Source organism: Elephas maximus, chromosome 3 (assembly GCF_024166365.1).
Source record: "Elephas maximus indicus isolate mEleMax1 chromosome 3, mEleMax1 primary haplotype, whole genome shotgun sequence".
In the NCBI taxonomy this organism is placed as follows: Eukaryota; Metazoa; Chordata; class Mammalia; order Proboscidea; family Elephantidae; genus Elephas; species Elephas maximus.
Genome location: NC_064821.1, coordinates 139531423 through 139600163, shown reverse-complemented (window position 1 = coordinate 139600163; position 68741 = coordinate 139531423). Strand labels below are relative to the sequence as shown.

Sequence of the window (68741 nt, the reverse complement as noted above, 5' to 3'; positions counted from 1 at the left end):
TTGGTTAGCAGCCGTAGCTCTTAATCACTGTGCCAACAGGGTTTCCATAGGTAGGGTGAATGGATACAACCCTGATGCACACCTTTCCTAACTTTAAACCATGCAGTATGCCCTTGTTCTCTTCGAATGACTGCCTCTCGATCTATGTTCAGATTACTCATGAGCACAATTGAGTGTTTCAGAATTCCCATTCTCTGCAATGTTATCCATAATTTGTTCTGATCCACACAGTGGAATGCCTTAGCATAGTCAATAAAACACAGGTAAACATCTTTCTATTATTCTTTGCTTTCAGTCAGGATCCATCTGACGTCAGCAAAGATATCCCTGGTCCCATGTCCTCTTCTAAATCCAGCTTGAATTTCTGGCAGTTCCCTGTCCATATACTGCTGCAGCCTCTTTTGAATGACCTTCAGCAAAATTTTGCTTGTGTGTGATATTAATGATATTGTTCTATAATTTCCGCATTTGGTTGTATCACCTTTCTTGGGAATATATATAAATATGGATCTCTTCATGTTGGTTGGCCAGGTAGCTGTCTTCCAAATTTCTTGGCATAGATGAATGAGCACTTCCAGTGCTGCATCTGTTTGTGGAAACATTTCAATTGATATTCTGTCAGTTCCCGGAGCCTTTTTTTTTTTTTTGCCAATGCCTTCAGTGCTGCTTCAACTTCTTCCTTCAGTACTGCTTCAACTTCTTCCTTCAGTACCATCAGTTCCTGGTCATATGTTATCTCCTGAAATAGTTGAGCATTGACCAATTCTTTTTGGTATAGTGACTGAGTGTATTCCTTCCATCGTCTTCAGATGGTTCCTGTGCCTTTTAATAATTTCCCCAGAGAATCCTTCAGTATTGCAACTCAAGATTTGAATTTTTTCTTCAGTTCTTCCAGCTTCAGAAATGCTGAGCATGTTCTTCCGTTTTGGCTTTCTATCTCCATGTCTTTGCACATGTCATCATAATACTTTTTCTTTTCCAGTTGCCCACTGAAATCTTCTGTTTAACTCTTTTACTTCATCATTTTTCCTTTTGTTTCAGCTACTTGATGTTCAATGACAAGTTTCAGGGTCTATTCTGATATCCATTTAGGTCTTTTCTTTCTCTCCTGTTTTTTTAATGACCTCTTGCATTCTTCATGTGTGATGTCCTTGATATCATTCCACAACTCACCTGGTCTTTGGTCACTAGTGTTCAGTGTATCAAATCTATTCATGAGACAGTCTCTAAATTCAGGTGGGATGTACTCAAGGTCATACCTTGGCTCTCGTGGACTTGCTCTGATTTTCTTCAGTTTCAACATGAACTTGCATATGAGCAATTGATGGTCTGTTCCACAGGCGGCCTCTGGCCTTGTTCTTACTGACGGTATTGAGCTTTTCCATTGTCTTTTGCCACAGCCCATTTGATTCCTGTGTAGACCATCTGGTGAGGTCCATGTGTATAGTTGCTGTTTATATTGGTGGGGAAAGGTATTTACAATGAAGAAGCCGTTGGTGTTGCAAAATTCTATCATATGATCTCTGGCATTATTTCTGTCACCAAGGCCATATTTTCCAACTGCCAACCCTTTTTCTTTGTTTCCAACTTTTGAGTTCCAATCACCAGTAATTATCAGTGCATCCTGATTGCATGTTCAGTCAATCTCAAACTGCAGAAGTTGGTAAAAATCTTCAATTTTTTCTCATCTTTGCACTTAGGTTGGTGTGTAAATTTGAATAATAGTCACATTAACTGGTCTTCCTTGTAGATGTGTGGATATTATCCTATCACTGACAGCATTGTACTTCAGGATAGATCCTGAAATGTTCTTTTTGATGATGAATGCAACCACATTCCTCTTCAAGTTGTCATGCTCCACATAGTAGACCATACAATTGTCTGATTCAAAATGACCCATACCAGTTCATTTCAGCTCACTAATGCCTTGGATATCGGTGTTTATGTGTTCCATTTCATTTTTGATGATTCCAATTTTCCTAGATGCATATTTTGTAATGCCAGGTTCTGATTATTAATGGATGTTTGCAGCTGTTCCTTCTCACTTTTAGTCATGGCATATCAGCAAATGAAGGTCCTGAAAGCTTGACTACATCCACATAATTATGATGGACTCTACTTCAAGTAGGCAGCTCTTCCTCAGTTGTATTTTGAGTGCTTTCCAACTGGGAGTCTTCTCTTCTGGCACTATATCAGACAATGTTCCACCACTGTTCATAAGGTTTTCACTGGTTAATTCTTTTCAGAAGTAGACCGCCAGGTCATTCTTCCTAGTCAGTCAGTCTGGAAGCTCACCTGAAACCTGTCCGCCATGGGTGACCCTGCTGGTATTTGAATAATGGTGGCATACATTCTAGCATCACAGCAACACATAAGCCCCCACAGTGCAACAAACTGAAAGATGCTTTGGGGAAAAAAAGAGACCTACATAAATGGAAAAACATACCATGCTCATGGATAGGAAGACTCAACATTGTGAAAATATCAATTCTACCCAAAGTGTTCTACAGATATAATGCAATCCTGATCCAAATTCCAATGGCACTTTTTAATGAGATGAAGAAACAAATCGCCAAATTTATATGGAAAGGGAAGACGCCCTGGATAAGTAAAGCATTACTGAAGAAGAAGAACAAAGTGGAAAGCCTCACACTATCTGATTTTACAATCTATTATACACCACATTAGTCAAAATAGCCTGGTGGTGATACAACAACAGACACATAGACCAATGGAACAGAACTGAGAACCTAGATGTAAATCCAGCCACCTATGAGCAGCTGATATTTGACAAAGGTCCAAAGTTCATTAAATGGGTAAAAATCAGTCTGTTTAAAAATTGGTGCTGGAGTAACTGAATATCCATCTGTAAAAAAATGAAACAGGGCCCATACCTCACACCATACACAGAAACTAACTCAAAATGTATCAAAGATGCAAACACAAAATCTAAAACAATGAAGACCATGGGAAAAAAAAAAAATGGGACAAGGCTAGGGGCCCTAATACATGGCATAAATAGCATACAACCCATAACAAACAATGCCCAAACACCAGAGAGAAACTAGATAATTGGGAGCTCTTAAAAATCAAACACATACACTCATCAAAAGACTTCATCAAAAGAATAAAAGGAGAGGGAGGCAGGGCCAAGATGGCAGAATAGGTAGATGCTACCTCGGATCCCTCTTGCAACAAAGACTCGGAAAAACAAGTGAATCGGTCACGTACATAACAATCTACGAACCCTGAACAACAAACACAGATTTAGAAACTGAGAACGAACAAATACGGGGAGGCAGCGACTATTTTTGGAGCCTGGAGCCAGCATCCCAGTCAGGTAACCTTGGCGCCCAGCTTAGGTCTGGGCCCAGGGGAGCTGACAGAGCAAGAAAGGGGTGCAGCCCTACCCCCCTGAACTCACCCCGGGAGGGGGCCCAGCTGGTCCACACGGGCAGTGGGAGAAGTCCCCGGGAGACAGCGACTGATTTTGGAGCCCAGAGTGCAGCGTCCCAGCCGGGGAACCTTGGCGCTGGGCATTTGACTGGGTGCTGTCACGGCGCAAGCCCGGGGCACAGCCTTACTCCCCTGAACTAACCCCGGGGGGAGGCCCAGCCAGTCTGCGCAAGTGGCGCGGCGACGCGGCTGGCGGGACGAGAAGTCCCTGGGAGGCAGCGACTGATTTTGGAGGCGGGAGTGCAGTGTCCCAGCAGGGGAACCTTGACGCTGGGCGTTGGACTGGCAGCGGAGGATCTGACCGCGGCTTCAGTGGGCCAGACCCTCTGGGGCAATCTCCACACAGCCAGCACACATAGGCGACACGCCCTCGGGAATCTCAGATAAAATAGTCATTCCAAGCAAGAAAAGCAACTTTGGCTATATTCTGAGGTGCTACTCTCCTATTTCTCTGAACCCACCCCCACCCTTCCCAGGCAGCTTCATTAACATTGGAATTTCCTGAGCCAGAGGGAGAACAGCTCCGGCTCTGTGGCGGCTTTGCTTCCCCCCCCCCCTTTTTTTTTTGGTCTTTTCCTAACCCATTCTTCCGGCCTAAGAGAAGGAACCACAAAAAAACCCACGGACCAAAAATCCATCCCTAATTGGACTAAAAACACAGAACCAGCTCCAGCCAAGCATATCTGATCCAAATCTCGGACTTTCATCCTTACAGGGAACAAGGGGGTGGTTATAATCCAAAGGCAGTTCTGATAGGGATCTGACTGCATTTTTTTTTAGTGGATTTTCTGGAAAAACAAGTTTCCCAGGTCTGATATCTCAGCTTATTCAACAGAGCCCTAACTGACCCACAACAGGGAACTGAGGGCTGAAGCTCCCCCCAGACCACCTAGCCTCTTGCCTTAGGGGTCTAAGGAGGGTGACATCTACCAATCAGTAGAGGTACTTGCATTGGGGGCCTAAGGTACAGCTGCAGTGCCCTCTCACCAAGGTGCTATAGGAATAGAGACACACCTACGTCACTGACACTTGGGGGGAGCCTGTCAGCATCCTGCCCCCCCAGAGTGTGAACCCCAGCTGCTAATAGAATCTGATGCACACAACTATCACCACTACTTCTCCAGATGGATAGGTGTTAGGGTGCAGGACACACTTGATGACCCAAAATCAGATTCTACTCAAGAATAGTGAATAGACTCAGGCATATATATCTGACAACAGCCCAAACCAGCTGGTAATAGGTCATAAGTAAGTCAAGGGCTACAACAATCAAGACAGCACAATCTAGTAGCCCATCCACATATACTGAAAGAAAACAAAACAAGATAAGACTCAGTGAGCAATTACAGAATAAACCACTTTTATATCTTAGTGATGGCTCAGAGACAGCAGTCGATATCAAACCACATAAAGAAGCAGACCATGACAGCTTCTACAACCCCCCAAACAAAAGAATCAAAATCTTTCCCAAATGAAGATACAATCCTGGAATTATCAGATACAGAATATAAAAAACTAATTTACAGAATGCTTCAAGACATCAGAAACGAAATAAGGCAAACTGCAGAAAAAGCCAAGGAACACACTGATAAGGCAGTTGAAGAACTCAAAAAGATTATTCAAGAACATAGTGGAGCAGACTCGAGCAATTAGAATGCAGACTGGGAAATCTGGAGGACCAAGGAATTAACACCAACATAGCTGGAAAAAATCACATAAAAGAATTAAAAAAAATGAAGAAACCCTAAGAATCATGTGGGACTCTATCAAGAAGGATAACTTGCGTGTGATTGGAGTCCCAGAACAGGGAGGGAGGACAGAAAACACAGAGAGAATAGTTGAAGATCTGCTGACAGAAAACTTCCCTGACATCATGAAAGACGAAAGGATATCTATCCAAGATGCTCATCGAACCCCATTTAAGATTGATCCAAAAAGAAAAACACCAAGACATATTATCATCAAACTTGCCAAAACCAAAGATAAACAGAAAATTTTAAAAGCAGCCAGGAATAAAAGAAAGGTCTCCTTCAAGGGAGAATCAATAAGAATAAGTTCAGACTACTCAACAGAAACCATGCGGGCAAGAAGGCAGTGGGATGACATATACAGAGCACTGAAGGAGAAAAACTGCCCGCCAAAAAAAAAAATATAGCAAAACTCTCTCTGAAATATGAAGGTGAAATTAAGATATTTACAGATAAACACAAGCTTCGAGAATTTGCAAAAACCAAACCAAAGCTACAAGAAATACTAAAGGAAAATGTTTGGTCAGAAAACCAATAATATCAGATACCAGCACAACACAAGGTCACAAAACAGAACACCCTGATATCAACTTAAATAGGGAAATCACAAAAACAAATTAAGATTAATTAAAAAAAAATGCTCATAACAGGGAATCATTGAAGTCAATATGTAAAAGATCACAATAATCAAAAAGAGGGACTAAATACAGGTGGCATAGAACTGCCATATGGAGAGTGATACAAGGCGATATAGAACATTACAAGTTAGGTTTTTACTTAGAAAAATAGGGGTAAATATTAAGGTAACCACAAAGAGGTATAACAACTCCATAACTCAAGATAAAAGCCAAGAAAAACGTAACGACTCAACTAACATAAAGTCAAACACTACGAAAATGAGGATCTCACAATTTACTAAGAAAAATGCCTCAGCACAAAAAAGTAAGTGGAAAAATGAAATGGTCAACAACACACATAAAAAGGCATCAAAATGACAACACTAAACACTTATTTATCTATAATTACGCTGGATGTAAATGGACTAAATGCACCAATAAAGAGACAGTCTCGGACTGGATAAAGAAACACAATCTGTCTATATGCTGCCTACAAGAGACACACCTTAGACTTAGAGACACAAACAAACTAAAACTCATAGGATGGAAAAAAATATATCAAGCAAACAATAAGCAAAAAAGAAGAGGAGTAGCAATATTAATTTCTGACAGAATAGACTTTAGACTGAAATCCACCACAAAGGATAAAGAAGGACACTATGTAATGATAAAAGGGACAATTGATCAGGAAGACATAACCATATTAAATATTTATGCAACCAATGACAGGGCTGCAAGATTCATAAATCAAATTTTAACAGAACTGAAAAGTGAGATAGACACCTCCACAATTATAGTAGGAGACTTCAACACACCACTTTCGGAGAAGGACAGGACATCCAGTAAGAAGCTCAATAGAGACACGGAAGATCTAATTACAACAATCAGCCAACTTGACCTCATTGACTTATACAGAACTCTCCACCCACCTGCTGCAAAATATACTTTTTTTTCTAGCGCACATGGAACATTCTCTAGAATAGACCACATATTAGGTCAGAAAACAAATCTTTGCAGGATCCAAAACATCAAAATATTACAAAGCATGTTCTCAGAACACAAGGCAATAAAACTAGAAATCAATAACAGAAAAACTAGGGAAAAGAAATCAAATACTTGGAAAATGAACAATACCCTCCTGGGAAAAGACTGGGTTATAGACGACATCAAGGAGGGAATAAGGAAATTCCTAGAACGCAACGAGAATGAAAATACTTCCTATCAAAACCTCTGGGACATAGCAAAAGCAGTGCTCAGAGGCCAATTTATATCGATAAATGCACACATACAAAAAGAAGAAAGAGCCCAAATCAGAGAACTGTCCCGACAACTTGAACAAATAGAAAGTGAGCAACAAAAGAATCCATCAGGCACCAGAAGAAAACAAATAATAAAAATTAGAGCTGAACTAAATGAGTAAGAGAACAGAAAAACAATTGAAAGAATTAACAAAGCCAAAAGCTGGTTCTTTGAAAAAATTAACAAAATTGATAAACCATTGGCTAGACTGACTAAAGAAATACAGGAAGGGAAACAAATAACCCAAATAAGAAATGAGAAGGACCACATCACAACAGAACCAAATGAAATTAAAAGAATCATTTCAGATTATTACGAAAAATTGTATTCTAACAAATTTGCAAACCTAGAAGAAATGGATGAATTCCTGGGAAAACACTACCTACCTAAACTAACACATTCAGAAGTAGAACAACTAAATAGACCCATAACAAAAAAAGAGATTGAAACGGTAATCAAAAAACTCCCAACAAAAAAAAGCCCTGGCCCGGACGGCTTCACGGCAGAGTTCTACCAAACTTTCAGAGAAGAGTTAACACCACTACTACTAAAGGTATTTCAAAGCATAGAAGATGACGGAATACTACCCAACTCATTCTATGAAGCCACCATCTCCCTGATACCAAAACCAGGTAAAGACATTACAAAAAAAGAAAATTATAGACCTATATCCCTCATGAACATAGATGCAAAAATCCTCAACAAATTTCTAGCCAATAGAACTCAACAAAGTATCAAAAAAATAATTCACCACGACCAAGTGGCATTTATACCAGGTATGCAAGGCTCGTTTAATATTAGAAAAACCATTAATGTATTCCACCACATAAATAAAACAAAAGACAAAAACCACATGATCTTATCAATTGATGCAGAAAAGGCACTTGATAAAGTCCAACACCCATTCATGATAAAAACTCTTACCAAAGTAGGAATTGAAGGAAAATTCCTCAACATAATAAAGGGCATACATCTATGCAAAGCCAACAGCCAATATCACTCTAAATGGAGAGAACCTGAAAGCATTTCCCTTGAGAACGGGAACCAGACAAGGATGCCCTTTATCACCGCTCTTAATCAACATTGTGCTAGAAGTCCTAGCCAGAGCAATTAGGCTAGACAAAGAAATAAAGGGCATCTGGATTGGCAAGGAGGAAGTAAAATTATCTCTATTTGCAGATGACATGATCTTATACACAGAAAACCCTAAGGAATCCTCCAGAAAACTACTGAAACTAATAGAAGAGTTTGGAAGAGTCTCAGGTTATAAGATAAACATACAAAAATCACTTGGATTCCTCTACATCAACAAAAAGAACACCGAAGAGGAAATAACCAAATCAATACCATTCACAGTAGCCCCCAAGAAGATAAAATACTTAGGAATAAATCTTACCAAGGATGTAAAAGACCTATACAAAGAAAACTACAAAGCTCTACTACAAGAAATTCAAAAGGACATACTTAAGTGGAAATACATACCTTGCTCATGGATAGGAAGACTTAACATAGCAAAAACGTCTATTCTACCAAAAGCCATCTATACATACCATGCACTTCCTATCCAAATTCCAATGTCATTTTTTAAGGTGATGGAGAAACAAATCACCAACTTCATATGGAAGGGAAAGAAGCCACGGATAAGCAAAGCATTACCGAAAAAGAAGAAGAAAGTGGGAGGCCTCACTCTACCTGATTTCAGAACCTATTATACAGCCACAGTAGTCAAAACAGCCTGGTATTGGTACAACAACAGGCACATAGACCAGTGGACCAGAATTAAGAACCCAGATATAAATGCATCCACATATGAGCAGCTGATATTTGACAAAGGACCAGTGTCAGTTAATCGGGGAAAAGATAGCCTTTTTAACAAATGGTTCTGGCATAACTGGATATCCATTTCCAAAAAAATGAAACAGGACCCATACCTCACACCAAGCATAAAAACTAACTCCAAGTGGATCAAAGACCTAAACATAAAGACTAAAACGATAAAGATCATGGAAGAAAAAATAGGGACAACCTTAGGAGCCCTAATACAAGGCATAAACAGAATACAAAACATTACCAAAAATGACGAAGAGAAACCAGATGACTGGGAGCTCCTAAAAATCAAACACCTATACTCATCTAAAGACTTCACCAAAAGAGTAAAAAGACCACCTACAGACTGGGAAAGAATATTCAGCTATGACATCTCAGACCAGCGCCTGATCTCTAAAATCTATATGATTCTGTCAAAACTCAACCACAAAAAGACAAACAACCCAATCAAGAAGTGGGCAAAGGATATGAACACGCTCTTCACTAAAAAAGATATTCAGGCAGCTAACAGATACATGAGAAAATGCTCTTGATCATTAGCCATTAGAGAAATGCAAATTAAAACTACAATGAGATTCCATCTCACTCCAACAAGGCTGGCATTAATCCAAAAAACACAAAATAATAAATGTTGGAGAGGCTGCGGAGAGATTGGAACGCTGAAGGACTAAAGAAGAAATATTTTCCTTCTTGTTCATCTTTACCCAAAACATAAGTTAAATAGTACATTTTAGAATTTGAAACAGTCGACACTGGATTATATAATTGTGTGTTGCATGTTTATGGTCTTTGTAGCTTATAAATACATGGTGTAAGTGATGTCAGATACAATGCCAAAAATCTGATGAGGCTAATATGATTTTATGCTCACTAATAGTTCTAAAGTTAAATGATCTCAGTTCTTCACAGTCATGATTGAAACCTTGCTGGCATTTCCTAAAAACAATGTGGATTGAATGAAAGTATCTGTATGTATTTCAACTCTAAATTTCCATTAAAATTTTTTGAAAACCCAAACTCTCCTTTTTACTTAGTTTTTCCTCAATTTTTAAAAATCAATAAGGAGGCCATTTGAGTTTCCTTAAAGAGGTTAAGAATTACGCTAAGGCAGGAAATAAAAAAACAAAAACATTTTATTAGACCTTTTGTTTATTGTTTTTTTGTTTGTTTACTCCAGTAGAGTAAGGTTTTAAAATTATAGAAGCATTACCAAATCTCTTTTAAAACCTTACTCTACTGGAGTAAACAAATGAACAAAAAAAATAAACATAGGGTCTAATAAAAATTTATTTTTATTTTTATTTCCTGCATTAAATATCTGGGAACCCTGGTGGTCTAGTGGTTAAGTGCTACGGCTGCTAACCAAAAGGTCGGCAGTTCGAATCTTCCAGGCTCTCCTTGGAAACTCTGTGGGGCAGTTCTACTCTGTCCTAGAGGGTCACTATGAGTTGGAATTGACTCGACGGCACTGGGTTTCTGGGTTACCAAATCTCTATTTTGCCTCCCTTATAATTGCTTATCTGTGTAAGGAATCCCCAGATTGGGTATATATTGAGGATCTTGAAATTTCTTAGCGACTCAAAATATGATTTATCTATTTGCAGAAGAAAAGCAGACCTATTTTAGTGTCCTTAATTGAAACAGTTGTCACTGAATTATGCCCCAGAAAATTCCCAAGTTTAGAATATTTATGAGTTCTTGCAAAGTCTAGAAATTCAACTACTACCTACCTAGTCATTTCTGAAAGTCAATTCCAACTTTAAAATAGATCTAAGATATTTGAGAAAATAGAAAGACAAATAACGCCTCTCAATTCTGTGAGGCTAATATTACCATGATTTTAAAACTGATTAGAGCAAGTAAAAGCAAAGAAAATCACAGATCATCTCATTCATGAACATATTTCTTTACTTATTAATTCAATAAATGTGTATTAAAACTGTTGCCGTCGAGTTGAGTCTGACTCATAGCTACCTTATAGGACAGAGTAGAACTGCTCCATAAGGTTTCCAAGGAGCAGCTGGTGGATCTGAACTGCCAAAATTTTGTTAGCATCTGTGCTCTTAACCACTGCACCACCAAAGTTCCAAATGTGTATCAGGTACCTATTATGTTCTAAGCATGTATTTAATTACTAGAGAAACTGGTGAAAAGGCATACAAAGTCTCTATCCCCTTGAACTTACATTCTAGTGGAGGGAAAGACAATATACACATTTTAAAATAGTTATAAAAATGACATAGGTGCAAAATCCTAAATAAAATATAAATAACCAAATCTAACTGTGTATTAAAAATAATATATCACAAACAAGTAGATTTCAAAAATGGAAGGAAGGCATGATTCATCAACAGAAAATCTAAAAATAACCTTTAATCATGTTTATTGTCAACTTTTATATTCTATGTAAATATTTTTATAATAGCCAGAAAACCTGGCCAATGCTATAAGATAAAGAAATAAGATATAAAATAAATATAACAGAAGAAGGGAAAAACCAAATTCTATAAAGATATGCTCATCTACATAGAAAAGTCAACATAATTTATAGACAAACTGTTAGAATTGCCCAGTCATTGTATAAAACATAAAAATCAATAACATTTTGCTTCTTTACAGGTAAGCAACCCAAAAATATAATAGAAAAAAATTCAACCATTTACAATAACAACACAATTTCTCCATGAGTAACTTTAATGAAGAAAGTGCAAGACCATTACAGATAAACATATTAAACTCCATGAGAAGATGTTAAAATCCTATATAACAACAGATGAATATTTCGCCAATGAGAATAAAATTTTATTCTCAGCAAAACCATTATTAAAGTGTGAGAATAAAATAAAGTATCTCATATAAGGAACTAAGTAATGTATTTCAGCAAGAAAAGAAATATTTCTTAAACAATATTGCCAGAAAGTAACGTTGAGCAAAGAAGTGGTAAAAGATGTTGGTAAATCTAGACAAGCACAGAATGAGACGTAGTGACAGTAGAAGGAGCGGTAGAAGTGGCTGTACTATTGGTAATTAAAATACTTTTTGACTGTTTTTAAACAAGTAGGAACAAAAATTTCCAACTATACTGTAGTGGCTGTAAATAGGAGAGTCTGAAGGGAACTTAAAGCCTTTCTGAGGTAGGCAGAATAATAGACCCTCCCAAATATGCCCACATTTTGATCCCTGAAACGTGAATGTGTCCCATCATTCATCTGTCAGTTTGTCACACTGTGGGAGCTTGCATGTTGCTGTGATGCTGGAAGCTACGCCACCAGCATTTCAAACACCATCAGGGTCACCCATGGTGGACAGGTTTCAGTGGAGCTTCCAGACCAAGACAGATTGGGAAGAAGGACCTGGTGACACAGTTCTGAAAAAATTGGCCAGTGAAAATCTTTTGGGTGGCAGCAGAACATTGATACAGTGACAGAAGATGAGCCCCTCAGGTTGGAAGGCACTCAAAATATGACAAGGGAAGAGCTGCCTCCTCAAAGTAGAGTTGACCTTAATGATGTGGGTGGAGTCAAGCTTTTAAGACCTTCATTTGCTGATGCAGCATGACTAAAAATGAGAAGAAACAGTTGCAAACACCCATTAATAATCGGAAAGTGCAATGTACAAAGTATGAATCAAGATAAATTGGAAATTGTCAAAAATGAAATGGAATGCTTGAAGATCGATGTTCTAGGCATTAGTGCGCTGAAACAAACTGGTATCAGCCATTTTGAATTGGACAATCCTGTGGTCTACTTTGCCACAAATGACAAATTGAAAACAAATGGCATCACATTCACTGGCAAAAGGAACATTTCAAGATGTATCCTGAAGTACAATGCTGTCAGTAGTAGGATAAGATCCAGATGCCTACAAGGAAGACTAGTTAATGCCTCTATTAATCAACTTTACACACCAATCTCTAATGCCAAAGATGAAGAAATTGCAGATTTTTACCAATTTCTGCAGTCTGAAAATGATCAAACATGCAATCGAGATGCATTGATAATTACCAATGATCGGACTATTGGAAAATTGGAAACAAAGAAGAAGGATAAGTAGTTGGTAAATATGGCCTTGGTGATAGAACTGATTCAGGAGATCGCATGATAGAGTTTTGCAAGACCAATGACTTCTTCATTGGAAATACCTTTTTTTCAACAACATAAACAGCAACTATACACGTGGACTTCACTTGATGGAATGCGGAGGATCAAACCACTACATTTGCGGAAAGAGATGATACAGAAGCTCAATATCATCAGTCAGAACAAGGCCAGGGGCTGACTGGGGAACAGACCATCATCAATTGCTCACACATGCAAGTTCAAGTTGAAGGTGAAGAAAATTAAAACAAGTCCACGAGAGCCAAAGTACAACCTTGAGTATATCCCGCCTGAATTTAGAGATCATCTCAAGAATATATTTGAAGCACTGAACACTTAGGACCAAACACCAGAAGAGTTTTGTGATGACATCAGGAATATCACACAGAAAGAGAACACAACGTCATTAAAAAGAAAGAAAAGATCAAAATAAATGTCGGAAGAGACTATGAAACTTATTCTTGAAAGTAGACTAGCTAAAGCAAATGGAAGAAACGATGAAGCAAAAGAGCTGAACAGAAGATTTCAAAGGGCAGCTTGTGAAGACAAAGTATTATAGTGAAGTGTGCAAAGACCTAGAGTTAAAAAACCAAAACAGAACACGTTTGGCACTTCTCAATAAAAGAACTGAAGAAAAAAATTCAAGCCTCAAGTTGCAATACTGAAGGATTCTATGGGCAGAAGGAGCCCTGGAGGCACAGTGGTTATGAGTACGGTTGCTAATCAAAAGGTCAGCAGTTTGAATCCACCAGCCGCTCCTTGGAAGTCCTGTGGGGCAGTTCTACTCTGTACTGTACGGTTGCTATGAGTCAGAATCGACTCGACGGCAACGGGTTTTTTGTAAAAACAGCTGCACTGTTGAGAGTTTTTTTTATAAATCAGACTCAGAAAATGAACACTGGTTCCAAGTACCAAGGAACCAGAGGTTACTACTTAGCTCCTACCAATCAAATACAAATTGACGTAATGTCTGTTCTGCCTGTTGTTCTGATAGCTGTGAGTTTGGTAAATTTATATTGGTCTATCTCACATTTTCTCATTTTTTCCTCTATTATGTACACATTAAGTCTTCTGTTAAGCCCATTAAAGAAATTCATCACTGATATTGTGCTTTTCATTTACAGCATTTCCATTCGACTCTACTAACAGATTTCATTTTTCTGCTGAAATCCCACCTGTTCAAGTGTGTTGGTCACCCTTCTATTAGATCCTTTGACATCAAAATTACAGTTATTTTAAAGGCTCTCTCTGAGTATGCCAACATTTGACCTCTCTGTTTTTATTGTTTGCTTTATTATTTTTTTTATTATTATTTCTCTATGTGTCATAATTCTTTATTGATTGCTAGGCATTGTTTAAAACAAAATAGATATTGATATAATAATATTTATGGTTTAAAATTGGAACACCTCATTTATGTTAAGATGTTTTTGGTAAGCATCAGTTCAATGTAGTTGTAGTTCAGCTGGATTTGAATATTGTTGTTACTATAGCTACATTCACTGTACCCTAAGCTTCAAATTGCTCCCGTGGAGTTCTGTCACTGCACTGTTCTTTATGTGATAGGCCTGGAGTTCCAGACAATTTGTCTCAGTATTCCTGTTCCTCTCTCAGCTTTTAGCAGACCTTGCATAGCTGTCACATGGGTGCTTTCTTTCTCTGTGCTCTTCTTCCTGTTCCAAAGATAGGCTGCTCTTACTTGTTACTTAAACCAAGGCTCCTGGTGAAGGCATGGGTATTTCTCCAAAAGCCGGATACTTCTGCTGCACTCTCAAACCTTGGAATTCCCAGTCTGCCTGCCCCAGCAAAGGGGCTCTCTCATCTGTCTTGCCCTGTAACTAAGAGGAAAGTTTCTTGTGAAAACATATGTATTTGCTTTGTATCTGGGGCTCCTGGAGAGTCTACATGGTCAGGCTAGTACCTTCATAGTCTTAAAGAAATTCATTAGTATTTAGCTGGTTTCTTACCTCCATCTTTTCTCAAATATTTAAGGATTTTTGTGGCCCACCATCTCAAAGGGGCTTGCTCTCTTTTGCAATTTAGTATACCTGCTTGCCTTGTGAACTCAGCTTTCTGATGGATTAAAATTTAGAGTTATAGCAGACTTTTAGCTCTAAATATTGTATGCATTTTACAAAATGAGCTCATGGCAAACCAGCTAGAGTTCATACCTTTTATAGCTGCTCTTATAGCTAGCTGTGGCCATGTATTTATATTTGTCAATGGAATATGAGCAGGAATATGTTTATGTCACTGTAGGTTTGTTCTAGAACTTTGAACCTGCATTCTACTAGTCACTCTTTCCCATTCCTACTATCACAGATGTGGTGCAGTCAAGCATTGACTTTGTAGATGGGTACAGTGCCTTAGTGGGTACAGATCAAGATGGAAGGAAACTGCATCCATGACTGACCACGGAACAATGGTCCAGACAAGCCTAGAGTGGTTGGACTCTCACATGTTTTCTGAAATATACAACAACCTCTTAAATGATGTTTATCTCCATTCTCTCCTCCTGCCATCAGAGAGATGGAACTCAAGTACAGCCCTGATCGTGCCTAACAACCTTCAAAGACTCTACTTGCTGCAGAATAAATTCCATGACCCAGGTTCCAATTGATCTTTCAACCTCATCCTCAATGAGTAAGCCCTGGCTAATCCATAGCATTTACCTCCTTCCATTGTATATTTGCTCATTCTCTTCCTTTGCTCTAAAATACATTTCCTCCAATCTATTTTTGCTGAAATCTTAGTCATCCTTTAAGATCCAACAGAAATGGGTTTCCTCTGTAAAGACATCTATAATCTTTTGAATTATTTGTTGCTTCTGTACAGACCCACCCACTTTACTTGTAACATTATTTTAACACTCATTTCTTATTTTATTTTGTAATATTTCCCCACTCAAGATATAGATTAGCCAAGAGTGAGAATTTTGCTTGGTTCATCTTTAAATACCCAGCAAAAATGGTTCCCACATTGGATTGTATGTTCCAATAAAATATGCCTCAGTGTTTCAGGAAAAAAAAAAAAAAAAAACAAGCAAAACATTGCCCAATTTTAATACCATCAAGTAAAGACAAATTTAAAAACTGATCATCTAATTTCACCACAACATACAAGAGTACATTTTATAAAACCAACAAACAAACCCATTGCTGTCGAGTTGATTCTGACCCATAGCAGCCCTATAGGACACAGTAGAACTGCCCCATAGAGTTTCCAAGGACTGCCTGATGGATTCAAACTGCTGACCTTTGGTTAGCAGCCATAGTTCTTAACCACTGCGCCACCAGGGTTTCCACATTTTATAAAGAAGGCCTAAATAAATGGAAGGACATTTCATATTCATGGATTGGAAGGTTTAATACAGTCAAAATGTCAATATTATACGAAGCAATCTATAAATTCAATGCAATCACCATTAAAATTCCAACTGCCTTCTTTGCAGAAATGCAAGAGCCAATCCTCAAATTTATTTTGAAGGTCAATGGACCCTCAATAGCTAAAGCAATCATGAAGAAGAATCAAGTAGGAGGACTCAGACTTCCTGATTTCAAAATATACTATAAAAAAAAAAAGCTACGACAATTAAAACAGCCTGGTACTGGTATAATACTAGACATATCGTAGCATAGTGGTTAAGTGCTACAGCTGCTAACCAAAAGGTCGGCAGTTCACTTCCGCCAGGTGCTCCTTGGAAACTCTATGGGGAAGTTCTACTCTGTCCTATAGGATCTCTATGAGTCGGAATCGACTAGACGGCACTGGGTTTGATAGACCAATAGAATGGAAAGTCCACAAATAAATCCATACATCTATGGTCAACTGACTTTCAACAAGGGTGCTAAGTCCATTCAATGAGGAAGAGTCTCTTCAATAAATGGTGGTGGGAAAAGTGGATTTCCACATGCAGAGGAATGAATCAGGACCTATGCTCACACTGTACACAAAAATCAATTCAAAATGGATGGAGGATCTAAACGTGAAACCTAAAACCTAAAATTCTTAGAAGGAAATATAGGTGTGAGGTTGTGGGATCTAATGTTTAATGGTAGATTATTAGATATGACAACAAAAGCTTGAGCAGCAAAAGACAAAATAGATATATGGGACCTCATAAAAATGAAATACTTTTGGTCATCAAAGGACTTTATCAACAAAGTGAAAAGATAACCTACTGATTGGGAGAAAATTTGGGGGAACAGATAGTTCACCAGGGAGAATATTCAAATGGCTAAGAAGCACAGGAAAAGACCTTCAACATCATTATCCATTAACAAGAAACCAAAAAACTAACCTGTTGCTGTTAAGAAGCAAATCAAAACCGCAACGGATACCACTTCATCCCCATTAGAATGCCAATGATTAAAAAAAAAAGAAAATGGCAGGTGTTGGTGAGGTTGTGAAGAAACTCCTCATCCACTGGTGGTAGGAATGTGAAACAGTGAAGCCACTGGGGATAACAGTTTGACAGTTCCTCAGAAAACTGAACATAGTTGTTGTTGGGTGCCGTCAAGTTGGTTCCGAATCACAGAGACTGTACAGGGCCCAGCAATCCCAATCCTGGGTGTATATCCAGGGAAAGTGAAGGCAGGGATATAAACAGAAACTTGTACACCAATGTTCATTGCACCAATTTTTACAGTAGCCAAAGGTGGAAACAGCCAAATGTCCATAAAGAGATGGATAAACAAAATGAGAAATATACATACAGTGGAATATTGCTCAGCCATAAAGAGGAATGGAGCCTTGGTGTATGCCACAGCATGGATGAACTTGGAAAACATTAGGCTGAATGAAATAAGTCAGTCCCAAAAGGACACTTTATGATCTCAGTTATATCAAATAACCAACTATACAGAAACCAAAAATTATGAATGGTTACCAGGAATGGGAAGCAGGGAGAAAGGGGAGATTTTTGTTTGGAGGTCATTGAGTTTATTTTAAAGGGGGTGGAATATTTTGGAAAAGGATAGTGATAATGATGGTGGTGGCACAACTAGAAGAATGGAATTAATGTCATTGAATTGTAAATGTGGAAGTGGTCGTTATTGTGAATGTTTTGGTGTATATATTTTCACCATAATTAAAAAGAAAGAAAGAAAAAGAGTACATTTTAACATTTAATATTAGGAAGGACAATATACATACAAGCTCACGCTGAAAGATAAACTTTCCCACAGAAAGGCATTTGGTAGCATTACATCACATATCAAAGGGAAATAGGGGATTTAGAAACTTCAGTATGAAATTCTACTTTTTTCTATTTATTTGGGTGCAAGTTTCTTATGTTAGGAATCTAAAAAAATCTATAAAAAGTGAATGTATAACGTCTGGTTTTGGTGTTTAGTTTTTAACCTCCATTTTTGTCAAAGAGCCAATTTCATGCAAACGTATTGGTGAAAATGAAATTAACATTTAATGTCTTTTCAAGCTACTCAGAACAGTCTGGGCAGAGAAAAATAGTCATTGAACCCAAGCTCACATTGTTCCAGTAAAATAGCTTCAGAGGGCAACACTGATTTGATTATACAACCTAGTTTTGTAACTCAACACAACAGAATTCAGTATTAAAATCCCTTAAAATTGTTCCTGATAAGCCTCAAATTCATATTCTGGAATTATTGCTCATATTGACATTCAAATGTGATAGGAGGAAATACCCCAAAAGAAGTACAAAGAAAAACTGAGAGAAAATGTTTTTAGCATTTATCAGCTTTTAAAAATTTGTTGTTCATTATGATTTCTTTGCTCATTTTAAATAAATATTCACTTTTAAATTTGTAAGGAGCCCTGGTGGTGCAGAATTGACTCAGTGGCAATGGATTTGATTTTCTTTGGGTTTAAAATCTGTACTTATTATGTATTATGTATTATTTTATTTAAAGCAGACCTCTAAATTATATAAGCTTCATGATCATCAAAATCTGGATATACCCTAAAATAAACAGAGAACAAAACCCGGAAATATATAACAAAAAACAGTGATTATCTCTGAACTACATTAGGGGTTTTATATATATTCAGGCACATATTAATTTTACTGAAATGAGTAGTTATGTTAATACAAGATCTTTTTTTTTTTTAAGAGGATAAAGAGAAAAGAAATGAGCAGGTAAAAAAAGTTACAAAAATAAAATAAAACAAACAAACAAAAACCCAATCCTCTTCTCTGAGAAAGCACCCTTAAGAGACAGGTTTTGAAATATTCTCAACCTATTGTTACTTTGTTTATATTCATGCCTGGTGCTCTATATCTACTTTGGGAGCCAAGGACACCCAACGTAACTGTGAATAAGGGACAAGGCTGGGTTTCAAAAGCCGAGTAGGAGAAGCAATGTATCTTCCACCCGCCTCACCCCACACACGCTGTTCTCCCATAAGAACAGTGAAAACCCTCAACTCAGCTCCACAAGAGGCACGTTTACTTTTGGTTTTCGTTCTCTTCCGCCCCTTAACTGTATGGCTGAACGGTTGCCAGGTGGAAACTTCAGGTTTTTCTCTGTGTGACTGATCATAGTCAAAAAACAGGAGGTGGAGGTTGGAGATCAGAAAGGTACCTTTATTTCATTGTGCAAGGAAAGGAACAGTTGGGGGCTGCTGGCTCTAAGACTGCTCAAAGGCAGCTTGAGGAAGCAGGCTTTTACAGAGAGCAGACAACAAAATATAAGTTTATCATGAATATTCAGGATCAGCTTTCACACAGGCACCCAGAGTTTGGGGATGACTACGCATTTTCTTTAGACAAGGTTCAATTCCCCAGGATGGAGGAACAGATCAATTTTCCTTCATTAGCATGTTAAGTCTCTACCCAGAGGTGGGGTGCTTATATGTATTTCACACTTAATGAGCTAATAGGTCACTTAATGTGCCAAGATGGCATTGAAAACCTGCTAAATCCAGTTCAGGCCAGCTATGGCCATTCTGTGATTATTTTGTCAAGGACAACTCTGCAGAAATGTGTGGCTTGTTCTACTCTGTGCAGGAGGATAAGCCAGAGTAGGTTATTCAAAGAAATGTTGGGCTCTGAGGCTGCCTGCCTCAGTATTATACAGCTTTTCAGCTTCCACAAAGAATAGTTGGTTTCCCTGAGAAGCCACACGAAATAGGAATGTGCAAGGGGTGAGTGAGGACAGCTGAGAATTATTGTCTCCTGGTCTGCAGCACCCATGCCAGGCAAGTGAGCTCCAAAACTTTGTCTTCCATGCACATCTCCATTAGATAACTAACTAACTAACAATAACAACAATAACAACAACACATTCTCAAGCGCAGATTCTACACTGATCAGTGGCCGAGGGCAGTGGGAGGAAGCACGAATGGTCCATGGTATCTCACCCATGGGCAGTTTGCTCTGGGCAGCTCAGCATCTCTTTTTGGACCAGAAGCTGCTGCCACAGCACCCATACCATGTCCTCAGGGAGCGCTGCTCCTCCTCCAACATCTGCCCAGGGGTGCAACTGGTTTTCCTACGAGGAATTCTGAATGGGGAGATGGAGAAATAGATATGTTTAGACTTTATCCTTGTTTTTAATGGTTGACTCTGCAACATGAGATTGATATAATACAGCATTGTAATATCTAGGAATATAGTTTAGTAAGAGTAGTTTAGGAAGAATGTGATTCTACCCTCATCTATCCTACCTACCCTCATCGTCAGAAAGGGGGCTGAACTCCTTTCTCAGATGAAGGACAAAACCTCAGTCCTTTCACAGATGTGTTGCTATGGGATCACTTCCTTTGCCTCTCTCCTCCCTTCCCAAAATGTTTCCAGGTTGTCCCAGGCCTGGCATTAAAGAAGAAAAAGAGAGAAAAGGTGGTCCTTATTTGAAAGGGGTCCCTGGGTAGTGCAAAAAGTTGATGTTCTCAGCTGCTAACTGAAAGGTTGGAGGTTTGAGTCCGTCATGGAGGCCTAGGAAGAAAAGTCTAGCCATCTGCTTCTGCAAAATCTGCCATTGAAAGCCATATAGAGACAGTTTTACTCTGACACGTCTGGGGTTGCCGTGAAATGGAATGTACTCAACAGCACCTGGCTTGGCTCTTTTACCTTAGAGAAACTGAAATGCTAAAAGACTGAAAATTGATTATATTAATCATATTTTATACTCCTCAGATTCTAAAAACAAAAACAAAAAACTATGATATGAAATCACATTCTTCCTAATCTACTCTTACTAAACTATATTCCTAGATATTACAATGCTGTATTTTTTTTATTATTATATCAATCTTATGTTGTGGAGTCAACCATTAAAAACAAGGATAAAGTCTAAACATATCTATTTATCATGCACTGTCTATAAATGTGTGGTCCATGCACAAGCTGAATCGGAATAACCTATGGTACCTGTTGAACATACCTGTTTGGGGGCATTTTTAACTATCACTTCAGATGACTTTTATGGATAGCAGCTTTGGAAATTGTTGATTGTTTACCAATCTATTAGAACTATCTCATTCTACTTGTTTTATTTGGAGCTAAATGTTCCTTTGCTTGGAAACCTCTGTCTTGTTTACAGTAATAATAAAACAAAACAAAACAAAGAAACTTTGTAAGGTCATCTACTCCTCCTCCGAAGCTATTTAAATATTAGGTCTAAGAAAAGAACTCTACAGTTCCTCCTGCTTATAACACAGCATTGAAAGGCTCACGTTTTTCTCCATAATTTCTCCCCCCAACACATACTGAAAAAAGAGGACTAGAAATTGTACAGTGGAAGTCTGTTTAGAAACCAATTGATGTTTTCTCTGACAAAAATATTTTTAGTTAATCTAGTACATTTTGGTAATTTGAATTTTGTAGAATGTATGCCAATGCATTGCCGCATTTGCTCATTGTAGAAACGGGACATCAGTCCTGAAAAAAAAAATTATTGGCAGCTTGTTTGTTATAAGCCTAGACAATAATGAATCAAACAAGGTTGTACCCATAATAACATACAGGTCCCCAGGCTGCCAAAAATTCCACTGCCTCAAGAAGCTTGCTTGGCACGTCCCATAGTTCTACAGTAAAATCTTGCTTTCTTTGCTTGGCATGTTCTGTAGTTTTACATTAGAATACTACTTTTTTTTTTTTTTTTGCTTGGCACATCCTGCAATGTTACCTTAAAGTCCTGGTTCCCCTCTCCTTAACTGCTGCCCCAAAACTAGAGGAAATTGGTGTAAACTGGTTTAGGTGCCATGTTGACATTCAGGATACCCTTTTAGCTCATTAAATACCACATGCATAGTAATTTCCCTGCCTCTGGGTGGAGTTTAACCACCATTGTCTGAATATGTGAGGCATAAAGTTATATGTAAACCCTACCGTGCCTGCATCGTATGATGAAGAATGTTGCTGATATAATTTGTATGAACTTCCTACTTGTAAACCCCTTAAAAGTAACTTTCCCCCTTGCCCTCACTGATCGGTCTTGGAAGTGGCAGCCCAAATGCTCCTTTCCTTGTGGAATGAAATAAAAGTGCATTTCTACTCTCACACCTCTGTGCCTCATTTATCCGCTGAGCAGAACCAGGGATTCCCACTCGACAACATTTCTGGTGAACCAGCTAGGAGTCATCCACTCAGTTTCGGAGGTGGATCAAACAACAGACCAGCCCCCATGTCTGACACCACCAGGAGATTTCTTCTGGAGACTTTGGAGCAGCCCTGGAAGCCGAATCACCTCAGACCCAGTGGTGACTTCGTAGGAGACATGAAACATGCCTGGGTTATGTGGCAAGTACTTAGGTAAGGCCTTAGAAGAGCCCCAAGAAACAGGAGGTATTTGGGGTTATTTGGTAAGTAATAGTGTAATTTCTGTGAAAGGCCTTAGAGGAGTCCCAAGAACCAGGCAGAATTGATTGTTGAGGGTGTCAAAGGCTCTACGTATCTGTTATTAGGTTGGTTCTCTAAATTAGGTTGTGGGATTGTGTAAGTGTGTGTGTGTCCAGAGAATGGGGAAAGTTCAAGGGATCCCAGAATGCAGCCTGCTAGGATGCATCCTTAAGAACTGGGAATATTTCAGGTCAGACCCTATGAAAAAGAAAAAGGTGATTTTCTTTTGTAACGTTGAATGGCCTCAATATGAATTGGCAGATGGGGAAAGGTTGCGAGAGAAAGGATCTATAAATTATAATACTATCCTCCAACCAGAGCCCTGGTGGTACAGTGGTTAAAAGCTTGGCTGTTAACCAAAATGTTGGCAGTTTGAATTTTGACCCCTGTCAGGGTCCCCCAGCCACTACTTGGAAATCCTATGGGGCAGTTCTACTCTGTCCTATAGGATTGATAGGAGTTGGAATTTACTTGACGGCAACAGGTTTGTTTTTTTGGGTTTTTATTCTCCAACTTGATCTTTTCTGTACTTGTGAAGGTAAATGTGATGAAAAGTATTGTGTGGAAGCTTTCCTGACTCTGTATTGGGACAAGGGATTGCAGAAGAAAAGTAAAATTCCAGTCCAGAAACTGGCCAGCAGATCAAGACTGCCAGTCCTCCTCTCTGACCCTGGAAAAAATCCTTTTTGGCCTTGCCTTCTACTTTGACACTGGTATCGCTGCCCACTTATGCTTCTATTCTGGGTGAAGTGGCTGTGCATCAATTCCCACCACTAAGCCCCCTCAACCTTTGTATCCACCCACTCCGTGCTCTTCCACCCCAGCAATGGGCTCGCTGCCCCATTCGTGAAGCAGATTGGTATGTGGGTGCAGAACGAAAGTAACACAAGAGTGACCGACTCTTGGGAAACCCATAGCACAGAGGAGCTCAGGGTTATGATCCCCCTCTGATAAGTCCTGGTAGGTCTGTGTCCACTGGTCTTTCTTAACAAGTGATCTTTAACTGGAAAGGCCATTGCCCTGGGTATCGGGAAGGCCCTAAGAGAATGCAGAATCCTTTTTGCCTCTATCTTCCACACTCATAACCCTAATTGGCTAGATTGTCAGGTGCTGCTAGATGTGCACAATTAATAAATAGGCAAAATTAATAAATAAAAAACAAAACCCTAGAACAGAAGTTTTCAAAGAGCTGCTTGAGCAGACAAAGTAAAATATTATAATGACGCATGCAAAGACCTGGAATTAGAAGACCAAAAGTGAAGAACACTCTCGGCATTTCTGAAGCTCAAAGAACTGAAGAAAAAAAATTCCAACCTCGAGTTGCAATATCGAAGGATTCTGTGGGGAAAATATTAGATGATAGAGGAAGCATTAAAAAAAGATGCAAGGAATACAGACAGTCACTGTACCTGAAGAAAAAAAAATGGTCGATGCTCAGTCATTTCAGGAGGTAGCATATGATCAGGAACTGATGGTACTGAAGGAAGAGGTCCAAGCTGCACTGAAGTCAGTGGCCAAAAAAAAAAAAAAAGGCTCCAGGAATTGATGGAATACCAATTTACATGTTTGAACAGACAGATGCAGTGCCAGGAGAGCTCACTTATCTATGAGAAGAAATTTATAAGACAGCTACCTGGCCAACTGAGCAGAAGATGTCCATATTTATGCCTATTCCAAAGAAAGGTGATCTGACCAAATGAAGAAATTATTGAACAATATCATTAATATCACTCAGAACTAAAATTTTGCTGAAGATCATTCAAAAGTGGCTGCAGCAATACATCAACAGAGAACTGCCAGAAATTCAAGCTGGATTCAGAAGAGGACATGGAACTAGAGATATCATTGTTGATGTCAGATGGATCCTGGCTAGATGTGGAGAATACCAGAAAGATGTTTACTTGTGCTTTATTGACAATGCAAAGGCATTTGACTGGGTGGATCATAACAAATTATGGGCAATATTGCAAAGAACGGGAATTCCTGAATACTTAATTGTGCACATGAGGAAACTGAAAATAGATCAAGTCAGTCGTTCAGACAGAACAAGGGGATACTGCTTGGCTTAAAGTCAGGAAAGGTGTACTTCAGAGTTTTACTCTTTCACCATACTTATTCAGTCTGTATGCTGACCAAATAATCTGAGAAGCTGGACTATATGAAGAAGAATGGGGCATCAGGATTGAAGGATGACTCATTAACAACTTGCATTATGCGGATCATACAACCTTGCTTGCGGAAGCACTTACTGATGACAATCAAAGACTACAGCCTTCAGTATGGATTACACCTCAACATAAAGAAAACAAAAATCCTCCTAAGCAAAATAGGAATACAAGGGAAATTCCTCAACATAATAAAGGGCGTTTATACAAAGCTAATAGCCAACATCATCCTAAGTGGAGAGAGTCTGAAAGCATTCCCTTTGAGAATCAGAACCAGACAAGGATGCCCTTTATCAGCATTCTTATTCAACATTGTGCTGGAGGCCCTAGCCACTGCAAGTAGGCTAGAAAAAGAAATAAAGGGCATCCAAATCAGTAAGGAAGAAGAAGTATCTCTATTTGCAGATGATACGATCTTATACATGGAAAACCCTGAAGAATCCTAAAGAAAACTACTGAAACTAATAGAAGAGTTCAGCAGAGTATCAGGATACAAGAAATCATACAAAAATTAGTTGGATTCCTCTACATCAACAAAGAGAATGTTGAAGAGGAAATCACCAAATCAATACCATTTAAAATAGCCCCCACGAAGATAAAATACTTAGGAATAAATCTAATCAGAGATGTAAAAGACCTATATGAAGAAAACTACAAGACACTACTGCAAGAAATGAAAAGAGGCCTGCGTAAGTGGAAAAACATACCTTGCTCATGGATAGGAAGACTCAACACTGTGAAAACGTCTATTCTACCCAAAGCGAGCTACAGATATAGTGCAATCCCAATCCAAATTCCAATGGAATTTTTTAATGAGATGGAGAAACAAATCACCAATTTCATATGGAAAGGGAAGAGGCCCCAGATAAGTAAAGCATTACTGAAAAAGACCAAACTGAAAGGCCTCACACTAGTTGATTTTGGAGCTATTACCTCCATCCCTTGCACCCAGGGAGGATCCATCAAGGCCACTTGTGGCTGGGGATCGAGAGCACTTGAGACATGCCCCACCTGGCCCTTCGCAGGAGCACGGGGCTCCTGCTGTTCGTGCGGGGTCCTGGGGTGGCGCGGCTCTCACGGAGGCCTCAGGCAGTCAGAGTACACCCTGGGGGAGACGGCGCTCTGAGAGCACAGAGGGCCAGGGGAGCCCAGCAAGCTCCTTAGGGGGTCTTGTCGAGCACCTGGACACCCCTTTGGCCAAGGCTTCTGCTGTGGGCGGACATCCCAGAGAAATGCTGGGTGGGAGTAGAGGGGCTTTTTTTTTATACCACTACAGTAGTCAAAACAGCCTGGTACTGGTACAACAACAGATTCTTAGACCAATGGAACAGAATTGAGAATCCAGACATAAATCCATCCACATATGAGCAGTTGATATTTGACAAAGGTCCAAAGTCTGTTAATTGAAGAAAAGACTGTCTGTTTAACAAATAGTGCTGGCATAACCAGATATCCATCTGCAAAAAAATCAAACAAGGGAGGCAGGGCCAAGACGATGGAGTCGTCAGATGCTTCCAGTGATCCCTTTTACAATAAAACCCAAAAGAACAAGTGAATCAATTATATATATGACAAGCTAGGAGCCCTGGACATCAAAGGCAAAGTTAGGAAATCAGACTGAGTGACAGGGGAGGGAGAGACTGTTCAGAAGTGGTGAATAGTTGCCAGACCTGACTCAGCAGGAACAAGTGCCCCTCAGGCACGATCCCCTGGCATGACCGTGACAGGGCTGGTGGTAGCATTTGGGAAGTAGTTTCCTCAGGGAGAGAGAGCAAGCCTCAGAGTCTATTCACACCTCCAGATTCAGTGAAGAACAGCACCCTCAGCAAAATATAAGTGCTTGCTGATGTGGATCAAATAGAACCCCTTGTGAAAGAACTCTCTCCCATTTATCTGATCCCTCCTCCCTCTGCCCCAGTCCCCCAAGTTAGCTTCAGTGGATGTCCATTTCCCTGGGCCTAACGTAGCATCCACTGTGTCCTGGGCCATTCTCTCCGCCTTGGAGAAGGAACAAATTAGCGAATGGAGGAAAAAATAATCTGCAGGCTCCCCTAAGCTGGAAACTCAGGGCAGAAGTGGCTCCTGTCCAGGCACAAAAGGTCCACCAACTTTGAATGCCTTTCACCCCTTCATGGACCTGGGTGGGCCATTTCAGCACCTTAGCCCCTTGTTGGCAGACTGCAATGGTGTGTGTGCCTGAGATCTGACTCTAACTGTTTCCGCTGTGTGCTGGAGAGGTGGTTTTTTTGATGTGTGACACTGCTCTGCCTATTAAGCAGGGTCCTTCCCTACCCACATCAGGGGCCTGAGGATGGGTGGGTCCACCCACACCACCAAGTCACCAGTGGCAGGGTTCCAAGGATAAGTGGTGTCTCCCAGTCCTTACACCCAAAAGCATTCAGTGCACATGGTCTGGCTGCAGAACCCACCAACTTGTGTGCTGTAGGGAACAGGGATATGCTTTCCTCACAGACACTCAGGGGATGATGTTCAGCCCCTGCCTTGCTCAGAGCATGACACCCTGCTGCAACCAGATGCCTGTGCCTACACCAATTGCCCCTGCTCCTCTAAGATTGTAGGAGAGAGCCTGTACCATACACTTAGTGGCTGAAAACCTGGACATATGACCTGAATCCATACAAGAAAAGTGAATGGACTCCTAGGCTCATATACCTGGTAACAGCTCTAGCCACCTGTGACAGGACGTTAGAGCTTCAAAGGCAGAAATAATCAAGCTAGCTTACTCAAGCAGCCTATTTAGGCATACATATCAAAACAAAACAAAGCAAGAAGCTAGGACACAGTAAGCAAACATAAAATAAATTAATAAATAACTTATAGATGGCTCAGAGACAACAGTCAATACAAAATCACATGAAGAAGCAGACCATGATGGCTTCTTCGAACTCCCAAAATAAAGAATCAAGGAACCTTCTAGACGAGGATATTTTCCTGGAATTACCAGAGGTAGAATACAAAAGATTACTATACAGAACTCTTCAAGAGATCGGGAAGGAGATCAGACAGAACACAGAACAAGCCAATGAAAACACAGATAAAGCAGTTGAGGAAATTAAGAAGGTTATTCAAGACCATAGTGACAAATTAATAGGCTGGAAGAATCCATAGAGAGACAGCAATCAGAAATTCAGAAGATTAAAAATAAAATTTCACAATTAGACAATAAAAAGTCAGAGGAGCAGAATTGAGGAAATAAAAGTCAGAATTGGTGAGACAGAAGATAATATAATTGGTACCAAAATATTTGAAGAAAAATCAGACAAAAGAATTAAAAAAAAAAAAAATGAAGAAACCCTAAGAATCATGTGGGACTCTATCAAGAGAAATAACCTGTGAGTAATTGGAATACCATAACAGGGAGAGAGAACAGAAAATACAGAGGGAATTGTTGAAGATTTGTTGGCAGAAAACTTCCCTGATATCCTGAAAGATGAGAAGATATCTATCCAAGATGCTCATTGAACTCCACATAAGGCAGATCTTAAACTCACCAAGACATATTATAATCAAACTTGCCAAAACCAAAGATAAAGAGATAACTTTAAGGGAGGCTAAACGAAAGTCACCTACAAAGGAAAGTCAATAAGAATAAGCTCGGACTACCCAACAGAAACCATGCAGGCAAGAAGGCAATGGGATGACATATATAAAGCCTTGAAGGAAAAAAAAATTGCCAACCAAGAATCATATATCCAGCAAAACTGTCTCTCAAAGATAAAGGTGAAATTAGGACATTTCCAGGCAAACAGAAGTTTAGGGAATTTGCAAAATCCAAACCAAAACTATGAGAGATACTAAAGAGAGTTCTCTGGTTAGAAAATCAGTAACATCAGATAACAGCTCAAGACTAGAACACAAGACAGAGCAATCAGATATCAACCCAGACAGGAAAATCACAAAAATAAATCAAGATAAAAAAACACTCAAAACAGGGAAACAGTGATGTTAGTATGTAAAAGGTGACAACATTAAATCAATAAAGAGGGAATACAAAATGGAGTCATAGATCTTTCATATGGAGAGGAAGTCAAGGCAATATAAAGAAATAAAAATTTGGCTTAAACTTAGAAAAATGTGGGTAAATATTAAGGTAGCCACATAGGAGACTAACAATTTTACACATCAAAATAAAACAAGAAAAACAGGAAGATTCAGCAAAAACAAAATAAAAACAATGAAAAAGAGGAAAAGACAATATGTAAAGAAAAGCTACTCAGCACAAAAAATTAAGTGAAAAAAGAAACTGTCAACAACTAAAAAAAAAAAGACATCGAAATGATAGCACTAAACTTGTACCTATCCATAATTATGTTGAATGTAAATGGACTAAATGCACTAATAAACAGAGAGTGGCAGAATGGGTAAAAAAAAACAACAACAACAACCCACTATCTGTCTATATTCTCCCTATGAGAGACACACGTTAGACTTAAAGACACAAACTAAAAGAAAAAAAAAAGCAGGAGTGGCAATATTAATTTCTGACAAAAAAGTCTTTAAAGTTAAATCTACCACAAAGTATAAGGAAGGATACCATATAGTGATTAAAAGGACAATATACCAGGAGAATATTACCATTTTAAATATTTATGTACCCAATGACAGGGTTTCAAGATAAGTAAAATAAACTCTAACAGCACTGAAAAGTGAGATAAACAGCTCCACAATAATAGTAGGAGACTTAAACATACAATTTTCAGTGAAGGACAGAACATCTGGCCCGAAGCTCAATAAAGACTCAGAAGATCTTAATGTCACAATCAACCATCTTGACCTTATAGACATATATGGAACACTCCACTCAATAGCAGCCAAGTATACTTTCTTTTCAAATGCACATGAAACATTCTCTAGAATAGACCACATATTAGGTCATAAAGCAAGCATTAACAGAAGCCAAAACATAGAAATATTACAGAGCATCTTTTCTTACCATAAAACCATGAAAGTAGAAATCAACAAAAAGCAGGGAAAAAAAAAATAGAACACTTGGAAACTGGTACAACAACAGATACATAGACTAATGGAACAGAATTGAGAATCCAGACATAAATCCATCCACATACGAACAGCTGATAGTTGACAAAGGCCCAAAGTCAGTTAAATGGGGGAAAAGAGAGTCTCTTTAGCAAATGGTACTGGCACAGCTGGATATCCATCTGCAAAAACATGAAAAAAGACCCATACCTCATGCCATGCACAAAAACTAACTCAAAGTGAATCAAAGACCTAAATATAAAATCTAAAATGACAGAGATCATGGAAGAAAAAATAGGGACAACTCTAGGAGCCCTCATACATGGCAAAAGCAGTATACAAAATGTTACTAACAATGCACAAACACCAGAAGACAAGCCAGTATACTGGGAGCTCCTAAAAACCAAACACTTATGCTCATCCAAAGACTTCATCAAGAGTAAAAAGATTACCTACAATAAAAACTCTTACCAAAATAGGAATTGAAGGAAAATTCCTCAACATAATAAAGGGCATCTATGCAAAGCCAACAGCCAATATCACTCTAAATGGAGAGAACCTGAAAGCATTTCCCTTGAGAACGGGAACCAGACAAGGATGCCCTTTATCACCGCTCTTATTCAACATCGTGCTGGAAGTCCTAGCCAGGGCAATTAGGCTAGACAAAGAAATAAAAGGTATCCGGATTGGCAAGGAAGAAGTAAAGTTATCACTATTTCCAGATGACATGATTATATACACAGAAAACCCTAAGGAATCCTCCAGAAAACTACTGGAACTAATAGAAGAGTTTGGCAGAGTCTCAGGTTATAAAATAAACATACAAAAATCACTTGGATTCCTCTACATCAACAAAAAGAACACCGAAGAGGAAATAACCAAATCAATACCATTCACAGTAGCCCCCAAGAAGATAAGATACTTAGGAATAAATCTTACCAAGGATGTAAAAGACCTATACAAAGAAAACTACAAAGCTCTACTACAAGAAATTCAAAAGGACATACTTAAGTGGAAAAACATACCTTGCTCATGGATAGGAAGACTTAACATAGTAAAAATGTCTATTCTACCAAAAGCCATCTATACATTTAACGCACTTCCTATCCAAATTCCAATGTCATATTTTAAGGGGATAGAGAAACAAATCACCAATTTCATATGGAAGGGAAAGAAGCCCCGGATAAGCAAAACACTACTGAAAAAGAAGAAGAAAGTGGGAGGCCTCACTTTACCTGATTTCAGAACCTATTATACAGCCACAGTAGTCAAAACAGCCTGGTATTGGTACAACAACAGGCACATAGACCAATGGAACAGAATTGAGAACCCAGACATAGATCCATCCACGTATGAGCAGCTGATATTTGACAAAGGACCAGTGTCAATTAATTGGGGAAAAGAAAGCCTTTTTAACAAATGGTGCTGGCATAACTGGATATTCATTTGCAAAAAAATGAAACAGGACCCATACCTTACACCATGCACAAAAACTAACTCCAAGTGGATCAAAGACCTAAACATAAAGACTAAAACGATAAAGATCATGGAAGAAAAAATTGGGACAACCCTAGGAGCCCTAATACAAGGCATAAACAGAATACAAAACATTACCAAAAATGATGAAGAGAAACCTGATAACTGGGAGCTCCTAAAAATCAAACACCTATGCTCATCTAAAGACTTCACCAAAAGAGTAAAAAGACCACCTACAGACTGGGAAAGAATATTCAGCTATGACATCTCAGACCAGCGCCTGATCTCTAAAATCTACATGATTCTGTCAAAACTCAACCACAAAAAGACAAACAACCCAATCAAAAAGTGGGCAAAGGATATGAACACACATTTCACTAAAGAAGATATTCAGGCAGCCAACAGATACATGAGAAAATGCTCCCGATCATTAGCCATTAGAGAAATGCAAATTAAAACTACGATGAGATTCCATCTCACACCGGCAAGGCTGGCATTAATCCAAAAAACACAAAATAATAAATGTTGGAGAGGCTGCGGAGAGATCGGAACTCTTATACACTGCTGGTGGGAATGTAAAATGGTACAACCCCTTTGGAAATCTATCTGGCGTTATCTTAAACAGTTAGAAATAGAACTACCATACAACCCAGAAATCCCACTTCTGGGAATATACCCTAGAGATACAAGAGCCTTCATACAAACAGATATATGCACACCCATGTTTATTGCAACTCTGTTTACAATAGCAAAAGTTGGAAGCAACCAAGGTGTCCATCTACGGATGAATGGGTAAATAAATTGTGGTATATTCACACAATGGAATACTACGCATCGATAAAGAACAGTGACGAATCTGTGAAACATTTCATAACATGGAGGAACCTGGAAGGCATTATGCTGAGCGAAATTAGTCAGAGGCAAAAGGACAAATATTGTATAAGACCACTATTATAAGATCTTGAGTAATAGTAAACCTGAGAAGAACACATACTTTTGTGGTTACGAGGGGGGGAGGGAGGGAGGGTGGGAGAGGGTTTTTTATTGATTAATCAGTAGATAAGAACTGCTTTAGGTGAAGGGAAAGACAACACTCAATACATGGAAGGTCAGCTCAGTTGGACTGGACCAAAAGCAAAGAAGTTTCCGGGATATAATGAATGCTTCAAAGTCAGCGGAGCAAGGGCGGGGGTCTGGGGAACATGGTTTGCGGGGACTTCTAAGTCAATTGGCAAAATAATTCTATTATGAAATCATTCTGCATCCCACTTTGAAATGTGGCGTCTGGGGTCTTAAATGCTAACAAGCGGCCATCTAAGATGCAGCAATTGGTCTCAACCCACCTGGAGCAAAGGAAAATGAAGAACACCAAGGCCACACGACAACTAAGAGCCCAAGAGACAGAAAGGGCCACATGAACCAGAGACCTACATCATCCTGAGACCAGAAGAACTAGTTGGTGCCCGGCCACAATCGATGACTGCCCTGATAGGGAGCACAGCAGAGGACCCCTGAGGGAGCAGGAGATCAGTGGGATACAGACCCCAAATTCTCATAAAAAGACCAAACTTAATGGTCTGACTGAGACTAGAGGAATCCCGGCAGCCATGCTCCCCAGACCTTCTGTTGGCACAGGACAGGAACCATCCCCGAAGACAACTCATCAGACATGAAAGGGACTGGTCAGCGGGTGGGAGAGAGACGCTGATGAAGAGTGAGCTAATTATATCAGGTGGACACTTGAGATTGTGTTGGTAACTCTTGTCTGGAGGGGGGTTGGGAGGATAGAGAGAGAAAAGCCGGCAAAATTGTCACGAAAGGAGAGACTGAAAGGGCTGACTCAAGAAGGGGAGAGCAAGTGGGAGTAGGGAGTGAGATGTATGTAAACTTATATGTGACAGACTGATTGGATTTGTAAACGTTCACTTGAAGCTTAATAAAAATTAATAAAAAAAAAAAAAAAGATTACCTACAGACTGGGAAAAAGTTTTTGGCTACCACAAATCCTATCAGCATCTGATCTCTAAAATCTATATGAAACCGCAAAAATTCAACAACGAAAAGGCAAATAACCAAATTAAAAAATGGGCAAAGGATATGAATAGCACTTCACAAAAGAAGACATTCAGTCAGGTAACAGATACATGAGGTAATGCTCAGGATCATTAGCTATTAGAGAAATGCAAATCAAAACTACAATGAGATACTGTCTCACTCCAACAAGGCTGGCATTAATCAAAAAACACAAAATAATAAATGCTGGAGAGGTTGTGGAGAGACTGGAACACTTATATGCTGCTGGTGGCAATGTAAAATGGTACAACCACTTTGGAAATCGATTTGGCACTTCCTTAAAAAGCTAGAAATAGAAGTACCATAGGATCCAGCAATCCCACTCCTTGAAATATATTCTAGAGAAATAAGAGCCTTCGCACAAACACATATATGCACTCCCATGTTCATTGCAGCACTGTTCACAATAGCAAAAAGATGGACGCAACCAAGGTGCCCATCAACGGATGAATGGATAAATTATGGTATATCCACACAATGAAATACTATACATCGATAAAGAACAATGATGAATCCATGAAACGTCTCATAACATGGAGGAATCTGGAAGGCATTATGCTGAATGGAATTAGTCAGTTGCAAAAGGATGACTATTGTATGAGACCACTATTATGAGAACTGAAGAAATAGTTTAAACACAGAAGAAAACATTCTTTGATGGTTATGAGGATGGGGAGGGAGGGAGAGGGGTATTCACTAATCAGATAGTAGATAAGAAGTATTTTAGCTGAAGGGAAAGACAACACACAATACAGGAGAGGTCAGCTGGACTGAACCAAAAGCAAAGAAGTATCCTGGATAAATTGAATGCTTCGAAGGCCAGAGGAGCAGGGACAGTGGTCTGGGGACCATGGTTTCAGGGGACATCTAGGTCAATTGGCATAACAAAACGTATTAAGAAACCTTTCTGCATCCCACTTTGGTGAGGGGCGTCTGGGGTCTTAATCGCTAACAAGCAGCCATCTAAGATGCATCAATTCGTCTCAACCCACCTGAATCAAAGGAGAATGAAGAACACCAAGGACACAAGGTAAACATGAGCCCAAGAGACAGAAAGGGCCACATAAACTAGAGACTACACCAGCCTGAGACTAGAAAAACTAGATGGTGCCCAGCTATAACCGATGACTGCCCTGGCAGGGAGCAAAACAGGTAATCCATGATAGAGCAGGAGACCAGTGGAATGCAGGCCTCAAATTCTAGTAAAAAGACGAGACTTAATTGTCTGACCGAGACTAAAAGGACCCTGGAGGTCATGGTCCCTGGACCTTCTGTTAGCCCCAAACTGGAACCATTCCCGAAGCCAACTCTTTGGACAAGGTTTGGACTGGAGTGTAAGACAGAAAGGAAACCCCAGTGGTGTAGTGGTTAAGTACTACGGCTGCTAACCAAGTTCAAATATGCCAGGTGCTCCTTGGAAACTCTTTGGGGCAGTTTTACTCTGTGCTATAGGGTCGCTATGAGTTGGAATCGACCTGATGGCAGTGAGTTTGGTTGGGTTTGGTTGGTTTTGGTTTATAAAACGGAAAATGATACTGGTGAAGAGAGAGCTTCTTGGCTCAAGTAGAAACATGAGACTACGTGGGAAGCTCCTGTCTGGAGGCAAGATGAGAAGGCTGAGGGGGCAGGAGCTGGTTGAATGGACAAGGGAAATACAGGGTAGAGAGGAAGAATATGCTGTCACAGTATAGGGAGAACAACCAGGGTCACTTAACTGTGTGTGTTTAAGTTTTTGTATGAGAAACTGACTTGAATTGTAAACTTTCACAAAAAGCACAATTAAATAAATAAATAAACAAGATGAGGGGGAAAAAAATCCTCACGACTGGACCAATAAGCAACATCATGATAAATGGGAAATTACTGACGTTGTCACGGATTTCATTTTACTTAGATCCACAATTAACACACATGGAAGCAGTAGCCAAGAAATCAAAAGACACACTGCATTGGGCAAATCAGCTGCAAAAGACCTCTTTAACGTATTAAAAAGCAAAGATGTCACCTTGAAGACTAAGGTGCACCTGTCCCAAGCCATGGTGTTTTCAATTACTTCATTTGCATGTGAAAGCTGGACAATGAATGAGGTAGATCTAAGAAGAATTGACAACTTTGAATTACAGTGTTGGCAAAGAATATTGAACATACCACAGACTGCCAGAAGAACGAACAGATCTGCCTTGGAAGAAGTACAACCAGAATGCTTCTTAGAAGCAAGGATGGTGAAACTATGTCTCACATACTTAGGACATGAAATATCAGGAGAAATCAGTTTCTGGAGAGGGATATCATGCATGGTAAAGTACAGGGTCAGCGAAAAAGAGGAAGACAATGAGATGGATTGACACAGTGGCTGCAACAATGGGCTCAAGCATAACAATGATTGTGAGGATGACACCGGACCAAGCAGTGTTTTGTTCTATCATACATTGGGTTGCTATGAGTCGGAACCAACTCAATGGCACCTAACAACAACAGAGTCCAGTACACCAGTTTGCGGTCTGCCTACCCCTAATACCTCAATAATAGATCAGTTACCATGATGAAAGGCCAACTGTTCAAGTCTATGTTTGCCCCCTCCTGGATAACATGCCAAAAAATTCCAAGCCAGGCTACAGTTTAGAACAGAAACTTGTCGTGAATGACAAAACGGTAATAAAACAGTGGTCCTCAGGTTGCTTAAAATTCCACTGCCTCAAGCAATTTGCTTGGCACACCCAGTTTTTTTTACATTAAAATCCTGGTTTCCCTCTCCTTAACTACTACCCCAAAACAAGAGGAAATTGGCGAAAATCAGTTTAGGCACTATGTTAACATTCAGGATAACCTTTTAGCTCATTAAATACCTCATGCATAGTAACCTCCCCGCTTCTGGGTGGAGTTTAATCGCCGTTTTCTGAACACGCAATGCATAAAACATAAAGTTATATGAAAACCCCATTGTACCTGCGTAGTATGATTAAGAATGTTGCTGAAGTAACTTGTATGAACTTCCTACTTGTAAATCCCTTAAAAGTAGTTTGCCCTTGCAGAGCAGTCTTGGCGGCAGCAGCCTCAACTACTCCTTTTCCTTTTGCGAGGAAATAAAGGCACCTTCTACTCTTCCCCCTCGGTATCTAGTTTATTGGTTGAGGTGAGTCACGAGCAGAACCTGGGGTTTCCATGCACCAACAGTAATACTAATCAGAAAAGATACCTTCCTTTCTCAATGTCTCACAGGCAATAATTGATTTGGATCCTAGGGCTTGATCCCAGCAGTCTTACTGCAGAATCTGTGCTCTGACTTCCCAGGGCTGCTTTGGGTTCCTCCTGCCTGATTCGTTCTCCACAGTGCCTTTCCAATCAGCCCTTCCTACTGGGTCGCCTCCTGCCTGCTCCCCCTCCTCATGGGACACACCCTCTATTTAGGCGCAGGAGTACTTGTCTCCTTCACACCTGACTTTTATTCCTGGGTGAAAGAATATCACTGTTTCTATCCAAAGCCGTGCCTTCACATTTATTTCGAATTCCACTCTTTCTGTCTTCTCAGACACACTTTTTTTCTTTTATTGTACTTTAGATGAAGGTTTACAGAGCATATTAATTTCTCATTAAACAATTAATGCACATACTGTTTTGTGACTTTGGTTGTCAACCTAACGACGTGTCAAGATTCTCCTCTTCTCGGCCCTGGGTTTCCCGTTACCAGCTTTTCTGTCTTGTCCTCCTTCTAGTCCTTGCCCTGGGGCCAGTGTGCCCATTTCGTCTCATTTTGTTTTATGGGTCTGTCTAATCATTGGCTGAAGTGTGAACCTCAGGAGTGACATCAGAACTGAATTAAAAAGATGTCTGGGGGCCTTACTCTTAGGGTTTCTCCAATCTGTCAGACCAGGAAGTTTGGTCTTTTTTTGTGAGTTAGCATACTGTTCTACATTTTTCTCCTGCTCTGTCTGGGACCCTCTGTTGTGATTCCTGTCAGACCAGTCGGTAATGGTAACTGGGCACCATCTAGTTTTGCTGGACTCAGTCTGGTGAAGGCTGTGGTAGTTGTGGTCCACTAGTCCTCTGGACTAATCTTTCCCTTAGTCTTTGGTTGTCTTCATTTTCCCTTGCTCCAGATGGGGTGGGACCAGTGGAGTACCTTAGATGGCCACTCACAAGCTTTTAAGGCCCCAGATGTTACTCACTGATTTAGGATGTAGAACATTTTCTTTATAAAGTATGTTCTGCCAATTGAGCTAGATGTCTCCTGAGACCATGATCCCCAGCCATCAGCCCAGTAATTTGGTCTTTCAGGGAGTTTGGATGTGTCTATGTAGCTTCTATAACCTTGCCTTCATAAAGTTGTGCTGATTTCCCCAGTATTGTGCCCTGTCTTACTCTTCACCAAAGTTACCACTTATCTATTTTCTAGTTAGTATTCTTTCCTCCCCACTCCTCCCCTCCCTAAAAAAAAAAAAAAAAAAAAGCCCACTGCCGTCAAGCTGATTTCAACTTATAGCGAACCTATAGGACAAAGTAGAACTGCCCCATATGGTTTCCAAGGAGCAGCTGATGGATTTGAACTGCCGACCTTTTGGTTAGCAGCTGAGCTGTTAACCATTGCATGACGAGGGCTCCTCCCCTCCCCAGTAACCATCAAAGATTTTTTCTTTCTGTGTGTAAACCTTTTCAGGAGTTTTTATACTGGTGGTCTCATGCAGTATTTGTCCTTTTGTGACTGACTTACTTTACTAAGCATAGTTCCCTCCAGACTCACCCATGTTGCGAGATGTTTCAGAGATTCATCTTTGTTCTTCATCGTTTTGTAGTATTCCACTGTGTGTACGTTCCATAGTTTGTTTATCCATCTATCTGCTGATGGGCACTTAGGTTGTTTCCATCTTTTTGCTGTTGTGAATAATGCTGCAATGAACATGGGTGTGTGTATGTCTATTCATGTGAAGGGTCTTATTTCTCTAGGATATATTCTTAAGAGCAGGATTGCTGGATTGGATGGCATGTCTATTTCTAGCTTTTTATGGAAGTGCCATATCATTTTCCAAAATGGTTGTACCATTTTATATTCCCACCAGGAGTGCATAAAAGTTTCAAGCTTCCCACAGCCTATCCAACATTTATTATTTTCTGTTTTTTTTTTTTTTGATTCCTACCAGTTATGTTGGGGTGAGATGGTATCTCATTGTAATTTTGATTTGGATTTTTTTTTTTTTAATGGCTAGTGATTATAAGCATTCCTCATGTGTCTCTTAGCCGCCTGAATATATTCTTTGGTGAAGTGTCTGTTCATTTCCTGTGCCCAGTTTTAATTGGATTATTTGTCTTTTTATTATAGAGGTGTTGGATTTTCGTATAAATTTTAGAGGTTAGACCTTTGTTGAACTGTCATAGACAATTTTTTTTTCCTCAGTCTGTAGGCTCTCTTTTTACTCTTCTCGTGAAGTCTTTTGAAGAACATAAGTGTTTATAGAATATCCCAGTTATCTAGCTTATCTTCTGGTGTTTGTGTAAAACTGGAACTAATAGAAAGATTCAGCAGAGTAGCAGAATACAAGATAAACATGCAAAAATCAGTTGGATTCCTCTACACCAATAAAAAGAACTAGGAAAAGGAAATCGGGAAAGCAATACCATTTATTATAGCCCTTAAAAAAATAAAATACTTAGGAACAAAGCTAATCAGGGACATAAAAGATCTATCTGAAGAAAACTACAAATCACTACTGAAAGAAACCAAACAAGACCTACATAAATGGAAGAATATACCATACTCATGGATAGGCATACTCAACACTGTAAAAATGTCAATTCTACCCAAAGCAATCTACAAATACAATGCAATCTGGATCCAAATACCAACAGCATTCTGTAACAAGATGGAAAAAATAATCATTAATTTTATATGGAGAGGGAAGGGGCCCCAGATAAGTAAAGCATTATTGAGGAAAAAGAATTAAGTAGGAGGATTCAAGCTACCTGACCTCGGAACCTACTATGCAGCTATGGTAGTCAAACAGCCAAAACATGAGGTTACCATGAGTCCGAATCACTTCAAAGGCAACAGGTACTGGTGGTCTATACCAGGAAAAATTTAAGTGCACTATAAATAGTATGACAATTTAATCCTCTTGATGACCTGGGTGGGCAACCTCATGTGTTACAGAGTAGAACCACTCCACAGAGTTTTCTTAGCTGTAATCTTCACAGAAGCAGATCTCCTAATGACCTGGTTGGAAACCCTGGGGGCGTAGTGGTTAAGAGCTACGGCTGCTAAGCGAAAGGTCAGCAGTTCTAATTCAGCAGGTGCTCCTTAGAAACCATATGAGGCAGTTCTACTCTGTCCTATTGGGTTGCTATGAGTTGGAATTGACTTGATGGTAATGTGTTTTATTGGTTAATGACCTGGGTGGTGCAAATGTTAAGGGTGGATGTTCAAGTCCATTCAGAGGTAGCTTGGAAGAAGGGTCTGGTGATCTACTTCCAAAAAATCAGCCACTGAAAACCCTGTGGAACACAGTTCTACTCTGATACACATGGGGTTGCCATAAACTGGAGTCAACTTGATGGTAACTGGTGATGGTGGTCGTGGAATAACCCTATGATGTAGTAACTATTTGTATTCCCATTTCAATGTTCTCATTTTACAGAGGAAGAAACTGGGCACAGACAGATTAAGTATCTTTGCAGTGGTCACACAGCTAGAAAAGAATGTTTCTAGTATTTGAACAAAGGCAGTCAGTTTCCAAACAAAATAAACCTTGTTGCCTTTCTTTAGCTCATGCTTGTCTTTCCAAGATCTTCAGTCAATCTCAATCTCTCTCTCTTTTTCTCCTTCTCACTCACTCACTCTCACTCAAATACATTGCTGTTCAATTCTTTCTTCTGCCCCTAGCTGTGAAACCTCTAACCAATCATTCAGCTTAGGTACCCTGTCTTACTTCACCTAGTAAGAAGGGATAAGATTTTTTAACTTTTACAGTCCTTTAAGAGTCAATAAGACATCTGTAGCAGGGCTTTTCATGCAAAAGGTTTCATTAACTAGAATATTATCTTCAGAGAAATGAATCATTGGAGACAAGTTAACCCTAAGTGTCAGCATCAATATCACCAGAGATTATGGGCATGATGGAGGAAGAGATCTATGATTTGCCAGTGCAAGGCTGCATACTTTTCCCTTAGAAAAGTATAAAGAGTAGAAAGCTGATATACATGCCCCATAAGCAGACATCTGATGTGCACGTGCCTTGAATAACTGTTAGACATGACATTGGGTCTTGTATTCTACTGACTGGCTCTTCTGGGTTGCGGGTTGCCATGGATTCTGGACCCGCCATGGTGGCCCCCATTTGTTTGATAGACTACAAGAATGAGCAGCTGATGGTAAACCCGAAAGCATTAAAGATCCTTGACAAGATATCTCAGCCTGTACTGGTCCTGGCCATTGTTGAGTTGTACCACCATACAGGAAAATCTTACCTGGTGAACCACCTGGCGGGACAGAACCATGGTGAGTGTTGTTTAGGGGCAGGGGCCATTACCTTGAAAGGAGTGATAAAGCAAGTTGATCATGCCTCTTTGAGGGTCACCCTGGGGAAGAACCCAACTCCTCCCAATAAAGAAAACTAATGTTTACCACCAGGTTTACAACCTCAACCCCATTTGTCCACAAAATCTCATTCTTTTTTTCTGGTAATAAAGAAGTGTTCTCCCAACCTTATCAAAAGATTCACCCACTACTCATCTGAATGCTATCCACTCTCACTTGCTCAGGAGGTCAGCTCCCGAGGTTATTCTCTTTCTTTCTACTGCATCACTTTTGCTCAAACCATAGGATCATTCCAGCATACAAATGTAGTTTAATATGCCCTGTTTTCAAAAATGCAAGAAGGGAAGACAGGATTCCCCTTTATCCTATATCTCAGTAGAGCTACCACCTGATTTTTCTGCTTGTCGTCATAGAAAATTTTTGATAAATTATAATCTCGTTTCACTTTTTTTTTAGGCTTTTCAAATATGACGGCTGTAATACCCACAGAAGAGTACATTAAACACAATGTACAATAAAGTTAATAAATACCAAGTGAACATCTATGTAATTACTGACTGGGTAAAGAAATAAAATTTGCCTACACCCAAGACCCAAATCACACCCTCTCACCCCTCGTTAGTGCTCATCAATATTTTGATTTTCACAACATTCCTCTTTTTTTTTTTTAATGGTTTTAGAATCTATTTATGCATTTCTAAAAAGCAGTTTAGTTTTATCTACCTTTAAATTTTATATAAATGGTACAACATTGTATGTATTCTTTGGTGTCTTGCTTCTTTTGCTCAAGAAGACATTTATAAGATTCAGTCTGTAGGGTATAGCTATAGTGTCTTTTTTTCACTGCTTTATAGTAAGCCATTGTATGAAGATGACACAATTCATGTATCTATTTATTATTGATAAACATTTGTATTGTTTACAATTTTGTCTTTTATTCACAGGGCTGCCATGAATATTTGTGTACTTTTATCCTGGTACACATGTACACAAACTTCCGTTTATAATATATCCAGAAGCTTAATTATTAGGTTACAGGTTCTGTGGATATTCAGGATTTAAAGATAATTTCAAACAACTTTAAAATTTTTTGTGCCATATACATGGTTATTTGAATATTAGTAGTAATTGAGAATTCAGTCATGTCAAACTTTATAACTTTTGCTGATGTGGTGACTATTTAGTTGTATATAGTATGCCTCGTAATAAACGAGGTTGAGCACCTTATCACATATTTATTTGCCATTTGAATTTCTCACTTCGTGAAGTTACTGTTCAAGTCCTTCTTTCAATTGGGCTGTCACTTTTTTCCATGGTCCCATTCATCCTTTCCATCTACGTAGAACAGACAGCCATGATTTTTCTAATGTCTGACCTCTTCTCTGGCTCAGCACCACTAGAGATTGAACCACAGTCCACTAAATTCTCAGGATTGCCACACACCCATGTTGCTTTCCCATCTTCCCTTGCAGGTTTCTGTCTGGACTCCACCGTGAGGTCTGAAATCAAGAGCATCTGAATGTGTTGTATACCTCACCCCTCCTAGTCCAAGCACACACTGGTCCTTCTGGACACTGAGGGCCTAGGCAATGTCGAAAACATAAAGCAGAGAATCACGGTGAAATTTTCTTTGCCCTTGATTTTCTATTCTTAATTTTCTGCATTAATTCAACTTATGTAACCTATTCCTGCAAACTGCAAATCCAATTATGGATGATTAAGCCAAAATTGGTTTCCTTGAACTGGTATGCTCAAATGTTTTGGTATAGTTGGGAAAGTTTTCCTTATTTTAACACTTGGGTGAATGATACAATTTGACAAATGCTTAATGAGCAGTTAAACCCCCATACTCTGCACTGAGTAATAGAGATACAACAGTAAGCAGTGTAAAGTCCTAGAGCCCAACTGGAGAGACAACAGGCATGCAGTGTGGTCAGCATAAGGTGTCATGGATGCACAGATGTGAGCACCTAACCCAGTCATCTGGGTTAGAGAAGCTTCCTGGAGGAAATGACTTCTAAACTGTAAACCATGGTATCAACAGGAGCTACCAGTTTAAGTATGAGGGAATGATGTGGTTGAAAATTGGAGCCATGAAAAAAGGATTTTGGGAAGTAACTACTTAAAGAGTCTTCAGAAAAGCTCAGCTACACCAGGCATATTCAAAAAGATTTTGCCAAGTCTCTGGGCTTTGAAGATTACCTCTTTTCTTAGTTCAATAAAAGCATGACCCTGACCCAACAAAAACATTGTGAATGGGATATTTCGAAGTATTTTGTCTTTACAGTGTTAGATGCAATCAGTCGGTTCTCCTTCTTTTACACTACTCTGGGTCTAAATGAAAGTAGCAACAGTAGGTCTTTGGCTTCCATTACTGACAAAAAAAAAAAAAAAGGATTTGGAAATTCTGTGCTCAGTTTTAATGTTCTCAATAACTACATCAATATTAAATAAAGATAAATTCTTGATTTTGAAATAGATTGTTGTTTGGCCTAAATGTTGCTTCTTTTTGTCTAAATCAGGAACTTTTAGGGATAATATAATAAAGGTTTGGGAAAACATGTTTCCTCCCTAACAATACAAAAAGGTTTTCCAATCTTCCAGTTCCGGTCTAGAAAGCATGAAATCCATATGCTGCATTTGTACATGGACTAAATCATACCTACTGGCAGAACTCCTCACTGACTCTAGAATTGTGGCTTGACTTGTGTGGTGTCTAATTCTATTTGTCTGGCCTTCATGGCTTTACTTGTTTCTTGTTTCTTCTTGCCCTGAATCTTGTTTCCAGCCTCATCTTCCACTCCCACACTCCTATCCACCATTTCAGTCACATGCAGTAACTGTAATACCTTTTTAAGACCGCATTTTCTAATATTTCTTAATTGGCTTGTGTTGGTCTTTCCACCTACATGATCCCTTCAAATCTCAGGTCCACATTCTTTTTTTTTTTTTATTGTGCTTTAAGTGAAAGTTTACAAATCAAGTCAGTCTCTCACACAAAAACTTATATATACCTTGTTACATACTCCCAGCCCTCCCCCTAATGAGACTGCCCGCTCCCTCCCTCCACTCTCTTTTCGTGTCCATTCTGCCAGCTTCTAATCCCCTCTACCCTCTCATCTCCCGTCCAGACAGGAGATGCCAACATAGTCTCAAGTGTCCACCTGATCCAAGAAGATCACTCCTCACCATTGTCCCTCTCTATCCCATCGTCCAGTCTAACTCCTGACTGAAGAGTTGGCTTTGGGAAAGATTCCTGTCCTGGGTCAACAGAAGGTCTGGGAGCCATGACCACAGGGGTCCTTCTAATCTCAGTCAGACCATTAAGTCTGGTCTTTTTACGAGAGTTTGGGGTCTGCATCCCACTGCTCTCCTGCTCTCTCAGGGGTTCCCTGTCAGGGCAGTCATCAGTTGTAGCCGGTCACCCTCTAGTTCTTCTGGTCTCAGGCTGATGTAGTCTCTGGTTTATGTGGCTCTTTCTGTCTCTTGGGGTCATAATTAATTACCTCGTGTCCTTGGTGTCCTTCATTCTCCTTTGCTCCAGGTGGATTGAGATCAATTGATGCATCTTAGATGGCCGCTTGCTAGCGTTTAAGACGCCAGATGCCACCACTCTCTCAAGTGGGATGCAGAATGTTTTCTTAATAGATTTTATTATGCCGATTGACTTAGATGTCCCCTGAAACCATGGTCCCCAAACCCCTGCCCCTGTTACGCTGGGCTTCGAAGCATTCAGTTTATTCAGGAAACTGCTTTCGGTTTAGTCCAGTTGTACTGATCTCACCTGTATTGTGTGTTCTCTTTCCTTTCACCTAAAGTAGTTCTTATCTACTATCTAATTAGTGAATACTCCTCTCCCACCCTCCCACTCTCCCGCCCCTCTCATAACCATCAAAGAATATTTTCTTCTCTGTTTAAACTATTTTTCAAGTTCTTATAATAGTGGTCTTTTGCAATATTCCTCCTTTTGCAACTGATTAATTTCACTCAGCATAATGCCTTCCGGATTTCTCCATCTTATGAAATGTTTCACAGATTCATCACTGTTCTCTATCAATGTGTAGTATTCCATTGTGTGAATATACCATAATTTATTTATCCATTCATCTGTTGATGGGCACTTTGGATGCTTCCATCTTTTTGCTATTGTAAACCGTGCTGCAATGAACATGGGTGTGCACAGATATATGCTCTTATTTCTCTAGGATGTATTTCAAGGAGTGGGATTGCTGGATTGTATGGTATTTCTATTTCTAGCTTTTAAAAGAAGCGCCAAATCCATTTCCATTTGTATTCCCAACAGCAGTGTATAAGGGTTCCAGTCTCTCCACAACCTCTCCAACGTTTATTATTTTGTTTTTTAGATTAATGCCAGGCTTGTTGGAGTGAGATGGAATCTCATTGTAGTTTTGATTTGCATTTCTCTAATGGCTAATAATCCTGAGCTTTGCCTCATGTATCTGTTAGCCACCTGAATGTCTTCCTTAGTGATGTGTCTGTGTATATCTTTTGCCCATTTTCTAATTGGGTTATTTGTCTTTTTGTAGTTGAGCTTTTGCAGTATCATGCAGATTTTAGAGATCAGGTGCTGATCTGAAACGTCATACCTAAAAACTTTTTCCCTGTCTGTAGGTAATCTTTTTACTCTTTTGGTGAAGTCTTTGGATGAGCATAGGTGTCTGATTTTTAGGAGCTCGCAGTTATCTAGTTTTTCTTCAGCATTGTTAGTAATGTTCTGTATACTGTTTATGCCATGTATTAGGTCTCCTAATGATGTCCCTATTTTTTCTTCTTTGATCTTTATCCTTTTAGATTTCATATTTAGGTATTTGATCCATTTTGAGTTCCTTTTTGTGCATGGGGTGAGGTTTGGATCTTGTTTCTTTTTTTTTGCAGATGGATATCTAGTTATGCCAGCACCATTTCTTAAAAAGACTATCTTTTCCCCAATTAACTGAGATTGGGCAATTGTCAAATATCAGCTTCTCGTATGTGGATGGATTTATGTCTGGATTCTCAGTTCTGTTCCACTGGCCTATGTATCTGTTGTTGTACCAGAACCAGGCTGTTTTGACCGCTGTGGCGGTATAATAGGTTGTAAAATCAGGTAGAGTGAGGCCTCCCACTTTGTTCTTCTTTTTCAGTAATGCCTTTCTTCTTCGGGGCCTCTTTCCCTTCCATATGAAGTTGGTGATTTGTTTCTCCATCTCATTAAAGAATGTCATTGAAATTTTGGATTGGGATTGCATTAAATCTTTGGATCACATTTGGTAGAATAGACATTTTTATAATGTTATGTCTTTCTATCCATGAGCAAGGCATGTTTTTGCACTTATCTAGGTCTCTTTTTGTGTCTTGCAGTAGTGCCTTGTGGTTTACTTTGTATAGATCTTTTACATCTCTGGTTAGCTTTATTCCTAAGTATTTTATCTTCTTGGGGGCTACTGTAAATGGTATTGATTTGGTGATTTCCTCTTCGATGTTCTTTTTATTGGTGTAGAGGAATCCAACTGATTTTTGTATGTTTATCTTGTATCCTGATACTCTCCCGAACTACTATTAGTTTCGGTAGTTTTCTTGAGGATTCCTTACGGTTTTCTGTGTATAAGGTCATGTCATCTGCAAATAGAGATACTTTTACTTCTTCTTTGCCAATCTGGATGCTCTTTATTTCTTTATCTTTCCTAATTGCTCTGGCTAGGGCCTCCAGCACAATATTGAATAAGAGCGGTGATAAAGGGCATCCTTGTCTGGTTTCCGATCTCAAGGGGAGTGCTTTCAGAATCTCTCCATTTAGGAAGATGTTGGTTATTGGCTTTGTATAAAGGCCCTTTATTAGGTTGAGGAATTTTCCTTCTATTCCTATTTTGCTGAGGGTTTTTTTCATGAATGGGTGTTGAACTTTGTCAAACGCCTTTTCTGCATCAATTGATAAAATCATGTGATTCTCGTCTTTTATATATGATGGATTACATTAATTGTTTTTTAATGTTGAACCATCCCTGTTGTTTTTCTAATATTGAACCACCCCTGGATAGCTGTTATGAATCCCACTTGGTCATGGTGAATTTTTTTTTTTTTTGATATGTTGTTGAATTCTATTGGCTAGAATTTTGTTGAGGATTTTTGCGTCTGTGTTCACGAGGGATACAGGTCTGTAATTTTCTTTTTTGTGTGGTGTCTTTACCTGGTTTTGGTATCAGGGATATCGTGACTTCAAAGAATGAGTTTGGTGTTAACTCTTCTCTGAAAGTTTGGTAGAACTCTGCGGTGAAGCCGTCTGGGCCTGGGCTTTTTTTTTTTTTTTTTTTGGCAGTGTTTTGATTACATTTTCAATCTCTTCTTTTCTTATGGGTCTATCTAATTGTTCTACCTCTGTTTGTGTTAGTTTAGGTAGGTGGAGTGTTTCCAGGAGTTCATCCATTTCTTCTAGGTTTTCAAATTTGTTAGAGTACAATTTTTCATAGTAATCCAATATGATTCTTTTTTAATTTCAGTTGGGTCTGTTGTAATATTGCCCATCTCATTTCTTATTTGGGTTATTTGCTTCCTCTCCTGTTTTTCTTTTGTCAATTTGGCCAATGGTTTTTCAATTTTGTTGATTTTTTCAAAGAACCAGCTTTTAGTCTTCTTAATTCTTTCAATTGTTTTTCCATTTTCTATTTCATTTAATTCTGCTCTAATTTTTATTATTTGTTTTCTTCAGGTGCCAGAGGGTTTCTTTTCTTGATCTCTATTTGTTCAAGTTATAGTGATAATTCTTTGATTTGGGCCCTTTTTTCTTTTCGTATGTGTGTGTTTATGGATATAAATTGACCTCTGAGAACTGCTTTTGCTGTGTCCCAAAGATTCTTATCAGAAGTGTTTTCATTCTCATTGGATTCTATGAATTTCTTTCTTCCCTCCTTAATGTCTTCTGTAACTCAGTCTTTTTTGAGCAGGGTAAAAAAAAAAAATTTTTTTTTTTTTTTTTTATTGTTCAGCTTTCAAGTGTTTGATTTCTTTTCCCTGCTTTTTCTGTTATTGATTTCTACTTTTATGGCCTTATGGTCAGAGAAGATGCTTTGTAATATTTCAGTGTTTTGGGTTCTACTAAAAAAAAAAATAATAATAATAATTTTTTATTTTTTTTAAGGCTTGCTTTATGACCTAATATGCGGTCTATTCTAGAGAATGTTCCATGTGCACTAGAAAAGAAAGTATACTTGGTTGGTGTTGGGTGGAGTGTTCTTTATATGTCTATGTGGTCAAGTTGGTTGCTTGTGGCATTTACATCTTCTGTGTCTTTATTGAGCTTCTTTCTGGATGTCTTGTCCTCCGAAAGTGGTGTGTTGAAGTCTCTTACTATTATTGTGGAGCTGTATCTCACTTTTCAATGTTGATGGAGCTTGTTTTATGTATTTTGCAGCCCTGTTATTGGGTGCATAAATATTTAATATGGTTATATCTTCTTGGTATATTGTCCCTTTTTATATAGCGTCCTTCCTTATCCTTTCTGATGGATTTAACTTTAAAGCCTATCTTGTCAGAAATTAGTATTGCCACTCTTGCTCTTTTTTGATTGTTGTTTGCTTGATATGTTTTTTTCCATACTTTGAGTTTTAGTTTGTGTCTCTAAGTCTAAGGTGTGTCCCTTGTAGGCAGCATATAGATGGGTGGTATTTTTCAATCCATTCTGCCACTCTCTGTCTCTTTATTGGTGCATTTAGTCCACTTACATTCGGAGTAATTATGGATAGGTATGAATTTATGCTATCATTTTGATGTCTTTTTTTGTATATTGTTGACAGTTTCTTTTTCCCACTTAATTTTATGTACTGAGTAGATTATCTTTATATATTGTCTTTTCCTCATATTCATTGCTGATTTTGTTTCTGCTGAGTTTCTATTTTTTTCTTGTATTTTACTTCGATGAGTAGGATAGTTTGTCTCTTTTGTGGTTGCTTTATTATAACTTACCCCGATTTTTCTAAATTTAAACCTGACTTTTTTTTCTTTTTAGTGCCTTATCTTTGTCTCCAAATGGAAGATCTATGACTACATTTCTTTCTTAGTCCGTCTTTATTGTTTTAATGTTGGCTTCTTTTACATAATGACATTGCTGTTACACTGTTTTGAGCGTTTTTTTAATCTTGATTTATTTTTGTGATTTCCCTGTCTGGGTTGACTCCTGATTGCTCTGCCCAGTGTTCTAGCTTGGGTTGATACCTGATATTATTGATTTTCTAACCAAAGAACTCCCTTTAGTATTTCTTGTGGTTTTGGTTTGTTTTTTTTATAAATTTCCTAAATTCTGTTTGTCTGGAAATGTCCTAATTTCGCCTTCATATTTAAGAGACAGTTTTGCTGGATATATGATTCTTGGCTGGCAGTTTTTTTCCTTCAATTTTTTATATAAGTCATCCCATTGTCTTCTTGCCTGCATGGTTTCTGCTGAGTAGTCCAAGCTTATTCTTACTGACTCTCCTCTGTAGGTGACTTTTTTTTTATCCCTAGCTGCTCTTAAAATTCTCTGTCTTTGGTTTTGGCAAGTTTGATTATAATATGTCTTGGTGACTTTCTTTTAAGATGTACCTTATGTGTAGTTTGATGAGAATCTTGGATAGGTATCTTCTCATCTTTGATGATATCAGGGAAGTTTTCTACCAACAAATCTTCAACAATTCTCTGTGTATTTTCTGTGATCCCTCCCTGTTCTCATACTCCAATCACTTATAGCTTATTTCTGTTGATAGAGTCCCCTATAATTCTTCACTTTTTAAAATTCTTTTATCTGATTTTTATTCAAATATATTAGTGCCAAGTGCTTTATCTTCAAGTTCAGAAATTCTGCCTTCCACTTGCTCAAATCTGCTTCTCTGACTTTAAACAGTTGTCTACTTCTGTAATTTTATTGTTATTCTGAATTTCTGATTTCTGCGTGTCTGTGGATTTTTCCAGCTTATTAAATTTTTCATTATGATTCTGATTAATCTTTTTAATTTCTTCAATTGCTTTATCTATGTGCTCCTTGGCTTGTTCTGTGTATTTCCTCTTTTCCTTCCTGATATCTTGAAGGGTTCTGTGTATTAATGTTTTGTATTCTGCCTCTGGTAATTCCAGTAATGAGCTTTTATCTAGAAGATCCCTGGGTTCTTTGTTTTGAGAGCTTGCTGAGGTGATCATGATCTGTTTATTTATGTGACTTGGTATTGACTGTTGTCTCTGAGCCATCTACAAGTTATTGTATTAGTTTATTTTATGTTTGATTACTGTGTCATAGCTTCTTGCTTTGTTTTGTTTTGATATGCCCAAATGGGTTGCTTGAGTGAGCTAGCTTGATTATTTTTGCCTTTGGAGCTCTAATGTCCTGTCCTCAGATGGCTAGAGCTGTTATCAGATATATCAGTCTAGGAATCCATTCAGTTTTCTTGTATGAATTCAGCTCAGGTGTCCAGGTGGCTGATCAACAAGTGTATGGTGTGGGCTGTGTCCTACGTCTTAGAGGGGTAGGGATGATTGGTGTAGGTACCAGTATCTGGTTGCAGCAGGGTGTTATGCTCTGAACAAGGCAGGGGGCTGAGAATTGTCCCCCAAGTGTCTGTGCGGAAAGCATGTCCCTGTTCCCTAGAGCATACAGGTGGGTGGTTTCTGCAGACGGACCATGGGCACCCAATGTTTTTGGTTTTAAGGACTGGGAGGTACCAGTTATCCTTGGACCCCTGTCGCAGGGGGCTGGTTGTCCTGAGTGGAGCCACCAGTCCATAGGCCCCTGATGTTCGTAGGTGAGAATGCTGTTTAATTGGCAAAGCAATGTCAAGTATCAAACAGCCACCTCTCCACCACACAGCTGAAACGGTTGGAGTCTGTCAACAAGGGCCTATTCTCCTGAAATAGGCCCATGCAGAGGGGAAAGTACTCAAAGTCCATGCACCATTTATGCCTGGACAGGAGCTGCTTCTGTCCTGAGCTCCCCCAGTTGGTGGAGCTGGAAAATTATCTTTTCCCCCAGTTGCAAATTTATTCCTTCTCCAAGACCTGGAGAATGGCTCTAGATGCTCAACAAGGCCTATCTCAGGCCCAGGGAAGTCAGCCGCTGTAGCTGACTTGGGGGTGGGGGGGCGTGGTAAAATATATGCAAGTACTTAGCTTTGGCCAGGAGCACCATTCTTCTCTGGTTCTGGAGGTGTGAGTAGGCTGTGTGGCTGACTGCTTCTCCCTGAGGAAGCTGCGGCAGAACGCTAGTACCAGCCCATCACCACCACTCTGGGAATGGTGCCTGAGGGCTCCCAGTGATTCAGGAGCTGTAACTCCTCTCCGCTTCTGAACTGCCTCTTCCTCTCCCTGCCCCTCAGTTCGTTTTCTAACCTTGCCTTTGATGTTCAGGGATCTTAGCTTGTCATAAATATACTCGTTTCACTTGTTTTTTTCTGGTCTTTGTTTTAAGAGGGCTCACGGAAGCATCTGTCTATTCCCACATTTTGGCCCTGCTTCCTTTCAGGTCCTCATTCTGTCAATTCTTAAAAGTCCAGACATTTTCAACCTACTTCCATCATTTTCCAGTCAGATTTAGTGTCTTCTTTTCTGAAATGACCCATTTTCCTTCATATTATGACATTTGGTTCCATCCTTGGTGGAGGTTATTATCTTGGTTGCATTTGCATGTTTACATGTGTATTTGCCCCTCAGGAAAGTCATATTCATGAGGGCAGGGACAGTCATGTGGGACTTTGCATCTAGACAACCAAATGAAGTGTCTTGCATTTCATAAATGCCTAATGAATACTTGTTAAATTTAAATGAATATCATTTGAGTCCCTCAAATAGCTTATGATTGAGAAAATTTGTCTAAAGGAATAATTGCTCACTTGTTACTGCACACCTACTACATGTTAGGCACAGTGCTAAACATTTTACACATATTGATGGTGTCATTAGCTTCTTTTAATTGCTGAAAGAAATCAAGGCCCTGATGCCCTGAGGGAGCTCAACGTTAATACCAAAAGTGAGGTTTGAACTTAGGAGTATCCTCAAAACTTATATGTTGTGCTCTACCATTCAACTATATCATTTATATTTATATTATAGCAATGAATAAATGAAAAGCAGCCTACTAAGTCCCTTTCTCTTATGGGCATCTAGGCTGACTCTAAGAATGACTCATGGATCTTTGCACCCGCCTTGCTTCTGAGTAGTGCCTTTGTCTATAATAGCATGTGCGCCATCACGCACTAGGCCCTGGAGCAGCTCCAGTAGCCTTCCAGGAATTGAACCAACCTGCTTTATTGATCTTATGGGAATGGCAACTAAGACTATTTCTTTTTTTCTTGTGAGTCAATTGTTACGAGTTAGGAGGCGGGAACACAGGGCAAAAGGGAGTGTTTATACAGCTTGTTTCTAAGTGGGGACTGGAAGTTGTGGTGTACAGCACTTCTTTAACTAAGCTCCCATGTGACTGAACTGACAGAGCTAATCAAGAAACTCTGCCTCAGAACCTGATGACATAGAAAACTCCACCCAGTTTGTAGGTTTCTTTCCAGACTTTATTTGAACAGTACAGAATTTTATCTTGGAGCTGAAGATAGATGGATGTCCCATTATTGAAGATAAGTACTTGGGAGATGCCTTGAAACTGATTCCAAATATCACAGCATGGGCTCAGTAGTAGAAAATTCGTTAGGGAGTGGGATCAGCTGAACCTGCCACTTAGCCCTGGATGTCAATTTTTGCAATTGGATTGAGGCCCATGTTAATGATGAAAAGTAATTAGTGAATTTTTTTTTTTTTGGTGTGTGTATGGTAGAGTATATATAACAAAACATTAATAATTTTTTTTAATTAATTTTTATTAAGCTTCAAGTGAACATTTACCATTCCAGTCTGTCACATGTAGGTTTACATACATCTTACTCCCTTCTCCCACTTGCTCTCCCCCTATTGAGTCAGCCCTTTCAGTCTCTCGTTTCCTGCCAATTTTGCCATCCTCCCTCTCTCTCTATCTTCCCATCCCCCCTCCAGTCAAGAGTTGCCAACACACTCTCCAGTGTCCACCTGATTTAATTAGCTCACTCTTCATCAGCATCTCTCTCCCCCCCCACTGACCAGTCCTTTTCATGCCTGATGAGTTGTCTTCGGGGATGGTTCCTGTCCTGTGCCATCAGAAGTTCTGGGGAGCATTGTCTCTGGGATTCCTCTAGTCGCAGTCATACCATTAGGTATGGTCTTTTCATGAGAATTTGGGGTCTGTATCCCATTGGTCTCCTGCTCCCTCAGGAGTTGTCTGTTGTGCTCCCTGACAGGGCAGACATCGATTGTGGCCAGGCACCAACTAGTTCTTCTGGTCTCAGGATAATGTAGGTCTCTGGTTCATGTGGCCCTTTCTGTCTCTTGGGTTCTTAGTTGTCGTGTGATCTTGGTGTTCTTCCTTTGCCTTTGCTCCAGGTGGGTTGAGACCAACTGATGTATCTTAGATGGCCGCTTGTTGGCATTTAGGACCCCAGGCACCACAATTCAAAGTGGGATGCAGAATGTTTTCATAATAGAATTATTTTGCCCATTGACTTAGAAGTCCCCTCAAACCAAGTTCCCCAGACCCCAGCCCCTGCTCCGCTGACCTTTGAAGCTTTCATTTTATCCTGGAAACCTCTTTGCTTTTAGTCCAGTCCAATTAGGCTGACCTTCCTTGTATTGAGTGTTGTCTTTCCCTTCACCCAAAGCAGTTCTTATCTACTGATTGATCAATAAAAAGCCCTCTCCCTCCCTCCCTCCCTCCCTCCCCCCTTTGTAACCACAAAAGTATGTGTTCTTCTCCGTTTTTTCTATTTCTCAAGATCTTATAATAGTGGTCTTATACAATATTTGTCCTTTTGCAACTGACTCATTTCGCTCAGCATAATGCCTTCCAGATTCCTCCATGTTATGAAATGTTTCAGAGATTCGTCACTGTTCTTTATCGATGCGTAGTATTCCATTGTGTGAATATACCAAAATTTATTTACCCATTCATCCGTTGACGGGCATCTTGGCTGCTTCCAGCTTTTTGCTATTGTAAACAGAGCTGCAATAAACATGGGTGTGCATATATCTGTTTGTGTGAAGGCTCTTGTATCTCTAGGGTATATTCCGAGGAGTGGGATTTCTGGGTTGTATGGTAGTTCTATTTCTAACTGTTTAAGATAACACCAGATGGATTTCCAAAGTGGTGCTACCATTTTACAATCCCACCAGCAGTGTATGAGAGTTCCAATCTCTCCGCAGCCTCTCCAACATTTATTATTTTGTGTTTTTTGGATTAATGCCAGTCTAGTTGGTGTGAGATGGAATCTCATCGTAGTTTTAATTTGCATTTCTCTAATGGCTAATGATCGGGAGCATTTTCTCATGTATCTGTTGGCTGCCTGAATATCTTCTTTAGTGAAATGTGTGTTCATATCCTTTGCCCACTTCTTGATTGGGTTGTTTGTCTTTTTGTGGTTGAGTTTTGACAGAATCATGTAGGTTTTAGAGATCAGGCGCTGGTCGGAGATGTCATAGCTGAATATTCTTTCCCAGTCTGTAGGTGGTCTTTTTACTCTTTTGGTGAAGTCTTTAGATGAGCATAGGTGTTTGATTTTTAGGAGCTCCCAGTTATCAGGTTTCTCTTCATCATTTTTGGTAATGTTTTGTATTCTGTTTATACCTTGTATTAGGGCTCCTAGGGTTGATCCTATTTTTTCTTCCATGATCTTTATCGTTTTAGTCTTTATGTTTAGGTCTTTGATCCACTTGGAGTTTGTTTTTGTGCATGGTGTGAGGTATGGGTCTTGTTTCATTCTTTTGCAGATGGATATCCAGTTATGCCAGCACCATTTGTTAAAAAGACTATCATTTCCCCAATTGACTGACACTGGTCCTTTGTCAAATATCAGCTGCTCATACGTGGATGGATTTATATCTGGGTTCTCAATTCTGTTCCATTGGTCTATGTGCCTGTTGTTGTACCAGAACCAGGCTGTTTTGACTACTGTAGCTGTATAATAGGTTCTGAAATCAGGTAGAGTGAGGCCTCCCACTTTCTTCTTCTTTTTCAGTAATGCTTTGCTTATCCGGGGGTTCTTTCCCTTCCATATGAAATTAGTGATTTGTTTCTCTATCCCCTTAAAATATGACATTGGTATTTGGATTGGAAGTGCGTTGTATGTATAGATGGCTTTTGGTAGAATAGACATTTTTACTATGTTAAGTCTTCCTATCCATGAGCAGGGTATGTTTTTCCACTTAAGTATGTCCTTTTGAATTTCTTGTAGCAGAGTTTTATAGTTTTCTTTGTATAGGTCTTTTACATCCTTGGTGAGATTTATTCCTAAGTATTTTATCTTCTTGGGGGCTACTGTGAATGGTATTGATTTGGTTATTTCCTCTTCGGTGTTCTTTTTGTTGATGTAGAGGAATCCAAGTGATTTTTGTATGTTTATCTTATAACCTGAGACTCTTCCAAACTCTTCTATTAGTTTCAGTAGTTTTCTGGAGGATTCCTTAGGGTTTTCCATGTATACGATCATGTCATCTGCAAATAGTGATAGCTTTACTTCCTCCTTGCCAATCTGGATACCCTTTATTTCTTTGTCTAGCCTAATTGCCCTGGCTAGGACTTCAAGTACGATGTTGAATAAGAGTGGTGATAAAGGGCATCCTTGTCTGGTTCCCGTTCTCAAGGGAAATACTTTCAGGTTCTCTCCATTTAGAGTGATATTGGCTGTTGGCTTTGCATAGATGCCCTTTATTATGTTGAGGAATTTTCCTTCAATTCATATTTTGGTAAGAGTTTTTATTATAAATGGGTGTTGAACTTTGTCAAAGGCCTTTTCTGCATCTATTGATAAGATCATGTGGTTTTTATCTTTTGTTTTATTTATGTGATGGATTACTTTAATGGTTTTTCTGATATTAAACCAGCCTTGCATACCTGGTATAAATCCCACTTGATCAGGGTGAATTATTTTTTTGATGTGTTGTTGGATTCTATTGGCTAGAATTTTGTTGAGGATTTTTGCAACTATGTTCATGAGGGATATAGGTCTAAAATTTTCTTTTTTTGTAATGTCTTTACCTGGTTTTGTTATCAGGGAGATGGTAGCTTCATAGAATGAGTTGGGTAGTATTCCGTCTTTTTCTATGCTTTGAAATACCTTCAGTAGTAATGGTGTTAAGTTTTCTCTGAAGGTTTGGTAGAACTCTGCAGGGAAGCCGTCTGGGCCAGGACTTTTTTTTGTTGGAAGTTTTTTGATTACCGTTTCAATCTCTTTTTTTTTTTTGTTATGGGTCTATTTAGTTGTTCTACTTCTGAATGTGTTAGTTTAGGTAGCTAGTATTTTTCCAAGAATTTATCCATTTCTTCTAGGTTTTCAAATTTGTTAGAGTACAGTTTTACGTAGCAATCTGAAATGATTCTTTTAATTTCATTTGGCTCTGTTGTCATGTGGTCCTTCTCGTTTCTTATTCGGGTTATTTGTTTCCTTTCCTGTATTTCTTTAGTCAGTCTAGCCAATGGTTTATCAATTTTGTTAATTTTTTCAAAGAACCAGCTTTTGGCTTTGTTAATTCTTTCAATTGTTTTTCTGTTCTCTAATTCATTTAGTTCAGCTCTAATTTTTATTATTTGTTTTCTTCTGGTGCCTGATGGGTTCTTTTGTTGCTCACTTTCTATTTGTTCAAGTTGTTGGGACAGTTCTCTGATTTGGGCTCTTTCTTCTTTTTGTATGTGTGCATTTATCGATATAAATTGGCCTCTGAGCACTGCTTTTGCTGTGTCCCAGAGGTTTTGATAGGAAGTATTTTCATTCTCGTTGCTTTCCAAGAATTTCCTTATTCCCTCCTTGATGTCTTCTACAACCCAGTCTTTTTTCAGGAGGGTATTGTTCATTTTCCAAGTATTTGATTTCTTTTCCCTAGTTTTTTCTGTTATTGATTTCTAGCTTCATTGCCTTGTGGTCTGAGAAGATGCTTTGTAATATTTCGATGTTTTGGATTCTGCAAAGATTTGTTTTATGACCTAATATGTGGTCTATTCTAGAGAATGTTCCATGTGCACTAGAAAAAAAAGTATATTTTGCAGCAGGTGGGTGGAGAGTTCTGTATAAGTCAATGAGGTCAAGTTGGTTGATTGTTGTAAGTAGGTCTTCCGTGTCTCTATTGAGCTTCTTACTGGATGTCCTGTCCTTCTCCGAAAGTGGTGTGTTGAAGTCTCCTACTATAAATGTGGAGGTGTCTGTCTCACTTTTCAATTCTGTTAAAATTTGCTTTATGTATCTTGCAGCCCTGTCATTGGTTGCATAAATATTTAATATGGTTATGTCTTCCTGATCAGTTGTCCCTTTTATCGTTATATAGTGTCCTTCTTTATCCTTTGTGGCAGATTTAAGTCTAAAGTCTATTGTGTCAGAAATTAATATTGCTACTCCTCTTCTTTTTTGCTTATTATTTGCTTGATATATTTTTTTCCATCCTTTGAGTTTTAGTTTGTTTGTGTCTCTAAGTCTAAGGTGTGTCTCTTGTAGGCAGCATATAGATGGATCGTGTTTCTTTATCCAGTCCGTGACTCTATGTCTCTTTATTGGTGCATTTAGTCCATTTACATTCAGCGTAATTATAGATATATAAGTTTTTAGTGCTGTCATTTTAATGCCTTTTCATGTGTGTTGTTGGCCATTTCATTTTTCCACATGCTTTTTTGTGCTGAGACGTTTTTCTTAGTAGCTTGTGAGATCCTCATTTCATAATGGTTAACTTTGTGTTTGTTGAGTCGTTACGTTTTTCTTGGCTTTTTTCTTGAGTTATGGAATTGATATTCCTTTTTGTGGTTACCTTATTATTTACCCCTATTTTTCTAAGTAAAAACCTAACTTGCATCCTTCTATATCGCCTTGTATCACTCTCCATCTGGCAGTTCAATGCCTCCTATATTTAGTCCCTCTTTTTGATTATTCTGAGCATTTATCTATTGATTTCCATGATTTCCTGTTATGTGTATTATTTTGTTTATTTATGTATTTTTTAGAATTAATCTTAATTTGTTTGTTTTTGTGCTTTCCCTATTTGAGTTGCGTTGATATCAGGGTGTTCTGTTTTGTGACCTTGTATTGTGCTGGTACCTGATATTATTGGTCATCAGGCCAAACAATCTCCCTTAGCATTTCTTGCAGTCTTGGTTTAGTTTTTGCAAATTCTCTAAACTTGTGTTTATCTGTAAATATCTTAATTTCTCCTTCATATTTCAGAGAGAGTTTTGCTGGATATATGATCCTTGGTTGGCAGTTTTTCTCGTTCAGTGCTCTGTACACGTCGTCCCATTCCCTTCTTGCCTGCATGGTTTCTGCTGAGTAGTCTGAACTTATTCTTATTGATTCTCCCTTGAAGGAAACCTTTCTTTTCTCCCTGGCTGCTTTTAAAATTTTCTGTTTGTCTTTGGTTTTGGCAAGTTTGATGATAATATGTCTTGGTGTTTTTCTTTTTGGATCAATCTTAAATGGGGTTCGATGAGCATCTTGGATAGATATCCTTTCGTCTTTCATGATGTCAGGGAAGTTTTGTGTCAGGAGTTCTTCAACTATTTTCTCTGTGTTTTCTGTCCCCCCTCCCTGTTCTGGGACTCCAATCACTCGCAAGTTATCCTTCTTGATAGAGTCCCACATGATTCTTAGGGTTTCTTCATTTTTTTTAATTCTTTTATCTGATTTTTTTCCAGCTATGTTGGTGTTGATTCCCTGGTCCTCCAGAAGTCCCAGTCTACATTCTAATTGCTCGAGTCTGCTCCTCTGACTTTCTATTGTGTTGTCTAATTCTGTAATTTTATTGTTAATCTTTTGGATTTCTACATGGTGTCTCTCTATGGATTCTTGCAACTTATTAATTTCTCCACTATGTTCTTGAATTATCTTTTTGAGTTCTTCAACAGTTTTATCAGTGTGTTCCTTGGCTTTTTCTGCATTTATCCTAATTTCATTTGTGATATCTGTAAGCATTCTGTAAATTAGTTTTTTATATTCTGTATCTGATAATTCCAGGATTGTATCTTCATTTGGGAAAGATTTTGATTCTTTTGTTTGGGGGGTTGGTGAAGCTGTCATGGTCTGTTTCTTTATGTGGTTTGATATGGACTGCTGTCTCCAAGCCATCACTGGGAAACTAGATTTTCCAGGTAATCAGCTAAAAAAAAATGCAGTCAGATCCCTATCTGAATTCTCCCTCTGGCTCCGGGTATTCGGATGTTAATGGAGCCGCCTGGGGAGGGTGGGGGAGGGATCAGAGAGCTAGGAGTGTAGCACCACAGAATATAGAGCTGATCCCCGTGTTCACGCTCCGCCCCCGTCTGCCAAAATCCAGGCGGGACAGCTCCCTGGTTGGGACGCTACACTCCCCGCTCCGAGACCTGTCACTTCCTCCCAGGGACTTCTCCCTCTGGTGCGCAGCACCGCCCGCGCGAACTGGGTGGGCGTCACCCGCACGACCAGGTGGGCCCGCCCCCTGGGTCAATTCAGGGGAATATAATTGGACCCCACGCTCACGCCCCTCCCGCTTTCGCCAAAAGCCCAGTGGGACGGCTCCCCGGCTGGGACGCTGCTCTCCCCGCTCCAAGACCAGTCACTTCCTCCCGGGGACTTCTCCCTCTGGTGCGCCGCGCCACACGTGGGATCTGGGTAGGCGTCCCCCCGTACGAACGTGTGGGCCCCGCCCCGGGGTCGCTTTAGGGAAATATAGCTGACCCCCCCTCGCGCCCCGCCCGCTTCCTGCCAACCTCCCGGCGGGATGGCTCCCCGGCTGGGACGCTGCTCTCCCTGCTCCAAGATCAGTCACTGCCTCCCGGGTGCTTCTCCCTCCGGCTGCACCACTACGCTGCCCGCACCAACCAGCTAGACTCCCTCCCGGGATGGGTTTGGGGGGGTAGGGCTGGGCCCCTTGTCTGTGCCGTCTGCCCCCCGGGCTCTGCCCCAGATCGGGCTCCGAAAGTCACCTGCCTGGTACGCTGGCTCCTAGTTCTGAAAATGGTTGCTGTCTGCCCATATTTGTTCGTTTTCCGTCTCTAAGTCTGTGCTTGTTATTCAGAGTTCGTAGATTGTTATGTATGTGATCAATTCACTTGTTTTTCCAAGTCTTTGTTGCAAGAGGGATCCGCGGTAGCGTCCACCTAGTCCGCCATCTTGGCCCCGCCCAACATTAATACTTTTTAAACAATTTTTTAATTGTTTAGTTCACTGACATTAATTACATTCACCATGTTGTGCAATCATCCTCCCTGTCATTTCCAAAGGTTTTTCATAGTAATTGGCTATTATTACTTGAAACACTTCAGTGGCTGGAGTTTAAGCTCACGGAGGAAATTTAGGAGCCCTGGTGGCATAATGGTCAAGAGCTTGGCTGCAACCCAAAACGCTGGCAGTCTGAAACCACCAAATGCTCCTTGGAAACTATATGGGGCAGTTCTACTCTATGCCTGCTATGAGGCAGGCCAAATTTTGGACCAAATGATTTAGGACAATTAGTACTGTGAGAGAGAGAGAAAAAAGTCCATATTATAACCAGTGCTACAACTTCCTAAGGCCCACATATTTGTGTTCTTAATTAAGTTCTCCACCTATTCTATTTCCAGAAAAAGAGCTCATCAGATTGGAAGCTGGCAGACACAGCATCAAAATGGAATCAAATGACTTAATCTTTAACATATATTTAAAGCAGTAGATTTTACTCAACTCGATAGTTACATATTTCATACAAAAGATATTTATATATTAAATGGTCCAGATAAAACATTAACATATCCTTCCAGGAAGACTATCAAATGCTTGTTTTGCCTTTCTCATAACATCACCCTCTTTATTCCACAGCCTTAAACAATATGTTACCTTTTTTATGTTTGTTTATGTATTTTATTTAGTAGAGTGGATGATTAAAATGGAACCTAGAAGGAATATCTGTATTTATTTATTCATTGATTTATTCTTTTAATGACATTTATTGAACACCTGATTTATGCTACACAATTACTCTGTAAGGCACTGTCAAGTCTGATACGGTCTGATATAGGGATGTGGTAAGGTCTTCAAATTGCATTTACAGTAATCTTACTCTTTGGATATTTCTGCTAAAGGAATTCCTAAATATATTAATGTCGTGTGTATTTTTTTTTTTTTTGCCCAGATATGTAAAAGTGTTTCTTTACTAACCTGGGTATCATCTGTCCTCTTCCAGATATATTTCCCTAGCAACATCTTATCCTTATATCTGGCATCACTCTATTTTTGAACCCACATTTTCTTTCTGATATGAGGACAGTAAGATCAGAAAAGCAATTTGTTTTTATGAATCAATCATTCAGTAAAACCCAAAAAACCAAACCCATTGAGGTCAAGTCAATTCCAATTCATAGCAACTGACTCATAGGACATTATAGAACTACCATGTAGGGTTTCCAAGGAGTGGCTGGTGGATTTGAGCTGCTGACCTTTTGGTTACCAACTGAGCTCTTAACCACTACACCACCAGGGCTTCAATCATTAAATAAACATGTTTAAATACTTACTTCATTGAACCCCATGCATATACTGAGGAAACCAAACGTATGTTTCTTTACTTGGGATGGATACTTCCATTTCCTCTCCAAAAGTACTTCCTTGTCTCTCTGTGCAGATTTTCTGTCTCTTTCATAGGCAGGCACACTACTGATTTGCCAAGAGGTAACACATGATTGGGTAAAAGGAGGTTTATAGGCACAGGAACTGCAGTAATGCAAAGATCCCTAGAAATAAAAATTGACAGACTCTTGCCTGAGGATGTCTCTTCAATGATTGCTCTTTTTTCACTTCTGTAGGCAGGAATCCCAAAATTTCAAATTCCAACCTGTCTGGAGAATGTATTGGGCATTTCTTCCCAAAATGGAAGTTCTTTGTCTTTGACCAGCCTACAACTGACAAAAATCTCTTAGATCATATTGAAGAAATGCCAGAAGATAGGTTGGATTGTAATTTCCAGGTACAAGCAAAGAACTTCTGTAATTATTTCTTTACCCATGCAAAGAGAGGGAACCTTGTCACTAGAAACCGTGAGTCACCTTTGTTCCAAAATATGTCTCTCTGTGAGAAAGCGTGGGTAGTAAAGCTGTGATTATTCTCAGGGTTTGTCAGTAATTTTGCATTTGTACATGAATATGGAGAAGCAGATGTTTATGCCAAACACAGAAGTGCAGGTTTCTTAATTATTTTCTCCTTACATGAGAGTTTATCGAGGCTGAGTATATCTCAAGAAAATAATCCATGAGCCATATAAACCCAAACTGTGGCTATAAGAGAATATCTGTGTTATGAGGAAAAGTCCTGTGGGGCAAGACCTTCTCTGTGAGGGTAGGAAAGATATATTGTAAATTTACACCAGTCAAAAATAAATAGCAGGCCATGAATCTCTGTAAAGTCATTGAGAGTTTCACAAACAAAATTAAACATAATCTTATGTACAGGGTGGGCTTCATGAGCACTTGACCTATGCAGTTTTGAAGTGCCCAGTGCTGAGATGGGCCCCAGCTTTGTTTGATGCTCTTTGTTGCAGTCTTGAAATCCCTTGACGAAATCCTTGAAAATTATTTTACAAGGTCCCCATATTTTCATTTGGAACTGGGCCTCACAAATTATGTAGTTGATCTCATTTTTGTAACTGAATTTGCTTGTCTAGTCTATTTGTTTTTCTTTTTTATAATATACACTATTTTTTAGAGCAGTATGAGGTTTACAGAAAAATTGTGCAGAATGTATAGCTACCTTATTCCCCTTCTCCCTACCTGTGTGCTGCTTCTCCTATTATTAACATCTTGCATTGGTATGGTACCTTAGTTATAATTAATGAAAAAATATTTATATATTATTATTAACTAAAATTCATAGTTCACCTTAGGGTTTACTGTTTGTGTTGTACAGTCCTATGGGTTTGAAAAAATGAATAACATCATATGTCCATGATTACAGCATCATACACAATAGTTTCAATGCCCTAGAAATATCCTGTGCTCCACCTATTCATCCCGCTCTCGCTCCTCCTGAACACCTGGCAACTGCTAAACTTATTTGCTCTACAGTTTTTCTACAGTTTTTCGTTTCCAAGAATTTCAAGTACTTGTAATTTTTTCAGACTGCCTTTTTCAAACTAGCTTCTTTCACTTAGCAATACGCATTTAAGGTTTCTTGTGTCTTTTCGTAGCTTGATAGCTCATTTCATCACTGACAGATATTCTACTGTATGAATGTGTTATAGTTTGTGTATTCATTCCCCTACTGAAAGACATCTTAGTTGCTTCCAATTTTTGGCAATTATGAATAAAGCTGCTATAAACATTTGTGTGTGGATTTTTATGTGGGTACATATCTTCAATGCATTTGGGTTAATACCTAGAGGCCTATGTAGCTTTGTAAGAAACTGATAGATTGTCTCCAAAGTGGCTGAACAATTTTGCATTTCAAACTCAGTAAATGAGAGTTCCTGTTACTCTACATCCTCACCAACATTTGGTGTTGTTTATGTTTTATATTTTAGTCATTCTAACAGGTGTGTGGTTCAGTGGTTAACAGATAGGTTGCTAACCAAAAAGTAAGAGCTGGAATCCACCAGATCCTCCTTGGAAACCCTATGGGACTATTCTACTCTGTTCTATAGGGTCACTATGAGTTTGAATTGGCTCGACGGCAATGGGTTTGGAACAGATACATGGTAGTATTTCATCGTTGTTTTAATTTGCCGTTCCCTAATGACATATGGGAGCCCTGGCGGTGTAGTGGCTAAGAGCTCTGCTGCTAACCAAAAGGTCAGCAGTTCAAATCCACCAGCTGCTCCTTGGAAACTCCATGGGGTGGTTCTACTCTGCCCTATAGGGTTGCTATGAGTCAGAACCTACACGATGGCATCTGACAACAATGACATATGAGGAGCCCTGATGGTGCAGTGGTTAAAGCACTTGGCTGCTAACCAAAAGGCTGGAAGTTTGAACCCACCAGCTGCTTTGTGGGAGAAAGATGTGGCAGTCTGCTTCCATGAAGATTTCGAGCCTTGGGAACCATATGGGAAAGTTCTTTTCTGTTCCATCAGGTCACTATGAGTTGGAATTAACTTGACGGGGGTGGGTTTGGTTTTGTTTTAATAACGTATGATGTTCAGCCTCATCTCATATGTTTATTTGCAATCTGTATATTGTCTTTGGTGAGGTTTCTGTCCAGCTTTTTTCCCATTTTGTAAATAGGTTGTTTTTCTTATCATCGACTTTTAAGAGTTCTTTTGGATACAACTCCTTTATTAAATATATTTTTTGCAAATAGTTTCTCCCAGTCTGTGACTTGTCTTTTTATTCTCCTAACAGTCTTTAAGGAGCTCTAGAGGCACAGACTGCTGGGTCCTTCTTCCTAGTCTGTCTTAATCTGGAAGCTCAGCTGAAGCCTGTCTTCCATGGATGACCCTGCTGGTATCTGAATACTGGTGGCATAGTTTCCAGCATCACAGCAACACACAAGCCCCCACAGTAGAACAAAATGACAGACATGTGGGGACCTGTGAATAGCAGCAGAACATTGTCTAGTACAATGCTGGAAGATGAGCCCACCAGGTTGGAAGGCACTCAAAAGACGACTGTGGAAGAGCTGCCTTCTCAAAGTAGAGTTGACCTTAATAATGTGGGTGGAGTAAACCTTTCAGGACCTTCATTTGCTGATGTGGCATGACTCAAAATGAGAAGAAACAGCTGCCAATATGAATTAATAATTAGAACATGGAATGTATGAAGTATAAATCCAGGAAAATTGGAAATCATCAAAAGTGAACTAAAATGCATAAACATCCATACCCTTGGTGTCAGTGAGCTGAAATAGGCTGGTATTGGCCATTTTGAATAGGACAGCCATAGTCTACTATGCTGGGAATGACAACTTGAGGAATGGTGTTGCATTCATCGTCAAAAAAAACTTTTCATGATCTATCCTGAGGTACAATGCTGTCAGTGACAGGATAATATCCATACACCTACAAGGAAGACAAGTTAAGAAGATTATTATTCAGATTTACACACCAACCAGTAAGGCCAAAGATGAAGAAATTGAAGATTTTTATCAGCTTCTGCAGTCTGAAGTTGATCGAACATGCAATCAGAATGCAGTGATAATTACTGGAAATTGGAATGTGAAAGTTGGAAGCAAAGAAGGATTAGTAGTTGGAAAATATGGCCTTGGTGATAGAAACAATGCTGGAGATCGAATGACAGAATTTTGTAAGACCAACGACTTCTTCATTGCAAATACTTTTTTCATCAGCATAAATGGTGACTATACACATGGAATACACAGGAAGCAGATCAACTGTGTGATCTGATCTAACATCTGTGGAAAAAGACGGTGGAAAACTCAATATTATCAGTCAGAACAAGGCCAGGGGATAACTGTGGAACAGACCATCAATTGTTCATATGCAAGTTCAAGTTGAAACTGAAAAAAATCAGAGCAAGTCCACGAGAGCCAAAATATGACCTTGAGTATATTCCACCTGAATTTAGAGACCATCTCAAGAATAGATTTGACTCGTTGAACATTAATGACTGAAGACCAGATGTGTTGTGGAATGACATACAAGGGCATCATCCATGAAGAAAGCAAGAGGTCATTGAAAAGATAGGAAAGAAATAAAAGACGAAGATGGATGTCAGAGGAGACTCCGAAACTTGTTCTTGAACATTGAGCAGCTAAAGCAAAAGGAAGAAATGGTGAAGTGAAAGAACTGAACAGGTGATTTCAAAGGACGGATTGAGAAGACAAAGTATTATAAAGACATGTGCAAAGAGCTGGAGATAGGCAACCAAAAGGGAAGAACATTCTTGTCATTTTTCAAGCTGGATGAATGGAAGAAAAAATTCAAGCCTCAAGTTGTAATACTGAAGGATTCTATGGGGAAAATATTAAGTGACTCCGGAAGCATCAAAAGAAGATGGAAGGAATACACAGAGTCATTACGCCAAAAAGAATTAGTTGATATACAAACATTTTAAGCGGTAGCATATGATCAGGAACTGATGGTACTGAAGGAAGAAGTCCAAGCTGCTCTGAAGGCATTGGCGAAAACAAGGCTCCAGGAATTGATGGAATATCAATTGAGATGTTTCAACGAACGGATGCAGTGCTGGAAGTGCTCACTCGTCTATGCCAAGAAATATGGAAGATAGCTACCAGGCCAACTGACTGAAAGAGATCCATATTTATGCCTATTGCCAAGAAAGGTGATCCAACCAAATGCAGAAATTATCGAACAATATCATTAATATCGCATGCAAGCAGAATATTGCTGAAGATCATTCACAAGTGGCCGAGGCAGTGTATCAACAGGGAACTGCCAGAAATTCAGGCCAGATTCAGAAGAGGATGTGGAACCAAGGATATCATTGCTGATGTCAGATGGATTCTGGCTGAAAGCACAGAATACCAGAAGGATGTTTACCTATGTTTTATTGACTAAGCAAAGGCATTCTACTGCGTGGATCATAACAAATTGTGGATAACATTGCAAAGAATGGGAATTTGAGAACACTTAATTGTGCTCATGAGGAGTCTGTACCTAGATTAAGAAGCAATTGTTCTGACAACTGAGTGGTTTAAAGTCAGAAAAGGTGTGTGTCAGGGCTGTACCTTTCAGCATACCTATTCAACCTGTATGCTGAGCAAATAATCTGAGAAGCTGGACTCTATGAAGAAGAACAGGGCTTCAGGATTGGAGGAAGTCTCATTAACAACCTGCATTAGGCAAATGGTACAACCTTGCTTGCTGAAAGTGAAGAGGGTTTGAAGCAGTTACCAATGAAGATCAAAGACCACAGCCTTCAGTATGGACTGCACCTCAACATAAAGAAAACAAAAATCCTCACAAATGGACCAATAAGCCACAGCATGATGAATGGAGAAAAGATTGAAGTTGTCAAAAATTTCATTTTACTTGTATCCACAATCAACAGCCATGGAAGCAGCAGTCAAGAAATCAAAAGATTCATTGCATTGGGCAAATCTGCTGCAAAGGACCTCTTTAAAGTGTTGAAAAGCAAAGATGTCACCTTGAAAACTGAGTTGTCCCTGACCCAAGCCATGGTATTTTCAATTGCATCATATGCATGTGAAAGCTGGACAATGAATAAGGAAGACCGAAAAAGAATTCACGCCTTTGAATTGTGTCGTTGGCAAAGAACATTGAATATACCATGGACTGCCGAAAGAATGAACAAATCTGTCTTGGAAGAAATACAACCAGAATGCTCCTTAGAAGAAAGGAGGGCGAGACTGCGCCTTGTATACTTTGGATATGTTGTCAGGAGGGATCAGTCCCTGGAGAAGGACATGATGCTTGGTAAAGTAGAGAGTCAGTGGAAAAGAGGAAGACCCTCAACAAGATGGACTGACACAGTGGCTGAAACAATGGGATCAAGCATAACAAGGATTGTTAGGATGGTGCAGGACCAGGCAATGTTTCCTTCTGTGGTACACAGAGTCACTATGAGTCGGAACCAATTTGACGACACCTAACAACTACAACAACAGTGGAACAGGGGCTTAGTGCTTGGTCACTAACCGAAAGTTCTGCAGTTGGAACCCACCAGCCACTCCATGGGAGGAAGTTATGGCAGTCTACTTCCATAAAGATTTATAACCTTGGAAGCCCTATGGGGCAGTTCTACTCTGTCCTATAGTATCACTGTGAGTCAGAATTCACTCAGTGGCAATGGGTTTTTTGAAGGTTTTTTGTGTGTGTGTGCGTGTGTGCTTTAAGTGAAAGTTTATAGTTCACATTATTTTCTCATACAAAAATTTATACACACATGGTTATATGACCCTCCTTGCTCTTCCTGTAATGTGACAGCACACTCTTCCTTTCCACCCCGGATTTCCCGTGTCCATTCAACCAGCTCCTGTCCCTTTTTGCCTTCTCATTTCTCCACCAGACAGGAGCTGCCCATTTAGTCTCAAGTATCTACTGGCGCTAAGAAGCACTCTCTTCAGGAGTATCATTTTATGTCGTAGCCCACTCTAATCTTTGTCTGAAGTGCTGGCTTCGGGAATGGTTTCAGTTCTGGGCTAACAGGGTCTGGGGGCCATATTTTCCAGGGTCCCTCCAGTCTCAGTCAGACCATTAAGTCTGGTCTTTTTACTAGAATTTGTGTTCTGCACTCCACTTTTCTCCCGCTACATCAGGGACTCTGTTGTGTTCTCTGTCAGGGCAGCCATTGGTGATAGCCAGGCACCATCTAGTTTTTCCAGTCTCAGGCTGATGGAGTCTCTGGCTTATGTGGCCTTTTCTGTCTCTTGGGCTAATATTTTTCTTGTGTCTTTGGTGTTTATTGATTTTGTTGATCTTTTCAAAGGACCAGATTTTGGCCTTGTTAACTCTTTCAATTGTTTTTCTGTTCTCTATTTCATTTAATGCTGCTCTAATTTTTATTATTTGCTATCTTCTGGTGCCTGAAGGCTTCTTTCGCTGCTCTCTTTCTATTTGTTCGAGTAGTAGGGTTAATTTTTTTTTTTTTTTTGGCCCTGTCTTCTTTTTGAATGTGTGCATTTATTGATATAAATTGACCTCTGAACACTGCTTTTGCTGTGTCCCAAAGGTTCTGGTGGGATGTGTTTTCATT

At 39.4% G+C, this 68741-nt stretch overlaps 1 pseudogene; it reads left to right on the top strand.

Moving 5' to 3' along the window:
* Positions 1-40887: 40887 nt before the first annotated feature.
* LOC126071355 (guanylate-binding protein 4-like) lies at positions 40888-64465 on the top strand (annotated as a pseudogene).
* Positions 64466-68741: the final 4276 nt, after the last annotated feature.